The sequence below is a fragment of the Strigops habroptila genome, chromosome 4, assembly GCF_004027225.2.
Source record: "Strigops habroptila isolate Jane chromosome 4, bStrHab1.2.pri, whole genome shotgun sequence".
In the NCBI taxonomy this organism is placed as follows: domain Eukaryota; kingdom Metazoa; phylum Chordata; class Aves; order Psittaciformes; family Psittacidae; genus Strigops; species Strigops habroptila.
In genome coordinates, this window is record NC_046358.1 from 4,030,766 (window position 1) to 4,101,998 (window position 71,233).

Consider the following 71,233-nt stretch of genomic DNA (forward strand, 5'->3'; position numbering starts at 1 on the left):
GCTGGGGTGGGCAGCTAGAGGCAAGGACTCTCAGTGCGGTAGCACCGTGCCGTGTTGGGAAGAGAAGCATCCCCTTCACAGGCCTCTATATCTCTATATAGCTCTACAGCTAGCTCAGTAGCTCTGCGCTTCATCTCACACTGGATGGAAAGGAAGCAAGGTAGAAGGTGAGCTAACGCTGCATTTAGTATCTTCCCAGCCCTGTTCCCTGCTCAGTTGTGGCTCCCGCTGAAAAGGATGGGAGCAGAAGTGTCTCTTTGCTGGTGCCAGAGTCCCCATCCAGTCCCCTGCCCAGGGCAGAACAGGTCTGAGCAACACTGCCGACAACTTAAGAGGAGAACATGTGTCTGTGTGTGTATGTATGTGGGGTGGGAGAAGCTGCTGAGACGCCAGCGGGCTCCTCCTCTTTGGAAAGGCAGATCTGGTGTCAGAGAAAGGAGCAGGGAGAACAAAAATGCCCAGGTTATTGGGGAGGTGAGAAGGGACGCATCCCAACCCAGATCTCACTGGAAGACATGTTGCTCCACGCGCCTGATCCCAGGAAGCCGGGAGCCGCCCGCGTTCATGCTGGGAACACTCCACTTACGTTAACATATGTACTTTATATGCCTATAAGGGTAGCTAAAAGTGCTGCATTCCAATCCCCGAGGAGGCAACTGCTGTCTGGAGTCCAAGCGGATGGATGTACTCGGCTGTCCCCATGTGCCTGACGGGCGCTGGGCTGTCATGTCGCCCAGGAGATCGCGGCGCTGTGCTCCTTCGCCTTCATCCTCAGGGCAGCGATGCTGGAGGTCTTGCGGTCCGGCTCGCTGTTCAGCTCGTAGCCATTGAGGCCGGGGCTCATCCCGGCTGTGCCGAAGAGGCCGCCCATGTGAGTCTGTCCCACGTGGCTGCCGGGGCCGAGGAACTCGGAGACGCCGCCGGCTGCGTGGGGATGAGCATGGGGGGACATGCAGGAGGGCACCGTCTCGCAGGGGACCACGCAGGCGGGCACCGGGGAGGCGGCTCCGTTGTTGCCGATCCAGGAGGGGTTTTGGATCTGGGGGTGGGAAAAGAAGCATCAGGGATGTCATAGAGCATTCCACAAGGCAGCCCTGTGTTGGAGGAGCAGCAATGGGATGGGATGTGGTGCTGGTTGCCACCAGCAGCGGCATCTGCATCTGCAGCCCATCTAAAATTTCTATGCCAATGTGGGCAAGGGCAGGGAGGGTGGGAGACTAACCCACAGGGAGCAGGAATGTGCCCCTCCTCTGCCATAGTCTCTATCTGGAGCACAAGTGTGATGAGGAATGGCTGAGGGACCTGGGGGGGTTTAGTCTGGAGAAGAGAAGGCTCAGGGGGGACCTTATCGCTCTCTACAACTGCCTGACAGGATGGAGCCAGGAGGGGGCTGGTCTCTGCTCCCAAGGAACAAGGGATGGGACAAGAGGAAACGGCTTCAAGCTGCACCAGGGGAGGTTTAGATGGAGCTGAGGAACAATTCCTTCCCCAGAGGGTGCTCAGGCATTGGAACAGGCTGCCCAGGGCAGTGCTGGAGTCACCGCCCATGGAAGTGTTCACACACCGTGTAGACGAGGCCCTCAGTGCCATGGTTAGTGGTGGCCTTGGCAGTGCTGGGGTAATGGTTGGACTTGATGATCTTAATGGTCTTTTCCAACCTGTCCTGTCCTATCCGATCCTATCCTATCCTGTCCTGTCCTATCCTGTCCTGTCCTGTCTTGTCCTGTTCTGTTCTGTTCTATCTGTTCCCCCGCTTTGCCATTTCTCTGTTGTTTCTTTGCACCATCAGCACATTCTGGAGCAGGGATGCTCTCAGCATAGAAACCCTGGTATTTCTATAGTGTTTCCCTGGGCCTACCCACTACAGGGAGCAGGCAGAAATGGGTTCTGTGAGACTGCCAATCCACCCTCCTACCCCAGCATGGGGTAGCTTTGCCTGGGCAAGGGCTTTTTATATCTCACAGAGCTGAGCTGCCCACAGCCCCCAGCACTGGCACTTTCCCCTCTGCCCAGTGATGCTCATTGCCCATCGAGGAAGCAATTGAGCGGCCATCTGGGCTCCTGCAGCATCACGCATTAAATGATAGTGCAGAAGAGAGGGGGGCCAGGACTCACCAGCCGGAATAGGTGTGTGGTGGTGGTGGGGACATGGGCACACAGGATGAAAGCAGGGAGAAAGCAAGCAGCTGGAGAGAGCAAAGGGCCCTTCATCCCACTGCTCACCCTTGGGCCCTCTCTGATCTCTTACCTCCCGCAGCTTGCTTTTCATTCTCTGATCTCCAGGGCAGGGAGACGAGGGCGCTAAGGAGGGAGGGAGCCAGTGTAAGCTACAAAGGGCGCGCTGAAAAGGAGGCTGAGAGTGTCCCCTGCTTGAAAAGGGGACACTTTGGCGCCTCTCAGCTGTTTCATAAGGGCTTCTTGTTCAGCTGGGAGGAGATGCCAAGCAGGAGAGAGGTCAAATGCTCTTGGTGTGGTGCTGGAGTAGCTGGGAGCCAGGGTGTTGAGGGGGGAAGGACTCCCAGTGGATCTGTGAGGACAAGTCGGGTTCAGAGCATCCTCTAGGGGATTCCGCATGGTGAGAAGATGAGTCAGCAGGATGGAGGGAACGCTCTCTGAGGCACAGCCCAGCCCTAGAGCTAATGAACACCCATCTACCCTGGCATCATCTGAAGGCAGCATGGTGAAATGAGGTCTGGCCCAATGCTCAGGAGGCTACTGTGGTGGCAGATTCCCCAGGACAGGAAGATAAGGTGACACTTGCCTCCTGGGCCAGAGCAGGAATGGTTTCATCAGGCCATGGGAGCAGCCCCAGATACTCCAACAAGGCTGCGCTCATCCTTCCTTTGGAGCACAAACCCACAAATCCCTCGGGAAGCATCCCCACACGTCACTGAGTACGCTGCGGGTACCACAGCCTATTGCTGGGAGATGGCTGTGGAGACTTGCCAGGGGAAAAATGCTTTGTCCAACTGCCTAAAGAGGGGACATGGAAACCAGGCATGGCACTGGGAAACCTTTATGGGAACTGCTGGGGTTTAGGCATGAAATAGCCTTTTGGACCTTTTCTAGACCAGTGGGATGTTAATGGGCAGCAGCACATGTGATGGGAAGACAGTGTCATTATGGAATCATAGAATGGTTTGGATTGGAAAGGACCTTAAAGCTCATCCAGCTCCAGCCCCCTGCCACGGGCAGGGACACCTTCCACTAGAGCAGGTTGCTCCAAGCCCCTGTGTCCAACCTGGCCTCGAACACTGTCAGGGATGGGGCAGCCACAGCTTCTCTGGGCACCCTGTGCCAGCGCCTCACCACCCTCACAGGGAAGAATTTCTGCCTAATATCTAACCTAAATGTCCCCCTAGTAGCATGTGCTGAGCAGGGTGACCTATGCGCAAAGGGTGGCTGCACTATGTCAAGCAGAGGTGGGCTTGATGTCTACTTTAGAGATGGCTGCTCCAGGCCAGGGCATGAGGGAGCTGGGCAGGACACCCAGCTAAATAACTCCTTCAGTGCTTGGCAATACAGCCACAGCCCCTGTGCTCTTGAGGGCAGGTGGATGAACCCCAGCAGTGAAGCATCACTTGGGACCTGGGGCAGGTGGAAGAACATGAGCAGCAAAGCATCACTTGGGATCAGAGGTACCAGGACAGATGGAGCAGGGCAGGGGGATGCGCTCACCTGGGCGTAGTTCTCAGCACGGGTGAGCAGGGGCAGCTCATAGGCAGTGGAGAAGTGGGTCCGGACCTGCTGCATCTGACCGAAGCGCTCCCGCTTGCGCCACTTGGCTCTTCTGTTCTGGAACCAGACCTGGGGAGAAGGCAACATGGGAGGGGCTGTGAACATGGGAGATGCTGGTGGTGGATGGGGATCCCCCAGGAGCAGGCGGGGGGTGTGCAAGGCACATGAGCCCTGCTGTGTTACAGGGGGGGTCTGAGCAGCCCAGGCAACAGGCGATGCCCATCTTCTGGTGTCCTGCCTATCTGGATACATAGAACCCCAAACTGGTTTGGGTTGGAAAGGACTTTAAAGCTCATCCAGTTTCAACCCCCTGCCATGGGCAGGGACACCTTCCACTAGAGCAAGTTGCTCCAACCTGCCCCTGTGTCCAACCTGGCCTTGAACACTGCCAGGGATGGGGCAGCCACAGCTTCTCTGGGCACCCTGTGCCAGCGCCTCAGCACCCTCACAGGGAAGAATTTCTTCCTTGTATCTAACCTGAACTTCCCCTGTTCCAGTTTAAACCCATGACCCCTTGTCCTATCACTCCAGTCCCTGATGAAGGTCCCTCTCCAGCACCCTTGTAGCCCCCTTCAGACACTGGAAGCTGCTCTGAGGTCTCCACGCAGCTTCTCTTCTCCAGGCTGAACAGCCCCAACTTTCTCAGCCTGTCTCCATATGGGAGGTGTTCCAGACCCCTCACATCCACAGCTCTTGTCTCCCACAGCCTGGTTTGCCCCGGAGAAGCCCATGCTCCTCACAGCCCTGAATCAGTGTTACCCAGGCGAAGCTCTCATGCCATCAGCCAGTTTCAGAGGAGAAGTGGGAATACATCCATGTGTGCCTGCCAGGTTGAACCCAGCAGCACTGGGGCTTTCCCCAAGCCTAATCCTGGCTGTGACGGTGCCATTGGCTGAGAGCTTGTATTTCTCATTGAAGTCTTCATTTTCTTAACTGTGAAAAACCAAATACACAGCATAACACCCATCTCCTCCTTAGCTGCAGGGGAGAACAAGTGCCCTGGTACAGCATTGCGTGCCCTTTGCTTTACACTGACTTTGCTTTGCAGGGCTTGCAGCTCTCTGCTTCGCAGCGCTGCTCAGATCCCTTCAAGGCAGAGGAAAGACCAAAACTCTGCTTCTCTTATTTTTACTGGCTTGACATCAGTGTGGATTATTGCACTGTTGTCAGCACCATTGCTCCTGATTTGCATCAGCCTAAGAGAGATCAGAGCCGGGCCCAGTGTCTTCAAAGCCTCTTGAAGCCTCTGAGTCAGGGAAACGCATCAATCAAGAGCCGCTTTGAAGGCACTGAGAGATGCAGGCGATCACCAGGGGCTGGGTTGTGCGGGTCACGCCAGTGCATGAAAGGAGCAGCCCTAACGCTGCTTGGTTCTGCTTCGAGTTTTACACGGTGTTGAGGGGGGGGCATCACTAATGAACAGCTTCGCCCTGCCTATGCCTGGCCAAGAGGCAGCTCTGCTGCTTGGAAGGCAGCTGGGGATGCCAGAGGATAGTGGATAGTCTTAGGAGGATAGTGGGGCAGCAGGCTGGCTTCTGGGGGGTAAAAGAACACTGGTATTTACAGCCTGCATCAGTGCAGCTAAAAGCTGCTACAGGGAGAAAAAGGCCCGAGGGTCCATGGTTTCTGGTCTGAGCTGACTTTCTTGTGCTGGAGGATCTGTTTTAGGCTCTTCTGATCCAGTTTCCCCTTCCTCAGCCTTGTATTGGTCTCTCACAGCTCCCCACTGCTGCCAGCCCCATAACATGAGCGGGTGACTGAGGGTCTGTGGTCTGCTTAGTGCAGGGGGGGACAGTGCAGCATCCTCCCTGTGTGACCTGCAGATCATAGGATGGATAGTATAAGGATGGATGGTGTAGGGTTGGATAGTGTAGGGTTGGATGTTGTAGGGCTTAGTGCCCTAAATCACAATGCCACTGGCATGGGCCATCCACAAGCCATTCAGACTAACAACACCCAAAGCAGCAACCTGATATTAACCCCCCAACCCTGAATCTAAAACCCTATGAGGCTTTACAGCGGGTGCTAAAAGCACCATGAGAAAGCTCCTAACATTATCCCAGCTGAGCATGCGCTGCGTGTGAGGAGCATCCGACTGGAGCGGGTTTGATGCCCCAGGCATCCGTCTGCTTTCCTTCTTGGCACGGCCGCTGCAGCCCAGCTGCAGGCCAGTCCCAGGGCTGGCCCACATGATGCCTCTTTGATCCGCACATTCAAAGCCAGCAGTGGTGACCCGGTTCCTCCTCGGGCGGAGGAGGCCCTGCTGTGCACAGAGGGGTGCGGAGCAGGTAGGGAGCGCAGCGCCGGCCGCCGTGAACATATGCCAGGCATATGCGGCTGTTCCCCTGCATGGTTTGCCCATACACCTGCACTGCCGTGCATGGGAGCACCCCACTGAAGCGGGGTTCCTGAGCACAGGGTCCTGCAGCAATGTCTGGCTCTGTGGTGTGACCTCCAAGTCATCAGCATGGGGTTTGTGTGCTTGGATTCCCTATAATGGCACAGTGACCATGGGGATGTTTCCCAAAGAGGAGTGGGGTCTCCAACAGAGGCTTTTCTTCTCATATATGCATTGGTTTGAACTGGCTCTGGGAGAATGAAATGGTTTAAACTGGCTGTTCCCAAGTTGCAATCCCCATGCGGGTGGTGGGCTGCGAGGCTGTGGCAAAGCATCATATTAGGCTGAGAAAGAATCACAGAACGGTTTGAGTTGGAAAGGACCTTAAAGCTCATCCAGTTCCAACCACCTGCCACGGGCAGGGACACCTTCCACTAGAGCAGGTTGCTCCAAGCCCCTGTGTCCAACCTGGCCTTGAACACTGCCAGGGCTGGGGCAGCCACAGCTTGTCTGGGCACCCTGTGCCAGCGCCTCAGCACCCTCACAGGGAAGAACATCTAATGTCTCATCTCAATCTCCTCTCTGCCAGGTTAAAGCCATTCCCCCTTGTCCTGTCACTACGGGCCCTTGTAAAAAGCCTCTCTCCAGATTTCTTGTAGGTCCCCTTTAGGTATTGGAATACTGTTATAAAGACTCCCCTGAGCCTTCCCTTCTCCAGGCTGAACAAAGAAGACAAGTGCTGGTGCCAGGGGCACTGGAGACACTCCGAGTGCTGCCAGTGAGCCACTGCTCCCAGACACTTGTGACAAGGCTTGGATCACTTCTTAGAGTTCTCCTTTCTCCTCTGGTCCAAGGATTTGAGGCTGCCTGGTATCTTGCTGTAGGGTTTCCCCAGACCAAAGTGCTCCAGGGAAAACAGGGCAGGCAACGCAATGTGTGATGCTAAGTTGTCAGCAGAAAACCAACTAATCCCAAGTATTTCCTTGATCTTAGGAGAAACCTGCTTTTGAAAAGAAAATTTAAACCTAACAGAAGTTCTTTTTCCTTTCACTGCCTGTCACTTTTCGTCAAGGGAGGATGCTGTAGGAGGGGGATGTGACAGTGGAGGTTGCAGCAGTGGATGCAGCGTGTCCTTTGGGATCAGGATTGGGTACTCTGTGGGATAAGCAGTCGCTGTGGGCTGCATCTCGGTGTTAACAATTAGAGTGGGAGTGGAGGGTAATGATGTCATGAATCTGGCTCCTGCAGACAATGCTTTGATAAGCCCTGACATACCAAATCAACCCTATAAAAATCTACAGAACACAAAATGTTTCATGTCTCCATAAACATTCAGCCATATGCTGGTACCTAAAGCCATATGCACACACAGCTGATGTGCTGTGGGGGGTGAGGAGGCTGGAAATGGCCTCAGACAAAGAAAGCAGGAGGCTTCTGCTCACTGTCTTGCTGCTGCTACTCTGGCACCAAGCCCCCCATGCCCCACACTGGGCATGAATGGATGGGCCAAGCTGGTACCTCACCCAGGCCCCTCTGGATAGTTGGAGCTGCATCCCTGCATTTGTCCTTCCTCCAAGCTAAAGAAAAAGGTAATTTCCCCTCTCTCTTGCTTGCCCCAGTGCGGTGGTGGCAGGTTAGGATGGTCTCTGCACATGTGGTGATGGGCTGGAAGCATCCATGGGGCTGGATCCAGCCTGGTGGCCCTCACCGTATGCTCAAGCCGCCCTTGCTGCATCACTGCCCTGATGCAGACAAGAGCTGCCCACTGCATTCAAGACATTTGTGCTCCTGCTCTCCCCAACCCTGTCCTCCATCCCTGCTGCCCCTCTTCTCCATCTCCCTCTGTCTGCCTCCAGGACCCCATCCCTTTGCGAAAGGCCAGTCTGTCTCTCCTCATCCCGGAGATGGCCACCAGCCCCTTTGCTCTCCAGGCTGCAAGAACAGAGCCAGAATTCATCCTTGAGCGCTGAAACTGGACACCATTTTATCAGTGGCCTGGAATGGGAAATTGGAGCCTGGGATGAGAGAATTGAATAACTCGACCTTGTTTTCATTTCATGTTTAATTTCCTGCAGGCTTAGCTCAGTCTTTCCGCTCCTTCCACCAGCCTCCCAGGGTTTTATGGGGGAAAAGGGATCAAGATATATTACTTCTTGCTTTGCTTTGCTTTGCTTTTTTTCTTGCCCTTTTTTTTTTCCTCCAAGGCGGTGATTTTGCTACAGCGGAGTTTGACATTTCCCTCTCACTTTCAAGCATCACAGGGTCACCGCCGAAAACATTTCATTAGCGGTCCCAGCCATCATCACAAGGCTGGCTCCGAGGGGAGCTGGATGAGGGGTTACATTCCCTGGCTACGAATCCTCCTTCCAACCCTTTCGCTTTCTCCTCTGCCACAGGGCAGGCCAGGAGGCAGGGATATTCACAGCATAGGAGAGATGAGCAGTCATGGCCAAGCTGGCTTGGGCTTGAGATGTGTATGTGTGTGTGTATGCAAGGAGCCATGTGTGAATACATGTGTGTACCATGTCTCAAACCATTTGCTGCAGCCCTGAATGGGTTGGAAGAAGCTTGTTGCTGGTACCAAGCAGGAGCTCTTTCTGCAGCCCTGGACATGGAAGAGGAGGAGGAAAAATAAGGGGTATACACTACATGGGATGGCTTATGCATGGCTCCCACTTCTAAAAACAAGGATGTGCAGTAGCTTAATAGCACTTGGCAACAACAGGCTGGGTTGTGGGAGGCAGGCAGGGAAACATTGCATTGCATGGCAGCGGGAATTAGCTTTGGTATTGTCAGACACCAGCACTGAAGGCTGGAAACCAAGGCAGGGAGAACAATGCAGCCAGACTGCAGGATGCCACCACTCCATAGGCAGCACGCTGCTGTCATGAGCGCTTCTCCATGCACCAGGATCTCCAGCAGCTATTTCACTAATGAAGCGTGAGCTTGAGAAAGGGATGGAGTAGAACAGAGCTGCCACTTGCCTGTCTGGGCTCCATATCTGCTCCTGCCTGCAGTGCCACAGCTGGTTGTGTTCTCCAGGGAGCTGAGCCTGGCCAGAGGGGATGGATGACCTCCAGCCCAAAGCTGGCTCAGCCATGGGAGGCAGCATCATACCTCAGACCTGCTGGGTGTCTTGTCTCCCTGCTCTGCTTTGCTGAACCTGGCCTCCATGAAATTATCCCAGGACACTCACTATTCCTTTGAGGACAATACCTTCCCCTGTAAAGGGACAGTTGAGCTCCCCTCAAAGCCCATGGGGCTGCAGTAGGTATGTGCACAGACACGTCACAGCAGTCAGAGTCCCTGCAGAGGGCATCTGAGTACTTAAGTGGCTATTTGGCTTGCAGGAGACAAAAAGTAAGGGGTTAGTGGCTTATTTGTGACTTGCACCCTCTGCCTTGGCCCTGGGTGGGATCTTGCTCCTTGCAGTGGGAATTTGCTCTGCCATCAGTCTCCCAGACTGTTGTCCACTGTCCCATGCCTGATCTTTGGCTGTGAGCTGATGGTCCTTAGTACTGCAGTGCTGCCCAGAGGGGTGGGAGGCCAAAGCCAACCCTAAACAAGCTATAACACAACCCAGAGGTGAAAACAGGCACTGGGGTGATTCACTGAGTCCCCAACCCCAAAAGCTTCCCTCTCCATCAGCAGCAGAGCCCTGTGCCACCCCAGGCTGTGTCCCATTTCTCCTGAGGGCACAGCAGCCCTTCATCACAAGGCAGTGGCTGGGTGCCAGCCCGCAGCACAAGGGAACGGGTCCTTCCCGGTGGGGCTGGGGGAATGATTGAAATGCAAGTTCTCACCCCTCTCACCCTGGGGTAAGTGCTTATGAGCAGCCAGGCCACTTAGACAAGCTCTTCAGCTGCTCCATTACATGAGCCCTGTCATCGCCACCCCAAGTGTGAGGTGCATGTGAGAGGCTGCAAGAGGCTGTTTTCGGGCTTCTGGGGATGCTTATCTCAGAGCAGGGTGAAACCTCCAATCCCAGGCTGTGCCTGATCTCCTCTGGGGAGACACTTCTGCCCTTGGCCGCAGTGTTATCCAGTGGTAAAGTGGGGAATAAAACCCTCTGAGATCATGGGTCGTGTGGAATGAACTTGTGGATTGCATCTTGCCTCTGTCACCCAGCCATGCACGCTAGCTGGGATGTGTTTGTTAGCTGCACAGCCTGGCTCTGAGGCAGGCAGGAGGAGCTTGCCACCCTCCAGCACCTCATTCTCATTCCTAAGTGAAAGGGATTTCATGCCCTGTGCAGCTGGTAATCCAATGCTGCGCTTGGCCTCCCAGGAGACCCCATCAGCACTTGTGATGTGTCCCTGGGAAATCAAAGGCTGTGTCCAGTGGTAGAAGAAAAGAGCTGATGTTTGTAGCACTGCTTTCCCCTGCCCATCCCGCAGTGCCCAGCACGCCAAGTGTGGGACAAATAGGAATTATAGGGAAGAAGAGGACACCAGCCTTGCCAACCAGCTTAGGCAAGCAGACAGGAAATATCCTGTAGCTAGTTCAAAGTAAAATGTACAGGCTAAAAGGGACTTAAGCAAGATGCTGGCCTGACTGCTTCGGCTGTTTGCAACTACTTTTTAAAGTTAGAGCAGAGGGCAAGCCATGCTGGGACCTGGGAGTCTTCCTGGTATAAGAGGTACAACCACATGTCTCTACAGGCCAGCTATTCTTGATGCTAATGCAGGTTCTGGAGGTGGTGAGCTGATTAATGTGTACAGACAGAAGTCACGGGACTAACTACACTGGTATGAGAGCCTAAGCTTCAGTGAGACCTCTGATGGCCACCATGGAGTGAGCTGCAGATGCTCCAAGTGATGATGCTCCTTCTTGCACATGCTTCTGAGCTCTGCAGGCCTTCAGTTTAACCTTGACTCAGAGAAAGAGCAGCACTCAGGGAATCATTGACTCCTTCAATGTGGAGTTTGGCTCTGCTGGACCCCCACATTAGCTGTGGGGAGCTAGTTCATGTGAGCTGGCTCCTATGTGGTGGAGGTGGTTGAGATCACAGTGTGGCTGTTTGACTCTCCTGCTCATCTTACGGTGGTGGGAGCACCTTTTTGCTCCAGATCACCAAGTTTTGTACAGTGTCAGTGCCTGCTTAGCCAAGCAGACAAGAGCTGCCTTTCCTGTATCACTTCCTGCTCTCTGGTACTGAACATCCTAGTCACCTCTGCACCTCCATCTTGCCAGAAAGAACCCATACCATGGGAAACCTTGATCCCACTCAGACTAATGAACCAGTGTCCCCTGCTGAGCCTCCTGAAGACAGCAGGTTTCGTAATAGCTTTGTTTAGGGTGACAGTGAGGCTTTACCATCTCCATTAGCTCAAGGACAAGAAGCATCAGCCCACATAAAGATGCTGACAGTAGTGTCAGACATGGATGTACCTCCCCATCCTATTCCTTCTGGAGAGGCTGTGTCAGGGCTCTGTGTAGGGCTTGTCTGCCTGCACGCCGTGATGGGATTGCAAAGCATAGCAGGGACAAGCAGTGCTCACGGCTCCATTCTCCCACCCTTTGCCTGGCCTCAGCTCATTCTCCATTACCTGTACACGAGCCTCGGTGAGGTCTGTCCTCATGGCTAGCTGCTCCCTGGCATAGACGTCTGGGTAGTGGGTCTTCTGGAAGACCTTCTCCAGCTCCTCCAGCTGGTAGCTGGTGAAGGTGGTGCGGTTCCTCCGCTTCTTGCCCTTGTTGCTCTCCGAGTCAGCCTTGTCCATGGGGCTGGGCAGGTCCGTGCTGGCCCTGTCCTGGGGCACTTTCACCCCGGCCTCCTTCACGCTGAGGTAGCTGCTGTCCATTCCCGAAGGATCAGAGCTCGGCTGCAGGTCGGCTTCTCCCAAATTACTCTCCTTACCTATTGGGGTTGGGAGCATGGGGAAGGGAAAGGAGGGCAGGTTTGAGCAGGGCGGGGAAGGGGAAAAGAGAGAAGGAAACAGGTGTAAATCAACCCATTAATTAGTTCAACCCATTAAAGCTATAGCCATGGCAGTGGGGCAGCAGTCCTCAAATGCAGATAGAGATGGTTACACCACCATGGGCAGAGGAGGGAGGTGAGGCAGAAGGCTGTCCTGGGTGCAGGAAAGCTGCTGGCCTCAGCCTCTGAGGGTGCTGGAGCTCACCAGGATGGGCTGTACTCAAGGGAAGAGGTGGTTGTTATGGCAGAGGGGCTGGTCACAGCCCATGGATGCCAGCATGGCATGGGGAGGTCGTGGTGAGCTCTGCCAGCTCTTCTCATTACCCCTTCAGGAGCTGGGTGGAAGGGTGAGCCCAGCACATTGCTGTTTACACACCTTCACCCTCCCACTGCCCACAGTGGGAACAAACTCCATGGAACACTGCATTCCTTGGTCCTGGCCACAGAAGAGGTCTCTGAGGACAGAGCGACCCAAATCCAGGCCTCAGAGCATGGTCCCCAGCTTGTCTGTGCTCCGCTACTGAATAACAGGGTAGAAGCCCAGGAGCACAGAGCAGCCACGCTTGGTGCTTGGTGGGATGTGTTTCAGCTCATGCATCCCCATACGATGGTGATGTGTCAGCAGAGGTGTTCCTGACACCCCACAGTCACCCCACAGCCTGCTGTGACGACTTGAACTTCTTCCAGCAAAGAGGCTGTGAATAGCACTTAGTGCCATAGAAAAGGCTGGTGTGAGACACCTACAGAAATACCTCAGCCTGTGTTGTGGGACAGAGAGAGATGAGAAGAGTCTGAGAGCAGCCTGGGAGGCTGCTCCTGCCCAACTGCCCTGAGCAATTAATAGTCAATAGGCCATGACATACAACACCAATAGGGTGAAGCCTAAGGAGGACATTTCAACCGCTGCAGTGAGCTGGTTCCTCTCTAAAGCTTAGTAAAACCGCCTTTGAACTTTTGTAATGGGGCATATGTATCACCAGGCACAAAGGTGCTGTTATGGGGTATGGGGGTTATGCCCACCTCCTGCCTCCAGTGGCAGCAGTGTCCCCTTTAGCAAGAGTGCTGCCACATGCATGGCAATGTCCTTGCCTGCTGCTGCTGCTCAGCACTGTCCTGAGACCAGAAAAAGAGGGATTTGAGTGGATAACTGATCCACCCAGCATGTGCTGAACAGCCCAGTGTCATATCTGCCCACATGGAAAAAAACCATGGTAGCCTTACCGCAGGGTTTCACCTTGAGCTCCTTAAGATCCAGGAAGGGAAGGGTGCAGTGGTACTTCTTACCCGTGCTCCCCTTCCCAAGCCAAGATCATGCCAAGTGGCTAACCTTTTCATTCTATTTCACATTAGCCTATTTTTAAATGTTCTCAGTCTAGGATCAGTCTTTCTGGGAAGTGGCTCCACCATCTAGTGACGTTCCCACTGGGAGCTTTCTCCCAGCAGTGTCATTAATGCTGGTTCAGGCGTCTTGGCCTGTGTCTTTGGAAATCCCCATTTTTTCCATCAGTCATCCCTTGTTACAACATCCTTCCACCTAATTCACTGTATATTTATGGCTAAGCCCTTCTGTGACCAGCTTTGTCATGGCTTCACAGCTAAAATCCAGGAGTGGGCCTGTGAAAAGGTGTATGTATCCTCCTTTTCTCACTCTTGCAGCTGGAAGAGTGATTGGGATGAAAACAGGAGGATGAGATGTAGCTGTCACCCTCAGGCATGAGGGCAAATGGAGGGCCCAGGTTTAAGCTTGGAATGATGAGCTATGAAAGGGATTTGAGATAAAAACGCCCAGTTATTACAGAGGAGCCAAAGGCAGATGTGGGATGGAGGCACCAGAGGTGCAGACAGAGGTGCAGAGCTATCTGCCACTGTCACCCCACTGTGCTTTCGGATTTATTGCTTTCTCAAGTACTCTTCCCTCAAGCTTTTGAAGAGCTCCCTGTAAATCTCAGCAGAACCTGATGTATATTTCCACTCTCTGCTTTGATCCTTAGGAACATTTGGCCAAGCTTTATGCTCCCTGTTGCTGGGACTGGTGTCCAGGCCAATGACTACCACTCTGCCTCCTCTTGGCACCTTTGCTTTCCAACCAGCCAACCTCCTCCATCACTCCTGGGGCATACAGGTGGACAGGCCCATCCAAAACAGACTGAGACCATGCCATGTGCCACAAGCTGGCCAAATCGTATGTTATGGTCATGATATTTATACTTTTCAAACCTAATGATAATAAAACAGTTCCAGAAAGCCCGCAGCGATAGACTACTGCCTACAGGAGTCAGTAGAGGTGGAGTAGTAAATAAATGAAAGTATTCCAGGATTTTTTTCCCCTTCTTTCTTCCTTTTATTTTTTTATTATTTATGGTGTCAGGAAGCTCAGCACATTCTCCCCCTGCCTTTGTGCTGCTGTGTCCCTAACTCCCAGCTCCCCTGCAATCCAACAAGCAGCAAACACAAGACCTGAGGCCTTTCCTTGGGAACTCCTCTGCTGTTTCCTATCTACCCAAGCAGCTCAACTAGCTGGAGGAGGGTCTGCAGAAACACACATACACAGAAAAGCTCTGGGTCTGATTTAATTTCATTGACTGCGTAGCTCAAACTGCAGCTGGGAGCTGGGCCCAGGGCTTTCAGCAGTGATGGTTATCACTGTCAGAAGCCATCAGCCCCAAGGAGCAAGCGACCACCCATTCCTGCCACCAGCTCAGAGCCCTCCTTTCCACTCAGCCATGGAGCAGATATGGGCATCTTTACTTCCAGCCGCTATGGGCACTAACAGGGATGAGCTGTCTCTGGAGTGCAGGAAGCAGGGAGCATGGATGTCAGCATAGGGAGGGGATGGCGTGCATCCACCCTTGGCTGAGCATCCCAAGATGTAACTCATTCCCTAGTAAAAGGCTCCCTGACCTCAAAACCAGTCATGCTAACTGCAGAAGTGAAACAAATTGCATACATCTGCATATGGATATGCCCAGACTTCCTGTAACTGGAGATGGCCTCAAAGTTTCAGTGCAAAGTTTGGGGTGTCTGTTTCTAATCAAACCTAAAGAGACCTGGAGTTACATATTGTGAAGATCTCCATGACAAGGAGGTAATGTGAGCATCACTGCACCCTTACAAGCCCAACAGCATCAGTTGATGCCTTCTTCACTGCTTACAGCTCTGTCCTTGCCCTATGGCAGTATGAAATATAATTCAGAGCAAAGTCAGCTTGGTGCATCCACATGGCAATAGAGAGCAGGACACATCAAATACGTAACTTTGGGCCCAATGTGAAATGTTAGGTCTCCTTTACACAGCATATGCATGGCAAGCCACAGTGATAGACTCCTTGACATAGATCCTGTGATCCTACAAGGCTGCAAGACAGCTACATGGCCAGCAAAACCCAGGGACACAGCCAGCACAGGCTGTTTCCTCCAAAGAAGCCTGCAGGACCTTGGCATTGCCAATGTTCTGCTCTGGTAGCATCTTGTCCAAGCTGTTAAGGTCTCCCCACACTATCCCAGCCCTGGGGGACTCTGGGCATAGCCTGGGACTCCTGGACACCTACCAGTATGTGGTAGCTTACAGAGGCTTCTCCCTGGTGCCTGATGAACATCCAAAGCACATGGCATGGCAGCATGTGGCTGCAGCAGGCTGCGTCTCTTCTCCCACACTAAATAACCTAAGGAGCTTCTGCCTTCCTGCCCAGGGGTTTTATCTCTTGCCCATATCCAGATCCCTATGGCCTCCTACACTGGCCTTTTCATGGTGCCTCTCCCTGCCATGCTCTGACTCTTCCTTTTCACAGCAACAATGGTTTAAAAAGCAAAACCCCAACAAACCTCTAGTGCAGATGTTTAGAAAGATTTTAAACCCTCAGTTCTGGCTCTTAATGTCATTCTTTCAACTCTTGCTTAAATACCAGTGCCAAAATGTTGCTTAGGTAGGGTTTGGGCAGCGTATTCTACAAGGAAGATTTACACCACAGCCCAGCCAGCACATCTCCAGCACTTGGCTGGCTGTAGTAACCTTATCCAGTCCCTGTGATCTTGCCTTAACACATGCTGAAGCCATTATACTTGTTCCCAGGTTGTCTGTTGCAGCCTTCTGCCTCCTGTCTGTCACTGCAGTTTAGAAGTGAGCACAAGGCTGTCATTTAAAAAAATAGCCACATTTTGGGATATGCAGGATAAAACGGTGCAGCTGGATTTGAGATATACAAAGGGCCAAATCTTTAGGTTTATTTCTGTTCAGACAGTAAGCGTTCTTGCAGTTTGCAGATGTAGAGAAGAATTTAAAGACAGGGAAAAGACCTACTTGTTTTAGCTGCATAGGGCATCACCGATTTTATTAGCAATGGTCAGATACTTAACCATAGTTTCACTATTGGGCCCAACTGGCAAAACTGGGCGGCATTCATCTCTTAAATGCATGTGGTAGAAGTCTACATAAGACAAAAGCCATTAGTATAGTTCTGGAATCTGCATTTGTTTGCTGCTGTGCGGAAACTGGTTGGAGCATCTCCATTTCCAGTCTGGATAAGGATGAACACTTCATATTGTGTCCAGCGTACCAGTGGTTCCCTTGAGTTTGCATAAAGCAGAGCTGGTTCCTGTATGAAAGCACATCTATCCATCTAACCCAGCCAGGGAGCTCATTTGGTTGAACCCACAGAACCTGAAGGAGGGTTGGAACATGGTCAGGGCAGCTCCTTTCCATGGCACAGCATGCACTGACTTCCCCTTGTGCAGAGGAGAGACCACCCTATGAATGTCCTCACCTCCATGGACACCATCCATCTCTGCTGAGCCTGCCCAAAGCTGCTGGTGCTCCTAAAATAGCCATGAAAATAGCCATAGCCATGAAATACCTGGCCACCTTGGGGAGTTAATGACAGACAGAGAAAATTCCTACAGAAAAGCCTGGTTTTAGAAGGATGAAATTGGGGAGAGGAGCATTTCTTTCTATTTTGCTCCTCCTGACCATACTTAAGGCTCCTCTCTTCAAGGCTCCTCTCTTTTCCTGAGTAGACCATACAGCAGCAAGGCCATACAGCAGAGTAGACCATGCAGAGCAATGCTAAGGCTTCAAAACCTCCTTCTGTTCCTGAAAGGCAGCATGGAGACATTGCCAAAGGTGCCAAACAGCACTGGTGGGTCCATAGGCTTTCAGTGGCCATGTAACCAGCATAAATCTCAAGTCACTGGCTCTATTTCCACTCTGTGCCTTGGAGATGCTTCCCTGGGAGTCAAAACCACCTCAGCCCTGGCTGCACTTAAACCCTTTTGTGCCTGGCTGGTTACATCCTCCTGGAGTAAATCACTGTGTGGGTCTGGGGATAGACAGCTTGATAAACATTAACTCTAGTGCTGCTGAGAGGTTTCCATCACAGCAAGCCTGGGGAATGCTGTGTGTGCCCATGTGTGTGTTATTTGTTTGTGGAAGTTGCTGTTCCTCTTGCTTTTTTTCCCCTGAACTAGCTTTCTTTTTCCAATACAAACATCTGCTTTCAAGGGCATGTATTGCTTTATTGTCTGATTAGCTGAATTCACACACCCTGTGGCTACTTGGGGAGAGCTCAGCATCGTCTGTACAAATGCAACATGTGCTGCTTGCTCCTCTTTCATGTTATTTAAAGGGCACTAACAAAACTGGCTTTTACATAAACAAATCAGTTCTGAAAACGCCACCTAGAAGCTGTGGCTAGAGTAAAAAGGCACAGTTTATGCCCCAAGTCCTTCTTCATGTGGCACATTCATTTGAACAGCAGGAAAGAGCTGACTAGCAAAATTTGAGGGCACGAAAAATGCTTCTAGCAACTTGCTGTAATTGCAGCTGACTTTCTGGCTCCCAGAACACAATATAGGGAAAGAGAAAGAGCAAGAAAATGCAAAGCCATTACCTCCATGGGGAGAAAATGAAACTGCTCTGTTCCTCACTACTGTATGTGAAAGGAGATTCAAGGCCTTTGGACAGGGCTTGGAGCAACCTGCTCTAGTGGAAGGTGTCCCTGCCCATGGTAGGGGGTTGGAACTGGATGAGCTGTAAGGACCCTTCCAACTCAAGCCATGCTGGTATTCTGTGATGCTTGTTTATTCCAAATACTCTGGACTTGGGCATCTTGGGTCTCTCTGATGAACCCATGAACTTCTCAGTGGCCTGGCTCTCCTCTCTGACACCTGAAGGTCTTCAAGCTGAGGGTGGTCAGCTTTGGGTTTTCAGCACAGCAGGCTTTGTGCAAAGCCCTGCTTGAAATTATAGCAATAAAGATGTAGGCATGTTATAAACAGCTGGGAAATTATTGTGAGTTTCTGCGATGTCCTACTTGTGTCTCCCCCTAAAAGAGTGCATGTGGACCAAAAGCCACCTAGTGCCTCTGAACTGATATACCCCCAGTGGTTGCTTGCCAAAGGAAGGTGGACAAGGCAGGTAAGGATCAGAAGGGGGCTTGAAAGAGCTTTCAGTTTCCTTTCGGCTCTTGAGAGCCAAATTTGGTACCTTTGGGATAAGTAGTCTTCTCCTTCCAAAACAAGCCTGCATTGCTTTGCCATGGCCATGGTGGCCTGATGGTCTTGGCTTTTCTCAAGTTCCTCAGATCTGGATGTAAGCACCTAACTGCTCTGAAGACAGGGCTCAATGCTGAATAGGACAAAATATTCTTTTTGTCTACCTCTTCCCCACTCCATGCATATTTTCCCTATGATTTTCATCCAAGGCTGGACACTGGGTGAGGAGGGCATCTGCTCCATTGGGAACAGAGGGAGCTCATAAAGAAAACAAACACAAAAAATCACAAAAATACCCCAACATCACTCATATAGGACTGGGATTGGGGGACATATCCCACTCATATTGAATGGGATTGTCTCAGTTGTAGACTCATACCTACACAAAGGCCACTAACTGTTTATTGTGAGTGAAGTCCAAAAGGGTCCACAGACCCTTGGGTAAACAAAGGCAGAACAGGCAGGTCCCATACTGTTTGCTGAAGACTTCATTCTGCACTGTAGTGTTTTGCACACCTCAATGCACTAACCCAATCTGGGGCCTCTGTCCCGCTCCCATCCGAGCTGAGTGTTGCTACCTGGTTATCAGCATCAGGGGGACCATCTTCCCCATCCGCCCTGTTGCCTTACTTCAGGATCATCCAATTCTCTCAGGATTGTGTTTCCTTGAGAAAACTCTAGATACAGCAAGGTTGCAAGGTTGCTCCTCCTGTGTTTGGAAGTTATCTCCAGCTGAGCTACATGATGAAAATGTTTAAGGTAGCCAGGATTCGGCCCCCATCCCTGCCCCGAGGCACTGTGAAGTCAGCCCTTTACCTGCAGTAGGGAATGCTGTAAGCACTTGGGAGCCCTGGGGCTGATGGCAGGCAGTGCCACCCAGTACTTGTGGCAACACTGAGGGTTGTTCAGATGTCCTCAGGGAGTGCAGTGATAGGACAAGGGGTGACGGGTTTAAACTGAAATGGGAAGTTCAAGTTAGATATAAGGTAGAAGTTCTTTGCTGTGAGAGTGGTCATGCACTGGAACAGGGTGCCCAGAGAAGCTGTGGCTGCCCCATCCCTGGCAGTGTTCAAGGCCAGGTTGGACGGGGCTTGGAGCAACCTGCTCTAGTGGAAGGTGTCCCTGCCCGTGGCAGGGGGTTGGAACTGGACGAGCTTCAAGGTCCTTTCCAACACAAACCATTCTATGATTCTATATGATTCTATGTGAGTGACACAGGACGGTGATGCAGGGCTTAGGGCTAAGCTCTCATCTGAAAGGAAGAGCATAAGCCTCCCCATCAGCTGTAGATTTATGTATTCATCTTAACCTCACCCAAGCCCTTTGTCCACCATAAGAATTTGAACAGATCCCTTGCCTGAGTACTGCAAGACAAAAAGGGGCTCTTCAAGTTGTCAACTCCTCCACAACTTTCCCTGGAACCAACCAGTGCCTACCTCTTCCCCACTCCATGCATATTTTCCCTATAATTTCCATCCAAGGCTGGACACTGGGTGAGGAGGGCATCCGCTCCATTGGGAACAGAGGGAGGAACAAGGCACCGGTGCAACCTTCCTTGGTCTCCATGAGTGTTGCCTTCCCTGTTCACCATCACCAGCCTTCATGTCTGACAGCAAGTATAAATCAACCATCTAGTTAGAGGAGAGCAGGGAGACGCTCCTTCCAGTCAGTGGGAAAGGCTAGAGAGGCAAACTGCCTGAAGGGAGTTGAGCTTTGCTCTGATGTCTGACTATAACATGGTGTAATTCCCTGCTGTCAGCTTGGAGAGTGATTCACTGCACCCTGTGTGCTTGTGCCTGCCTGGACAGTGCTTACACCATCAGTGTGTTGGTCAGTCTGTCTCTCTCTGCATTCTTCTGTCTGTCTGCTTTGCAGAAGCAACCCCTTGGCAGCAGAGGCAGCAATGCATTGCTGAAGTTCAGCTGCCTCCCAGAGGTGACTTCCAGTTGCCTGGTTTGGGCTGCTGGCAGCAGGGCTGGGGCTGTAACACTTAATAACCAGCAGAGCAGAGGGGACGGGAGGGTTTAGAGCCATTTTGTCATGAGCTGAGCAAGAACTCAGCTGCCTCTGAGCCCTGATTCAAATTAGTGCCAGACCAACTTCAAAAGGCCTGCAGGCACTGGATGGAGAGGCGTCTGAGCGGGCTCTGCCTAGCTACAGCATCCAGCCCATGGCCCTAATCCAGCATATGTGTGTCCCTGGACTACCCTTATGCTTAAAGAGAAGCATTATGTACTTCAGACAGGCAGGCAGACAAGACCCAACAACTCGTCCCAGCACAGCTCCCTGTGCTTCCCAATTTGGATCCCCAGATATCCCTGATGGAGAAGAGCTCTGAGTCTGGATGAGATGCTGCAGCAGCCACATTACCACCTAAGTACAATGCATCTCAGGGGGATTTGGGTGCTACTGTTTTCACGTGGAAATTGGAATGCAGGAGTGATGGGAGAGCTGGAGTAAAAACAAAACACCCAAAATTGGCTGAATCTCACTGAACCACAGAACGGGCTGAGTTTAAGCATTAGGCCAAAGTTTGGGCCAGGTTCTTTAACAAAATAGTCTTGTCGTTCTTCAGTTTTATGCAGCTGATTAATAAAGAAAGGCCCAGAGAAGGGAAGAAAAACACTCACCCTTCCCCAACCTGCCTGTTCTTGGAAGAGCAGCTAAAGCTTATTTCCATTCTGAGTGCACTTTGCAAAACTCAGGGCCAGCCAGGTCTGGGAATTGCTCATGTTCTTACGAGCATGGGGCTTTTTAGAAGTATTGCAGAAAGAAATGAGGTTTCTGGCTACCAAACCCACCAGTTCACAGTCACTGAGGCTGGGCGACAGCCTGGCATCAGCTTTTACTGGCAGGGAGAAAGAGGGCAGCACTGTCATAAACTGGAGCAAGAAGTGGCACAACCAAACTGGAAACTTGCCAACCAAGGAGGAAGACAAAATAACTAACACAAACCTGACAATGGCAGGTGGTTTCTCCCACCTCTACATCCCTCCTTCTACATTCCATTGCTCAAAAAGATCTCCCTGCTGTGGGGTCACGAGGGGGATGGTGCTGCATCCCTTTGGGGTTTTCATGCTGAAGAGATGCTGGTGCCAAGGGAGAGGGGTGAGCTATGGACTCCCAACAGGGTCTGAGGGCAGTGGCCACCCCTGATAGCCAGGAGCTGTTGTCTTTGGTCCCCATGAGCCCCCCATGCAGTACACAGGAGTGCACAAGAGCTGTTTTGTGGTGCTGGGGGGATATAGCTGCGCTGCATGGCCTGGCCATGAACCGCAGCATGTCTGCACTACAGACATGGGGAGAAAGGGCAAAGAAAGGGAAACCTGTCCCAGACTGACTAGCCTGGAAACTCCAGTTGCCTCTTTCACAGTCTAAACAAATATTGATTTAAATTACTCAGAACACCACACTCTTCTTATATGTATTCCCAAAGAGTGTCATAAAATGTCTACAGAAAGAGCTCCGTTAACCTCTGCTGCCCTGCTTAGAGGCACATATTTCAGCTCCAGTTAAACTGAAGTTTAATAAACTCTTGGCCTCTGTAGGATCCCTCCAGCCCAGTCTGGGTCTATGTCCACCACTGGTATTCCACCAAAGTGGGGAGCCACCAGTGCTGCCCCAGCCTCTGATGGGACCCCACCATCCGTCATGGGTGCTACTCTCTTATTGCCATGGTGAGGACATGAGGAGGAAGGAAGGGATGTTTGAAGTGGTCTCCCTTCTTTCCTCTGCCCTGAAATCTAAACCACAGCTTGGTACGCTTCTAGCTCTGGAGATTCAGCTCCACATCCTTCCTATCACAGCAGAGAGAAGGTGCACATTCCCTGTGGGAGCCAGGGTAATCTAAATCTTTTGAATGACACCAATAACTGCTGTGCTCAGGGAAAATACTGGGAAACCCTGCTTGCTTTATGGTTTCAGTGCAATGTTTTCTTCACCCAGATACATATATGTATATTCAGTAATCTCTTCATGAAATTTCGCCAGCTTATCAAGGAGTAAAAATGATACTACATGACTTGGCCAATTACTCTCGTGAGACATTTGTGCAAGAGCCCAACCACATGGTTCATAAAGGAAAAGGATGAAAATGATTTACAGAAGCAGTGAGGCAAAGGTTTATTGATAATGAGGCACTAAGGGGAAATGGGATGAATGTGCCTAAGATTCTTCTAGTAAATGAATAATGAATAGTATTCACAGCCAGCAACTTACATTTTTCATCTTGAGTTGATAATAGCAAGATGCAGGGCAAATGACAGTTATTAAGGGAAAAAGAAATACATTAGGTAGTACTGAGCAAGGAAATCACCTACAAAAGTGTGCTCTTACTTAGGAAAGGGGGGTTGTGAATTGCTCAAAGGGTAAACCGTGCTTGTCAAGTAATTCAGAGCACTCTGAGGTCAGGGAAGGAAGGGATTTCATTTCACTTGAGGGCTGCTTCACTTGCAACACATTAAATTGTCACCAGGGGAAAGAATAAGGGAAAAAAAACCCAAAACAACCTAACAGAACTAGGTTTGCACGAGCCGAGAAAATTTGACCTTTACTTTCTTCTCCACCTCTATGGTTCACTTCTTCCCCCAGACTGACCATGCCTGGTGAGCTGCACTCTCACAGCATCCTACCCTCCAGACCATAATCACTGGAGTTACCAGCATCTAGCCACTGCCTGCAGTTGGTGGTGACTGAAGCAGGCCAGGATATGGATCTCACCATCACCTGAAGCATTGAATTCCTTTATAAATCTGCTCCAGGAGCAAATTTTTCTGGGAATTCCTTTATAAAGCTTCTCTGAGACCAAATTTTCGGGGGAGATGTTTGCCCCTTGTGTTGTTGTGACGACGGATGGCACCCAGAGCAGCGTGGCTCCATCAGCACTGATGGACTGACTGTCAGCTGGAGGTGGCCCCTGGCTGCTCAGTACTGTGATTACACTCAATGCCAGGGCCAAACATAGTTGCTGGACATGGGAGGATAAGCAGCAAGACCACTGACTGAAGGGCTTCTGTGCCTTTCCTCTTACTTATTTTCGTAGACTCATAGAATGGTTTGGGCTGGAAGGGACCTTAAAGCTCGTCCAGTTCCAACCCCCTGCCATGGGCAGGGACACCTTCCACTAGAGCAGGTTGCTTCAAGCCCCATCCTTGAACCTGGCCTTGAACACTGCCAGGGATGGGGCAGCTACAGCTTCTCTAGGCAACCTGTTCCAGTGTCTCACCACCCTCATAGTGAAGAACTTTTTCCATAGATCCAATCTAAACCTCTCTTCTGTCAGATTAAAGCCATTCCCCCTTGCCCTGTCCCTACAGGCCCTTGTAAAAAATCCCTCTCCAGATTTCTTCTAGGTCCCCTTACGGTGTTGAAAGGCTGTAATAAAGTCTCCCCTGAGCCTTCTCTTCTGCAGGCAGAATAACCTTAACTCAGACTGTTTTCTAACATACTTTTTACTTCCAGGGTCTTTAGATCATATATACTGTGTCTCTACCCTCTAGCAGTTCTCTATTTTCTTCTTATTGTCCAGTGTGTGAAGGCCAACCTTACTTATGTCCTCCGGACTTCCCCCAATATTCACAGAGTGTATCAGAGGTCACACAGAGATGTCTGAACCACAGTGAGATAAGGCACTGCTATTGCTCATGTGGTACAGATGGTAAACCCAGACAGAGGTCCACCAAGCTCACAACAGCCACTGAGCTATCTAAGACTAAGCTTTAAAGAGTACTTCGCATTGTCCACTATCTTTGCAGCATGGAGGTGAAGGTCCTGTTGGCCTTGGTTATGTCTCAGATGCCCTGAATCATGCAACACCTTTGTATCTCAGTCACCCAGTCCTAAGCCCCCATTCAATCTGACACACTCCCCAGTCTTCAGATCAAGTTTCTGCCACATCAGTGTTTCTTATCCCAGCCCTCTGCTGCTTCCCAGATACAGCTTTTCCTGTGTCTTCAGTTACATCAAACCATTTGCTTTGCTTGGGTCCAAGCAAGGCTGGACCATCTAGTGGAGCTAGCGGCTAGTGCAAGAAGAGTGAGTTCAGACCTGGCTGGAACCATGCCCAGGTCATGGGAAATCTGCAGTGTGTTTAGGTGTGAAAATCAAAGCTGTTGCTACCGCGTGAGTGCGAACTACATCTCCTAAGGCTTGTTGTTAGATAATTGTTCAGAGGAAAGGCATAGAGCACAGTTCCTACCCAAAGCCCAGCTCCACTGCAAGCTCCATGGCATAGTGCACCAGAACTTATGAAATAAGACATTGTCAGATTTTTTTGCCTCACATGGAGAGGACAAAAATGTGCTTTAGTTCTAGCTGCATTCTTGGAAACAGCTTCATTGATTCAGATGAACTTTAAAAAATAATAGTATTATAAAAACAGCCAGAGGCAAACAACTGCTGTGGGAGCTTTTAGGCCAAATCGTTAAGTTTTGATGAAGTTAGAAGCAACTGGAGGCAGGATTTTGGTAGGAAGTGACAGACAGTAGACACAAACAACAGTGACTCTGGTAATACACTTCCTAACAGGGAACAGAAAATCATGACTCTTGGAAAGAGTGAGGCTCCTGGAGCACCACTAATTCTCAGCAGAACTGGGTGATTATGTGAAAGATGATGACCATGAAAATCAGCCTAAATTAAAAACTGCATCCACATCAGCTGAGCTCATGCCCACTTCTGTGTTTGTTTCCAGTTAACGTTCCAGGATGGGATCTTATTGACATGAGTGACTGCAAATGTCAAGCAAACATTAGCAAATATTTACAGAAATCATCTTTAAGATCTCGTGAAAATGAAGTATTTGCCCCAGAAACCTATTTCTGTCAGTGATGCTCATCCAACCAGGAAACAGAAGCCTCTTATCTCATGTGTTCACCATGTACCTACCTCCCACTCACCACCACAGATCACCTTTCAGCTGCTATTCCTTGCACTGGTTGGCACACACAATCTGCTGACCAAAGAGCACTCACGAACGTCATCCCAACAACAATCCTGGGTCCCAAATAGGCCTTGGAAAATCATACTTGATCACAAGTTGTAAATATGATGCAAAGGGTGTCTCCCAAAATATTCCCTTAGGAAAGCTCTTGTTTTGGGAGGTTTCTGATCTACATGTGGACATCTGTGTGCTGAGCCCTGAGCCCAGAAGGGCTCTGCCTGAAAAAGATGCCATCCATACGTCAGTCCCACAGCCAGAGCTTCAGTATTTATAAGTCGCCTTTTCTAGCAGAGTGGGAAGCAATAGGAGGCTTTAGCAGCGCATGGGAAGAGTGGCTGCAGGCAGGATGGCCTAGAGAGGGGAATAAAATACACCATCATATAACATGGGCTGGAATCGCTCCCATAAAAAGACAGGCTGAGAAAGTTGGGGCTGTTCAGCCTGGAGAAGAGAAACTGTGTGGAGACCCCCTTCCAGTATCCGAAGGGGGCTACAAGGATGCTGGAGAGGGACTCTTCATCAGGGACTGGAGCGATAGGACAAGGAGTGATGGGTTTAAACTTAAACAGGGGAGATTTAGGTTAGACATTAGGAAGAAGTTCTTTACTGGATGATCTTTCTAACCCAAACCATTCTATGAATATATGAATCAACACATGTCAAAGCACTGGTCTGAACAGTACACACTATTTCAGAGTTTCCTAGTTGACAGTAAGCAAGATCCTTTTTCACCCGCTCCATCTTCCTCCACTCTTTAGAAGTAAGCGTATCTGTAAGGGTCTGGAAAGAATAAAATTTGGGAAGAACAGATAAACACTTCAGTTTCCAATGTCTGAGGACTCCTGGCATTAGTGGGGACACTAGGCACTGGCTGGCCTCTGCTTCCCAAAGCATTCCAGGCTCTTGGGCTCAGAGCATCTACAAGGAAAGCTTGCAGACGGGCTGTAGCCGTTTGCTTTCTCCTTCCTCCTTATCTCAGACTAGGCTTCCTGCACGCTGTCTTCTCAGATTTACTATCTCACCATACATTTGGGTCATGTTTTTGTAGACTTCACGAGAGGCAAACATGCCTGTGTGGGAATGTGTGATTTCTGCTGCAATCCATTTTGTTCAGAAGGCTCTCAGGAAAAGATATACAGTCGCACATAAATAATGGAGCTCCAGGCTACAGAACTCCTTCAGTGAAAACAGTTAGAAGGCTGTAGCTTCCAACAAGCCAGGGTTTTAGAGCCAAGGTGCTAAAGCAAGCTGTGGAAGCTCTCCATCCCAAAGAAGTGGTCAGAGAGCCCCTGTGCTGTGCCTGCTGGTACCGAGAGGCTTGCCTGGAGTTAGGGACTGAATATTTGCAGCTCAGTTTCTCTGAATCAGTTCCTGAATCAGTTTAAATCACACCGTTCTTCCTCACTGACACCCTGAGGAAGCCGAAGGTGGTAAACAGGGATAGCATGACTGCTATACAGTCCAATTTGCCTCAAACTGTAATACATATTGGACTAAATCATAGAATTATAGAATCAGCTAGGTTGGGTAAGACCTTTAAGATCATCAAGTCCAAATAACCTTCCCCTGTAAGCAACTCCTCTGTAAAGTAACTCCCAGCTGAGAGGGATGGGTGATGCGTGTGTGTAGCTTTGTCAAGAACATGATCCGACATAAATAGAAAACGCTGGTGCCCCATCTCCTGCCAGTAGACAGACTGTGATGTTGACATGCTACAGGAAGAAGCTGTATAGATCATTACCAGCTGGGGACAGCCTGAAAGCCACTGAATCATAGAATCAACCAGGTTGGAAAAGATCATCAAGTCCAAATGTTCCCCAGCACTGCCAAGGCCACCGCTAACCCATGTCTCTAAGGGCCACTAAACTGCACAGTTTGTGAACACTTTTAGGGATGGTGACTATGACACTGCCCTGGGCAGCCTGTTCCAACACCTGACCACCCTTTGGGGAGGGAATTGTTCCTAATATCTCTCTATTTAATGGAGCTTTCACCAGGAGAAAGCTCTGTGAGGAGAGCAGGGAGCTGTGAAGTAGAGCTACCTGCCCGGGGAAGTGGTGGCGTGGCCAATGTCCCTTTATGCAGGATACCATACGTCAAGGAGCAGGCAGAGACAGCCTTACCCATTGCTCTGGCTGTACCTAGCCTGCTCTGGGATGTGCTTCAAGCATTCTAAGGTGCTTTCATCTTCTGGTTTCATCAGCTTGCCCATGCTCACACCGCTGTGTCAGTAGTTCTGGCACGGGGCTGAGCAAAAGGGAATTGCTTTGCTCATCACCATCAGGCAAAACCACCCCTTGCTCAGCCTCCTGCCAGCCCCATGGACCTGCTTTATCTCAAATATAGGGGGAGGATGATTGTCAGAGCAACCAATTCAGCTATTTACATACTCGGATCACGTTTTCCATCAGGCCATTTTCATAGAGCCAGCTTGGGCTGACTCTGTTCCCCCTGGGATGCCATTGCAGGCTTTCGGCTGCTGCTCCCTTTCCTTTCGACCCCCTGAGGTTGAGTTCTCAGCAATGTTTTGGGTTTAGTGAAAACCATGGGCTAAACCAGGCCATTCCCTATTTTTCCCAGAAGGGAACTAATTTCTGTTAGACTCAACAACCACAGCTATATTCTTGGCTTTTGGGACTCACTCGGTTCCCCTCATAACTCCTCTTGGGCCAGGACCCACTGGCCTCTTATAGAATCATAGGAAAGGACTTAAGTTGGAAAGGACTTAGGATCATCTTTCTCAGTCTGTCTTCATACGGGAGGTGCTCCAGTCCCTGTTCATCCTCGTGGCCTCCTCTGGACTTGCTGCAACAGCTCCATGTTCTTCTTATGTTGAGGACGCCAGAATTGCACACAGTGTTGCAAGCGGGGTCTCATGATAGCAGAGTAGAGGGGCAGGATCACCTCCTTTGACCTCTCATGTGTTAATGCACATATGTGGTCACTGCCACACATCATGGTTTATCTGCTTTGAGCTCCTAATCTCTCCATCTCCATGGGATATGGACTCAGCTGGGTTTCCAAACATAAGCCTACATCAGAGAACATGCATGTTGCCTGAGGCAATACTCTCATTTGTTTTTCTCTAAAAAGAACCATTCCACCTTATTTTTGCAGAGTCCAGATATGCCAGACCAGTGCACACCAAATGGCCCAAATTTAGGAACTTCTTGCAAGGAGAAAGCTATATTTCCTGGCTGGATTAGCCCTGGTACTTTTGTCTTTCTCTTGTAAATGATCTGGGTGGTAATTCAGTTGGTTTCTGGCACAAGACACACCAAGGCCTCTGAGATGCTAACATGGGGCAGGCAGACAGCAAAGCCTTGGTGAGCAGCACTGGGAGAGCAGGCAGTATAAACGGGGGCATCTAGGCCAAGTGCCATGCAGTTGGCTCAATGCCTCCTCCCCTCTTCACCATCCACAAGACACTGAGTAGTACTTTCTATTGTGTTTAGTAGCATCTGACAAACCTGCAGAATTACTTTGGCCTTGAAGCCGCTGCTTTGTTGCACACTCTTCATGTCCAGGTCCCCAAATATGGTGAAAAATTCATCCCTTAGAAGCTTGGTTGTAATCACAGCCTCTTGGTTCCTTTTTGGGTAAACTTCAGGTCATTTTCTAAAGAAATCCATAGCTACCAACAAATATTGTCTGGCAGATTCCATCTCAGGCAAAGGCCCAACAACATCAACAGCAATGAATCGCAGTAAGGTCCCCAGGAGACACTGCTCGGTAGGGCTTCTCCCAATCTTTGGGGACCCACTTTTGAAATAGAACACATGCAAGAAATGCATCACATTTCCTGTAATAATTTTCCATCGTCTGTCTGCATTTTCCTCAAAACCCGTTCTCTCATGGCTTGACTAAAGGTTTTGCAACCTCAAGATGGCCAATGGTTTTGACATCAGAATGAAACCTCAGAAGCTCCTTTTTGAGTGTTTTGGGTATAATGAGCTCTCATGAATACTCATCACCCATTGTTTTGTTTCCCCATCTCCTATACAACATTTCATCTTTAAATTCCAAGCTTTCCCACCATGACCAGAGCGCTTTTACCCTGCTACTCTGAAGAGAGTCTTTACTCAATGTGGTTGCCAAATGAAGGTGTTTTTCAATCACACCTTCTTTCAAGATTAGGAGGCTTTTTGAGGGACACTTTTAGCTCCTTGAACTCTGCTTTTGCAAACCTGCATCTACTGGATGCAGTTTTTATTCCTGCAGATTGTGAAAGAAAGGAGGGAAAAAAGGATGCAGCCTCAATCTTTTCTTGCTGTCCTGCAAGAAGGAGGTGTCTTCCTCCAAAAAGGCATTTGAACAAGCCACCATACACCTCAGCTATAACGCAGGGACACGTGGCTGGCCATGCAGTACCTGCTGTGTTGGTCTTCTAAGTGAGGGCAGCCTTAAACATGTGATGGAAGACCCACGCTATACTTTGCTATGGACATGTACTAACACGAAAGCCATTTTCACCTCCCGATATCCACTGTGGAAAGCAAAATGAACCTAGTAAGGCACATCCCAGATATTATCTATTAATGGCAAGGCACAAGCACCCTTTGATTCATATATTGCACAGCAAAGCTCTTGCTGGCCTCTTTTTTTCTAACCAGGACAACAAAGGAGGTCCAAGAACTGGCCATAAGCTCGAAGAGTCAGCTCAGGGGCCTGCCCACAGAGACAGGCACTGCAATCAGATTGCCCAAACCTCTTGCTTTTACATGAGCCATGTCTTTAAAGGAAAACACCCCAGACTGAAAGCCCTGGTGCTCACTGACCAGGTCCCAACCACAGTGAAGCACATGCTGAGGGTTAGTTCATCCCCCACCTTGGATATGCTGAGCATTTTCCTGAAACCCAGTGGTCCAGTCTTCAGCAAGGATGCTTTCCCCACTCCTTGCCTTCCCTGCATTTTGGATGACGTCCCATCATCTCCCTCTCTGTCTAGTTTCAATTACTGCAGTACTTGAATGAGCATCTGTGATGCCTATAAATCACACAGGTGATAAACCCCTCTCTTGCTGCTTGGCTTCCCCTATAGCCTTCCCTCTAAACTGGACTGCTGCCAAATGGAGGCAAATATGTCATTAAACCAAGAACTGCAATTTTTGCCACCAAAGCCAAGGAAAAGGGGATTTACAGCACAACCAACCCTTCCCAAATGCAAACTAATTAAAGGCTACAAGGGAAAAGTGGGATTCTCTGAACACCAACTTAATATCCAATCCTGGGCACCACAAAGCACTGCTACAGCTTCAACTCTAACTTGAAAGCAGCATCACCCAGCTTTGCATGTGCAGCTTCAGGTCCCCCTGTTTCCTGAGTTAAGTTTGGGCCTTTCAGTGGGTTTTTATGAGGCTCTGTCCTGAATAGCCATATATTTATAACAACCCTCTCTGTGGATATTTCCTCACACTTAAACTGAGCCACTGCACTCATGTTTGATGTTGTAGCCAATCCCCCATTGCTTTCTATCCTGCATAAGTCCCTTTTTCTAATAGCTTAGAAGTGGTATGAATTGGATGGAAATACTCTTCTGTCTAGCAAAGGATCTTACATAAAGCAACCAGTTCCCCTCTTCCAGTAGCAGCTTTCTGACTTCTGTTCAAGGGCTGAAATGCAATATTTAAGCTCCGCCATAAATCCCACAGCTCCATGGAGTGTTCCTGGCCTCCTGCACAATATGCCTAAGTGTCTAGCAATTGGTCCATCGGCTATTTATCTTGGAAGTCCTCACTGGCATCTGGAGACATGAGGAATACAAAATGTCTGCAGGTCCTCTGCCAATTTAGGTGGGTCTCTTCTTCCTCTTGCCTTCTAGCATTTGGCTGTGTCCTGTCTAGCTCAGACTGATATCTGGCTCCAATCTGCTTACGAAGGTTCAGACCAAATCTTGATAAGCCTGGTTATGTCTATGATGCAGTGCTTCTCAGCTCTCAGGTATGGGTCCTTGCCACAGCTGTGTTCCTGACTCCATTCCAGGATGAGGTCTGGGCATGCACCATCGCAGGAAAGGCTGGAAAAGAACCACATGGTGTTCCAGAAGATCCTGCAGCCTCCTGAACCAGAGACCAGCACCACAGTCCAGGCTGCAGAGTGTATCCTGCCCCAGCATTTGGCCTCAGGCTCTTCTCTGAACAAGCACTGCAGAACAAGGCTCCATCCAACTCCTTTTTCCAGCCAGTGACGCGGTGGGAATGGATATTCATCAGCCTCCCATGGGGTCCTTTCTTGAGTGGCATTGCTGGGGCTGGAAAAACCTGATGCTATGGGGCCTCCCTGTGCTTGCATTCCAGAGTACACATGCTGGGAATGGCCAGTCCTACAGGCAACCCAAGCTCTGCCTGGCAGACCCAACAGCCTGAGGCCATGTCCAGGCCCAGCAGGCTGGTACCCTGGTGAGCCTTTGGTTTCCCTTTTGAGATGGTTTTCTGTTCTTTCAGGTGGTTTTCTATTCTCTGAGATGATTTTCTGTTCTTCCACAACCTTTGCTGTGTCTCAGTCCTCCTATTAAGTTTCAGGCTGAATAACATTTTCCCTTTTCCCCTGTTTCGTGAAACGTCTTCTGGCTGGTGTCACACATATTCCACAGTACCTCGCAGAGCTGTGGTCTTGCAGCTCAGCCTTCTCTCTGGGCACTATCTCAGCACATAGTCATTCTTTGATAGCTTTTGACCCTTTGTGGGAATATTCCCGATATTGCCCTCTCTCCCTGTGCATGTTTTACAGCTTTGTTTTATTTTGATTTGGTTCTGGTATTAATTCCTTTCACTTTCCACTGCTCCCAAATAGGTTGGATGCAGATAACAAGTACCTTTGTTATCTGATCCCTCTTGCATCAAAACAATTAATACAGTTCCCTGTTTCTCTCTTTGGAAACTGCACCAGTGTTACCGCTCCATACTGAAGCCATCCCAAGTCCCAAGGAGGCAGCTTCCACTACACGAAGGAGACAGGAGGTATTTCTTTCATGCAGGGTTCTTGCACATTAAGCCCCATCTCCCTAAACACAACAGTGTCAGATAGGAGTTATTTTGAGCCATTACAAGTTTCTTCTATTTCCCCCAGCCAGAAGCCTGCCCCAAGTGTTTGCACTGTCTCTTCCTCAAGTTCCTCATTTCCCATTGATAGCACTTCTCTGATGGGCCTTGACTTTCTGTTGACTGCCCCCTTTGGTTCTGTACTGTTTTCAGACTTCTACTGAGTAAGCCCTGCAGAGTTTGCACCCAGCCTCAGCACACAGCATGTCTCTCAAGGACTAAACCAGTTTACCTTTCAGGCTCCATCACCAGCTGAAAAGCCACTTGCCTTACAGCTAATGAACAGAGAGAGAATAATAGAGAATATATTTAGGACTAATACTGATTCAACCATCTCTTTCCAGCAAACAGATTAACCTCAACGGGATAAACCCTTAAACTGCATCTTCATTAAAAAATATAAACTATCAGATGTAAATAGGCATTTAACTGCTGAGTTAGGGGATGCAATGGTCTTTGATCAGTGCTGATAAGGAGTGACCATAGCTCATGACATACCAGCTTGTCATGGCTAAATCCTGCTGAGACCTAAAGATAGCAGCTACTAAATGTTGAATCACAGCTATTCTCATCAGAGAGATAAAAAATATGATGCTGGTAAATTCATACTTACATAGTCCATAAAATCAGCTGCAGACCACCTTCTATAACAGTGCTGAGTTTGCCAGTTCTTATCACCCATCCAACATATCTCCTCTTCTTCTTTCTCTGTCTCTTCTCATTCATTTCTGTTTCTTCCTCCCTCCCTCCATCCCTATCATGGTTTAACCTCAGCCAGCAACTAAGCACCACACAGCCGCTTGCTCATTCTGAAACAGGTCAAGCCCTCCTCTATTCCTCACTGACCCACCTCTCTTTGGTCAAGAAGTGGCCCTCGAGGTGTTGTGCTGATCACAATTGCTCTTTCACATCACATCTGCTGATGTGACACTCAAAATACGAAGATGATTTGCAAGCGCGAATGAAAACACGACCAAGCAGATTCACCAGTGCGTGTAATAGCATTGATTCACCCGAACTTGCACAGAAAACAAAGTGGAGGTCATTTATTTAATACAGGTAAGCAGCTTTCCTCCTTTACTTACAAACTTTCATTTACAAGTTGAGGCAGCTGAGAGACATGTAACTATGGTAAATTACTCTAATGCTTTAGTCATATGAAACATTCCCATCCATCCCTTACTAAATGTTTCTCAAGTCACAGGGGTCCTATATTAGCTGCGTTACTGCTCAGGCTTCTCCTAATCTGTTTCTCTTTTTCTTTTGAAACTGTACCTACATAAAGACATTAGACCTATGCTTTCCAAGCTCATTAACAATTGAGATGGGATATATTTTTTTTTTCCGAATGTGTAGGAGGAATACCTCAGAAATATAGGAATTTTGGGGCAGGGATTTCTCAGCCTTTTCTGAAAAGCAGTGACCTGAGCATAGGAGAACACATCAACTGCTCCAGCTTCTTGCACTAAGAACGTGGCTGTCAGGCAACCTGAGTTCAGCCCCCTTCCAAACCACATACAGGGCCTCTACTCCATGAGTTTTCCAACTCTGGCATCAGGCTCCTTCCCCAGCTGCTGAAGGCTTCCTTCTGCTGGAGCCATGGCCCTGGGAAGGTCACACTGATGCTATGGAGCAGCGACAGCTTCACCTTGCACAGGCCATTGGTCTGAATCTCAGCTTTTCTGACTGCAAAATGGGAAGAAAAGTCTTACTGCTACAGGACGCTTCACCCTTCTTGCATGAGAATTGCTACAGCTATCCAAATGCCCTGAACAAGATAATAAAGCAGCTTAAAGACTCCAGAGAGTGCAACAGGCTAAAGAGCCTGGAACTAGGGTGATGGAATGGACAGGACTGTGGCTGGAGATGTCCCTTAGCAGCAGACCTTGGCTCTGAGCCTCCCAGACACCACCTTTCTCTTACAAGGGAAACTCATCACCGCTTTGAAAGCAGAGCTTGGAAAAGGAATAAATCTTCAAGATCTGAGGGATTGAAGCCTGCACATTAGCTCCCCTTAAACCCTGAGTCCATTTAACTTGGGAGGTTAGAAACCGCAGCCAAAAGAAATCTCTTTTGATTCACAACTTGTTTTGAGCAGTCACCCATAAAGCAGCCAGTGAATCACTCCAGCCAGTTAGTCATGCAACCACACTGAATGTACACTCAAAAGGCTGCGCAAAATAAACAGCCTGCAGCTCCAGATAACACACACACAGCTCATTTGCCCTATCTGGCATCAGCATACATTGTTACTAGGACTCCTACACCGAACCCTTAGGAAAAGACGCAAGTAAGCATCTCCAAATCTCTTTCCCCATCAGTATTTTTCTAGTCTGCGTTGCACTCTGTTGCTTTCAAAACAATTCAGACTAGTAAAAGTTTTAAGACTCTTTCTCTCACTTTCCGCATCCTTCTCCTTGCTGGTAACGTCCTGCTAGGGTTACAAGCGTGCGCTGCAGAAGCGTGAGGCTAAAGAGGAGTTAATCCCAATCAGCAGCGAGACAAGTCGAAAATAAACAGCTCTAGTGAGAAAAGAAATCTTCCTGCAAGGAGAGAGCGGCAGGAATACAGGAGGAGGGAGGCTCCCGGTTCTTTGACACATGAGTGTTATAAACAGCTCGGGTCAGGAATCCTAGAAAAGCCTCCAGCCAGATCTACCGTCCAAGTCTAGGGAAGCGCGAAAACGTCTTTGGGAATGATCCTACAATTCTAAGAGAGCCGAGACCCAAATCTTCCTGCACAGCCGGGGGAAGAGGCGTGAGCCCTACCTTCGCGTCCTGCTCCCTGAGGAAATCCCGCAGGTTTTCCGCGGAGGAGATCCCGCACCTCCGAGTGTCTGTTCAAACAGAGGCTTAGCCAAACTCCTGGCGAGAGCTCCCTCCCCTCCCTGGGAGGGTGCCGGAGCCCTTGAATGGCAGATCTGGTGGCCCTATTGTGGAAAAGAGAGGGCGATTGCCAGGGCGGCGTCAGCAGCGCGCCGGGGGCCGGCGGCCGAGCCTCGCCGGGGTCCCGTAGCATCGGGAAGGGCCGGCCCGGCTCGCCCGCTTCCTCGCCACGGTGCCCGTCCCCCTCCCCTTCCCCCGCGGCCCCACTCGCGCCTCCCACCGCACACTTCTCCCCTTTACACTCTCCCGTTGCCCCCGCGGGGATCCGGGCAGCAGCATCCCCCCCCAGCCCGCATCTCTGTCCGACGGGTGCGGGGCGACTCCCCGCCGGCGCTGGGGAAGGAGCCGAGAGACGAGACCAAAGCTGCGCGGAGGGGGAAGGCGAGGCAGGACCGGGACCCCTTCCCAAAGCCCTCCGCACATCGCGGCCGGGCCGGTGACGGAGCGGCCACCGCGGGGATGCGCAGCGGGTTTAACGCTCGCAGCCCGCGGTGCGGGGACACGGCATCAGCCGGTGCGGAGGAGCCCTGCAAGGATCCCGGCCCCGGCCAGCCGGGGGAAAGGAGTAGATGCCGCCGGTGAGCCCCGGCGCACGGGGAGCTCCGCAAAGCCCTTGAACATCGAGGAGAGGGGGGGATCTGCTCTTCGGGGAGCCCCGAGCCTGGCAGCCAGAGGTCTCTCACCGGAGGCGGAGGGGCGACCGCCAGCGAGCTCGTTCCTGCCGTGACTGCAGTTTACATTACATTAGGGGGAGGAGGAGGAGGAGAAATGCATTAAAAGTGTCAATTTAAAAAAGCACGGAGCGAGCCTCCGATTCCTACGGCAGCTGCTTTCTGCACTTCTATTAAGAACGCACTTTTAGGCTGCACTTTTTATTTGCTCGCTAAATAAAAGAAACGGTCATTATTTGCATAACCCGGCACTTGCAGTATTTCCTCTGTTACAGAAAGCCCGTTTCCTTTCCCTTGTTTCCTTTGAGTAAACTTCCCCATCGCATTCGCCTTCACTCCCCAAAGGATTTCTTTTTTCCAGCCAGTATTTCTATACATCAATATATGTACATTTGTGTGTGTGTATACGGGTATACGCACACATATGTTTCAAGACATATAACTTACTTCAGCTTCACGCAGTACAAATAGCAAGTCAGATTACTACAGCACATAAATCATCCCAATGATTTTCCCCCGTCCAAAAGCAAGATGTATAACCTGTTCTAAAGGCTTTTATTTAAGATTTCGGCTTTAATTGCCTGCGCAATAAGCCGTACCCTGTAAGTACGGCAGGGAAAACGGGGGGGGAAGCGCTTCGGCAATCGCCGCTCGTGTCCTCAGTGTGTTTGTGGCCGCAGCTCTCTCTGGCCTATATTTACCCGTGCAATGCAATGGAAGGGCTTAGATCTAGAAATAGAAGCCGAGAGCAATAGATGGCAGACACGGGCTTTTTATAACTCGAAAGGACTTGTTTATTAAAGAATTGATGTAAAATTAAACAAAAAATAAAGGAGGGGGAGACACCTTTTCCTGGTGGCTTTCGGGGTGCCCGCCGTGCCTGAGGCTCCACAAAGAGAACCGGCTGCGGGGAGCAGCGTTCCCCGGTCACTGCGATGGGCCCGCTAGGTCGGCCTCAGGGTTTAGCTGGTTTTGGGGGGTTTCGAGTTTTTATTTACCTCTATTTATATTTTCCAGGGTGAGTGTGTGTGTGATTTGCTGGTTTTTAAATTAAAGGACTTTAAGCAGCCCCGCTGCTCCCGCATCCCTCCCGGGTAACCGGGAACACAGCATTCCCCACCGCGGTCGCGCTCCTTTCCCTTCTGCATAACGCCGGTACCGGCGGGGGTTCGGTGGGTAGTGGGGCAGCGTTTGCTCCCCGGCTTCCCCAGCAACAACCCGTCCTGTAGCTCTCCCCAGCCGCCTGCATGTTGTCTGGCCGCGTTTACACCCGCTGCAGAGAACGAGAACGGAGCTCCCTTCTCCACGCAGAGGGTATTTACCCGGGCTCGGTGATGTCCCGATCCCCTTCAGCCCGGCGCAGTGGGTTCAGCCGCTCATTCGGGAGAAGGCGGAGAGGAGCCTGCGGGTGCTGCAGCTGCCCTGCGAAAAACCTCGGTCTGGCTACTATTAGCGAGTCTTTCTCTTCAATCATTAACCATTATTATTATTGCTATTAATTATCCTAGCGGATCCATGTGTCTCTTATTAGAGGCCACCGTCCCTAGCCACATCACAGGGGGGCTCGCAATGGGAGCGGGTCTGAGCACCCACTGAAGTCAACCCTGGAGCCCCGTTTGGAAATGAATCGGGGGGGACACACGTCGGCGGTGTTAAAGAGAGTGATAAACTCGTTTGGCTCTACCGGGGGGTGTAATGTGTCATCATAGGCTAAGCTGGCGCCCTGGCCCTTGCAACCTACAAAAACAAGAGAGCCGGTTAGCGGGGAGAGGATGGCAGGGATGCGAAGGCATCGGGGGCTCTTCTTCTCTCCCCTTCGCCTGGCTGGAGCGGAGAGCGGGTCCCTGTGGGGCTCCCCAGTCCCACCATGCCCTTCCCTTTGGGCCCCAGCCTGGCCCTGGAAGTCCTCCGAGGATGCGGAGCGGGCCTTGGAGCCGCTGCGGGGTTGTCCGCTCATGGGGATGAGGAAAAGAGGGAGCGAACCACAGCCTAAGCCCCGGCCAGAGCTCCCCATCATTCCGGGGTCCGGCGGGGAAAAACCCGCGGGAAGCGGGTTGTGCCACCGGGAGCGGGCAGGAGCCGAGCGCAGCCCGAGCTGGCGGGATGGAATCGATCCCGGCCCGGCAAGGAGCGTGCAGCGCGGCCGGACGCACGGCAGCCGGGCTCTACTGCGGTGCCAGGGCACGGCCGTCTGGTGAGGGCTTAATGCCCTTTCCCTGGGAAGGGAGTCACGTTGGAGGGGGGACCAGGCCTGTGGACCTGTATCCGAGGCCAGGGACACCTCGGCTGTTCGCAAGGGTGATGGACGGCGCCTGAACGCGGCCCCTCTGCCTCCTTCTGAGGTCTAGAAACGGGGGAACGGGAAAGTAGAGAGTGCAAAGAATACTCAAAAAGACGGAGGGAGTTTAAAGGTGGAATCGCGGGCCTATCCTGACCCTGGCCCTGTCCCGGTCCCCGCGTCCCCATTGCCCGCTTTAAGGCCTCCCCGGGAGCCCCGGCACGGCCCCAGTCCGCTGTCCCTGCCCGACGGGATCCCGTTAGACCGGCGCACCGAGGAGCGGACACGGCCACCTTTATCAGAAGCGACGCGCTGAATCGAGGCCGGGGCACCCCCTCTTTGCTCGCACAGAGATCACCGGAGCGAGAAGAACAGATTTCATTTCCACTTTCCCTTCTTCGGAAAAATCACTGGGAGGGGGGGAGCCTGTTTGGTTGGTTGTTGGCTTGTTTGCTTGCTTGTTTTGGTTATTTTGGGGGTGTTCTGTTAGGTTTTGGTTTTGTTTTTGTTTTCTTTCTTTCCTAATCGCCTCGATAGAGCAGAAACCTCCCTAAGAAGCCTTTTAAACCCACACTCGGACACGACATAAGAAGCGACCCCGTTCCAAGCTAACCCTGCTGAGCGCCAGCGCAAAGGAGTGCCTTAATTGCCGCTAATGACCTGCGGAGAGGATGCGGTGGGTTATCTGCAGCCGGGCCGAAATCAATCAGGGGAGTGGCAATTAGAGGAGAAAGTGAGAGACGGGACATTGGGAGAGGCCGTTACAGTGGACAGTGAAGGTTTAGGTGAATTTTTCCAGCAACATTCCCTCTGGAAGAGGATCCCGGTGGACATACTTGGCGCAGTCCGGCGCTCTTCCTTTCTGTTTCTCTCCCGGTTTACCGTGGGTTTCCCGGCGTTGCTCAAGAGCTAACGCCTTCCGGGAGCGCATCGGCCCCGCTCAGAAATGACCGTGGAAGCCTCCGCAAAGCCGGGACGAGGGGAAGGCGGCTTCCCGAGGGGAACGCGGCTTCCCGGGGCCCGGCGGGACGGGGCGGGCGCGGTGCCACCGGCCAAGGTCTCTTTGACCCTGGGAGGACTTGTCCTGCCGGGTGCCCCCCCCTTTCACCCTCGGGAGACCCATTCCAGCCCCTGGTGTCTCTTTTTCTTCACCCCCCCCTTCGCCACACGCCAAGGACTCACCGTAACAGGAGACCTGCAGAGCTCCGTTGTGGCCGCTGCTCTCCTGCAGCTTGAGGTTGTTCTCCGGGGGGGTTTTGCAGGGGCCTCGCTGCATGTAGAGGTGCGGCGGCTGCTGCTGCTGTGGGTATTTGTTAAAGGAGGCCGGAGCCCCGGTGGAGCCGGGAGCCTGCACGCTGCCATCCAGGGACTGACATTCCTGCTGGCTGTAGCGGCTCCGGCACTTAGAGCTGCTGTCACCAAAGCCTTGTCCTTTGCTGGCCAGGAAAGTAGGGCTGAACTTGTCACTTGCTTGAAATGCCCTAAAAGGCGAGGAGCCTTCTGTGCCCTGGGAGGCTGCGTTGTAGTAGGAATCCATGGCAGCCGGATCACAATAAGAAACACAAGTATCAGCATTCATTCCTAAAATTAAAAGGCCCGAGTGTCCTTAATGTGCTTGGAGGGGCACCAGGAACCTCTCTTTCTCTCCCCCTCTCGCATAGACACACTCACAGCTGGGCCAGAGAGCTCTAAGAGGATTCAGATGTTCTTGAAAGCTGACCAGATCTCCAAACCCCCTTAAGATCTCGCACAGTAAAAGGGGTCTTTTTCTTTCCCTCCCTCCCTCCCTCTCTCTCTCTCTCTCTCTCACACACACTTGCCCTCCGTCTCTCCCTCCAATCTATCTACACTCTAAAGAGTGTCTTCTCCGCACTTCCCCCCCACACACATAGGAGGAAAAAAAAAAAAGAGAAAAGGGGGAAAAAAAAGAAACAGGAGAGACCTCTCCCCCAATTAATATGTAGATGATGACAGTAGAGGGGAGGGGGCCCAGGAAGGGGGGGCTGTATGTGTGTGGGGGGGCGTGGGAGCAGGGGTGGGGGTGAAGGTCATATCTTTTGCATTTAAAAAATAGAAAAAGAAAGATTTTCTGATTAAAAAGATAGCAAATCAAACGGACAACATGAACGCCGCGAAGGGACGGATGCGGGACCGGCGCGGGGGAAGCACCGGGGACGACTTAATGGTCGGGGCACACTCGCTTCGCTCCTCACGACCCCCGCGGCCCCCTCCTCCGTATTAAAGGCAATACGGATTTCCCCCGCACTAGATGCCTTTAAGCTTTCCCCCCCGCCCTTAACCCGTTCTTGTCCGGCGCGTCCCCTTGGCACGACGGTGCCGCGCTCACCCAGCACATCGTCAGGCAGAACTCACTCCCCGGCCTCCCGCCGCACGTTTATGACCGTCATTATTTATTTACCTCGACAAACGTGCTCTCTCCAGGTGTAAAACAACTGGACCGAAACGGGAGGGCGGCAGGGAGAGGGATTTTAACAGGGTCGCAAGCACACAGAATTGGCCCCCGGCTTCTGGGACTGCCGAGGGTGAACTCGCAAAGGGACAGGGGATGGCAGGAGCCCTTTTTGGTTTGGAGGGGTCAATTGCAACCCAAAAAGGGCTTAAAAATAAATCAATACTCACCTTCCGTCACCCCCCCCATCCCGCCATTCAACCTGATTCCCCTCCTCCCCCGGTTAACTCATGCTACCCCTTACACTTACTCTTACTCTGCCTGCCTCCCATCCCCACATCTGGTTTCTATTGCTCGCTTACCTTGAAGTTTCAGTAATAAAGATATTACGCAAACTACATCCACAGTCCTTCAGTCAAAGGCAAATAAAAAGAAGGAAAAATAAAAAGAAAATAAGATAAAAAAGAAAGAAAAGGAAAAAGGGAAAAAGAAAGGAAAGGGAAAAAGAGAAGGCCCTTAACCCCTTCGGGAGCGCGGGCCGTGGCAGAGCCGGCTGCGGGCAGGGAGCGGGACACCGGCGGCGGCTCTGTGCTCCCAACGGGCTCCCCCCGGGGCCCGGCCCGTGTGTACTCCCTTCTCCCCCCAGCGCAGAGAGGGGGGAGACCCGTGGCTTTCATCTATGTGCGTGTATCTGGGTGCGGGGGGGAGCGGGATGAGGCTCGGGGGGAACGGGGCGGCCCCGGGGCCACAGCTTGGGGGTGCCGTGGCCGCTGCAGCCCCCCGGGTTTTACCCTCAGGAACAAGACCAGCACCGCCGTTTCCATTAGCTCTGATCTGACAAGAACAAACCCCCCTGCCCCTCGCCCCCCAGATGCAGAAGGGATTTCTAAGCGAGGTCGTCGTTAAAAACAGCCAGAGACGGATTAATTTACTAGATTTCAAACCGTTTTGCGAGTCTCCCTCCGAGCAGCGCTGGGCTCACTCAGCTTTCTGGTCCAAGAAAGCTTTCAGCGGATTTGCCTTCCTTATTCTCTTTATTACCTTGCTTAATTCTTTCCCCGTCGTTTCTCTCTCCCCTCCCAAACTCCCCCACCACACCGCAGCCCCCTCTCTCTCCCTTGTCCACGACTTAATAAAAAGCAAACCCAATGCCTGGGAGTCTTTCTAAATACCAATTTCGGGGCGGCCAGGGGCAGACCGGGAGCTGCCGGTACCCGGAGCCCGGGAGCGGCTCTGGCGCGGGGAGCACCGGGTCCCGCATCCCCGGCTCCAGCATACCAAGGTCCCGCATCCCCGGCTCCGCGCGCAGCCGCGCTGATGGGGAAAGCATTTGGGGGGGGGGGGGGGGGGGGGGGGGGGGGGTAAGCGCGTTAAATACAGCTTTTCCAGCCAGTTACTTCCTCAGCCATTATTCTGGCGAACCTAAAAACAGCTTGAAAGAAACGACCTGAGGGCAGTCCTCGATGCTGGGGTGTTATACTCGGCCTCGGGAGTTCTGTTCGGCAAAGTTAAATCACAACAAGAATAAAAGCTAAAGGGGGAGATTCCGAGATCGGGCAGGAGATGATTTTTTAATGAATATTATTATATTCATTTTTATTTATTATTATTTATATATACAGATTTTTTCCTTTCCCAGGAGCCGGGGCTCGCCGGGGCTCGCCGGGTCGCTCCGGCTTGGCCGAGCCGATGAAGGACTGCCCGGCTCTGCCTCGACTGAAGCGCTCCGCCAGCCCCTCCTGGCATTAAACTGTAACGAAAAGTCCATTAGTTCCCAATCAGAGCTAATCCGCAGCCCGCGGAAAGAACCGCAATAAACCCCTCTCTCTAATGGCCAATTTGTGTCCCTGGAAGCGGGAGGTTAATTCGGGAATCGTTACCGGGGGAAAGGGTGCTCGCAAATACCTGGCGATCTGGAGGGGGGGATAAGGGGTAAATCGCATTTCTTGACGGTTTTCGTTTTGGATGGGTTGGGTTCTGACTGAAGTCCTCTCTGCAAGCTTGACGGGGCATCCCCCAGCCCCCGTTAGCTGGGAGCGGAGCTTCGCGAACATAAAAGCGAACGGAGCCTGCGGCAGCCCTCCGCGTTCAACAAGGCGACAGGGCTGCTCGTCCCGGCGCTGCAGGGGCCGGCGGTGGGGCTCTGCCCGCCCGGTCCCGCCGCACCTCCGGGGCCATGGGAGCAATCCCGTTTGCGGGAGCGAGGGTCGGCAGAGCCGGGGCGGGAAGGGACACGCACCTCTTGAAACACGAGCTCGATTTTTTCCCTCCGGGTGACCCCAAACCTGCCCCAAATGCAGCCAAAAGGGAAGGGGGAAAAGAGCGGCCGAAAGGTCTGAGCTCCGCAGCACCCCGTTGCCACTTCTGCATGTATGTGTGCTCTACATCGAGAGCGTTTTCCAGGTCCTGTCGCTGCTGGTTTGGGAAGGACTCACTCCCGAGGGTCGCTTCCCACACAGAGCCGCGGGAGCCCAGGTGAGACCCAACCGGTCCCGCGTTTAGAGACGGCAGCTCCCACCCAGCGAGTCCCTGCTGCGGGAATCGAGCAGGTCTCCAGCTTCGGGACACCCCCTGGAAAAGGGAGCAGCCCAGGGCAGCCCTGCCTGGCTTGTTTCCCTTTCTACTGGGGCAGGAGCGGGCATCACTCCCGGGTGAGGAGCCGGTGCGAGGCGCAGGCGATAGCGTGTGGATCCTGCACCTCGATATCTGCAAGAAAAAACCCTCTTTATTCCTGTGCAGTTTAAAAACTGAGGCTTGTGTCATGTGTCTGGTTAAGGCAGAGGTGCCCGCTTGTCCCCGCACACCGGCTGGGTGGCTGGGATGAGGCACAGCGGGGCGACGGGTCCAGCACCCCAGGCCCTCCCCTTACCTCCGAGCAAATACCTCGGTTCAGGGAGTGGGGTCATTTACTGGGGAGGGGGACGGAGGCAGGGGGGGAACTTTCACACCGTTCCCTCCCGGCTTTTTGGCAGAGCCCAGCTCTTGGAAACTGCCTCCAGCCTGTTTCCCCATTGGGTTGGTTTGTGTGGTCACTTCAGAGCTGCTTTTGTACCAGACCGAGATCTGAAGGCGACCTATTTATAACACCACTGCTAGGGGGGAGAGAGAGGAAAAAAAGGGGAGAGGGGAAAAAAGTATTCTTGCCAATCTCCCCAAACTCTTATTTTTTTTTTTTTTATTTCTTTATATATTTTTCCTAGCGGGACTAAAGTTGCATCTTTATTTCGGGAGCAGAGTTTGCCTAATGCTGGTCCCGCTGGTACCTGTCGCCTTGTGCTCTGGCTCATCCCCCGGACTGGGGGCTTTGCTCTCCTGCCCTGGAGGCCTTTCCTCGGGGATCATGTATACACAATATATATGTAATGTCGTCATTATATAAAATATATATGTAACCACGCTTCTCGTGTCACGAAGGGGCTTTGCAGAGAACTGGAGCTGACCCGCTCCTCCACTCGGTCAAAGCGAGGGAGCAGGCTCGGAGTCGGGCCGGGGTAGACTTGTGCGGGCAAAGCTCTTCTCCTCATCCTCCGAGGTTCCCCCGCTTCAGCTCTGCTTTCAGTCTGCTCCAGGGCTCCTCTGCCCGCGTTCCCCCTGCCCACCCTAAGCACGGTTTGCTCCGTGGGTGCGTGTGTCTGTGTATCTACGGGTTTTCACCGAAAGCGGGCCCCGGGCAGCCGTCGGGCTCGGCCGTCGGGCTTGAAGAACTGCCCCGGGCCGCGGGAGCTCCGGTCAGGGTTTCTAGACAAGCTCCCTTTTATTTTCTTTTCTTTTAATTTGTTTCTTCTTCTTTTTTTTCTTTTTTTTTTTTCACTTTTGATTTGTTTCTTATTTTATTTTTTCCCTTTTAATTTTGGGTGGGTTTTTTTTGTCCAGGAAGTGCTGCGCTCGCTTCACTCTGCAGGCGCGGAAGGGCATTTATCCACCGGCTTCTTCACTCAGCCTCCGAAGCCGCCGCGTCCGGAGCTGGGCCCGCTGCGGCGAGGCACGGTGAGGGGCTGCGGACCCCGAGATCCCCGGAGCATCCCGCATCCCTCGGCCCCATTATCCCCTCTCGCCGTGCCCCAAAACCCCGTGGAAAATCACTGCTTTTGGTACCGCGCTGGGGGGGCCCCGGTGACGCCACCGCGTGAGAGCCAATAGGGAGGCGGAGAAGGGGCGGCCCCCGCACCCCTGAGCCCCCCGCACCTAGCTCCGCACCCCGGGCCGGCCGGAGCCCGGCGGGGGATGCTTAGGCCGGCGGCCCCCTCGGACCCCGGCCGGGCTGGGTGAAAGCCCCGCTGCGCATCTCGTCCCACTTCCAAGCACGCCTGAATAGTGATTTAAGGGGAGCGGGGTACCTCTGTGTCTAATATGCCACCCCAGGAGCGCAATTTTTAGTGGCTATCTATAAATCCCTTCTTGCGGGGGTTAAAAAATCCACTTGCTATTAATTTCCCCTATCCTTCCCGCTGGCGTGTGACCTTGCCAGACCTCGCTCTGAGGTCAGGGGCTATTTTTTGCCGGAATAAGAAGTCCCTGCGGTGAAGAAGGCAGAGCGGCTCTGTCTTCAGGGAACGTGGGGTCCCCCGGGTTCACGGGAGGGTGCACGGGGGAGCTCGGAGGAGCTGCGGGAAGCGGCGGCTCGTCGGGGCGGCGGATCCCGAGGGATGCGGTGCAGCGGTCTGGGTACCAGCCGGGATGATCCAGCTCCAGGCTCTCGTCCCGGGGATACGACTAGGGCAGCCACGGTGACCTTTCGGGGCCGGGGCCGCGATGCTCCTCTGGGGAAGCATTTCCCTGTGGGGAGCTCCGGCCTGGGAATGTCCTTTCGCCCTAAGCACGAAACAAAGATGTCGGGGAGGAGGATGGGGTCCGAGCCGAAGGCATCCGATGACAGCTGGTGCACCTGTCAGCGGCTCCCCCTGACCTTTCCGAGCCGGGACAGAACGGGGGGGGACACGGTGGGGCAGGCCTAGGGAGGCCGAGCGAAGGGCAGAATCCTCCCCGGGACCGCCTGTGCCGCAGCCCAACGACCCACCTCCAGCATCCCTCGGGAAAGAAGAGCAGCTGGTGCCTGCTGCCGGGAGCGATGAAAAGCGCTCCCAGGGAGGAACCGTGGGTATTTTTAATTACTAATCTGAGGCACTCGGAGAGGAGAATCAAGACCCGCGCCCCATTCCGCGCCCCGCGTGCCCGGTTCAGCGTCCTCGGGTCTCCCGGCCGCTAGATTTCGTTTGTTCCTCCCCTTGCCTTGTGCTCGGACAGATATTTCCACGCCGGGTCGTTTGTAAAATATCCGTTGGAATCTCCAAAGCCACCCCTAAATCAAACAAGAACGGATGTCCCCGAATAAAGCAACACCTGATCCTCTGCTAAGAATAATAACTGCTATGATTTTTTTCCCCCGATTATAATCGCGTCCCAATTACAGTTATCACAGCAACATGTTAGGCGCTCAGTGTACCATGCACAAACTTATTTTCCGTATGATTTGAGCCAACATCTACTGGCCCACCACGGCTGAAGCGCTCAGCCCCGTGTCCCGGGTCTCCTGCCCGGACGGGGAGCGCTTCAGAGGCCACGGCAGCAGCTTTTCCCACATCCCGCTGCTCCAAGCGCCGGTTTCCAGTGCTGTGGAACCACAAGAAACCCTCTTTTTCTTCAGCAGGTTCATTCCGAGAGGGGTTCAGCAAAGGCAACATGGTTTGGGGTTTTTTCTGGACTTGGAAAAGTCCCTTCCAGAAATGTCCCGAAAAGGGGGAAGAACAGGACAAGGGGGGTTTGCAAATAACGCTCTGCACGGTTTCTCCCCTCTGGACGCTCCGCAGGCCGCCCGCTGCCCCCAGCCTGGCTCTCGGGCTGCCCGGCCCCGCCGGGGCTCCACACCGGGCTCCACTTCCCAGCTCCGGCGGGGCCCGCAGCGCTGCGATGGAATCTCCGAGCAGATGTGATCCCTAGCAGGGGCTTAATGCCGCTCTTCGGGTCTCCTGGACCATAGCTGTGACCTTTCCTGTTTGTGTCCTTTCCTACTCATTTGCTTGTTGATTTTTTAAGCCTTCCATGAACGCTGCTTTTCCTTATTTTGGGATATTCTTATTGAGCTCCCACAAAAATTCCGATCAAGGCTTCTTTTGCCAGAGCAGTGTATACTTAAGGGGGAATCGGTTCACAGGGATCACAGATTCCCTCTGCAGGATGGCCCAAAGTTTCTTTTCTAGAAAGCACCCAAGGAATTTTGCAAGCCGTGGAGCAGGCTGAGTTATACAACACATGAGGATGCCACTTCTTTATTGTAAAGTCTCACACTGAGGGAAGCACCTTTATTTTAAGGCACAGAAACTGAGTCTCAAAGAATTGATTGCCCAAAGTCACAAGAAGCCACAAAATCTGCTGTCTACTGGAAGCTGGGAAAGAGCCCGGAGTCCCCAGTGAGTGGCTCAGCCTGCTCCCGAGGTTCAGGTAGAAGGACCTTATCCACTGACAGACACAAGGACACAAGTGGCTGGGATTTCCCCAGGTCCTGAGTTTCTTCAGCTTCCCTTGGAGCCAGTGAAAACTGCAGCATCATAGACAGAAATCAGGCCACTGTGATTTAGATTACTGACTTAGAAAGCCTAGGGATGTGCACCCAGTCTCCAAATTGCATGGCAAACAATCTTGCCCAGCCGCAAGAGAGACATTCGCAGCTTTTAGGGGTCATCCAGACATTAAATCTTTTCATCAGGACACAACTACATCCAGGATTTGAGAGAAAATCACTGAGAAAGCCCAGAAATGACATCATTAGGAAACCTCACTATCCGAGGCAGGAGCAATGTGACCAGTTATCTTTGGTGGTTTAAAGATCAGAAGGACAAAAAAAGGAGTAAATCCAACAGCAACAGCAGTAAGAGCATAGAATCATAGAATGGTCTGGGTTGGAAGGGACCTTAAGGCTCATCCAGTTCCAAGCCCCTGCAGGGACACCTTCCACTAGAGCAGGTTGCTCCAAGCCCCTGTGTCCAACCTGGCCTTGAACAGTACCAGGGATGGGGCAGCCGCAGCTTCTCTGGGCACCCTATGCCAGTCCCTCACCACCCTCACAGGGAAGAACTTCTTCTTAATATCTGATCTAAATTTCCCCTTTTTCAGCTTAAAGCCATTCCCCTTGTCCTATCACTGTATGCCCTTGCATAAACGCCTCTCCATCTTTTGTGTAGACCCCCTTTAGGTAGTGGAAGGCTGCTATAATGAAACCAGTGCAGAGCAGCCTGGGATGGAGACAGCCTGCGGCCATGCTGATGCTGGGATGGGGCAGGAGGACAGTCAGACAGACCTTGCGCAGGTTAGAAGTGACAGTGCGGTCAGCTGAGCCCCAGGGCCACCTGTGTCCTCCCTGCTGCTGAGATTTATAGGGTGTCACATTTTAATAAAAAACACACACACCTCTCCACTTTGGTGCATTAAGAGATTTCTAGCAAAACACAGTAATGTTGCTATAAATTTCCCTCCCAGCACCCTCACAAGTAATAACTCAAGCCCCAGCATTTTGTATTTAATGTTTATTTTGATGGCTGCATTCCAGAAAGAAAAGGGAAAAAAGAGGCAAAAATCTACTCAACCACTCTCCCCATTGCTATTAGCCTGATGTTTTCAATAAAATTTAGTGCAAACTGGGAAACAAACACTTGGAAAAAAGAAAGGAGGAAAACAAGCACACTTGGGCAAAATTCTCCTAGACATCTGCCAAAGCCTGGGTTCAAATCCTGGCTTAAATTACAGATGTCCTGCCATGAGTTCTCATTATGGCCTCCTCCCTTGGCATGTTTGAACAGCACCCCAGGGAGCTGTACCTGTTTTAAGCAAGGCTCAGTGGTGGGGATGCTCCAAAGGTTTCAGGCATATGGAGGCTCAAGGTTGGAATAGCCAAGTCTGGAAGTTAAAGGCTGAGTCTTCTTGGCCAAATAATGCAGGGCAGAACATTAGGAGTGCCGCCAGTCATGTCTGAAGTACGTGACAGAGCTATTTAAAGCTTTCAGAGCACCTGCTTCGCTATGAAGCCACCAGGCTTTCACATGCACCAGCACTAAGCCCACACTTGCCACTGAACAAGGGTGAAACCATGGACAGCCATAGCAGCACACCCAGACAAGCCAGCATCCTATCCAGTGTGCAAGCTCCAAGAGATGATTCCTGACTCCAGTGAGAGCAGCTTAAACCCTCATGCAATGGCGAATATTTACCCAGATGGAATTTAAAGTCCTGATTGCTTACCCAGAAGTAGCAACCATTGAATTCGTCTTGATTCAGATGCGGTTAACAAAAATGTGCTGAGAGCAGCAGCACTACGTAACCAGGTTGCTAACTAGTGAGAGATGTGCCCCAGGCTTGCAGCGAGGAGTAGATATAGAGTCTGCATGGGTTAAGCTTGGAGAACTGCATACTCCGAGCAGGTGAAACCCATCTTTGTGCAGCAGACCAGAAGAAGCTGGTGGTCTCTGAATACTTATATGTGCTATTCACATCTCCCCATTATTCAGCAGGGAAATCCAAAAGAATCACTGGGTCAAGGACACTGAATTGTCACCAACATGTTCTGTTATGGTGGCACAAGGGTGATTTCAATCCCTTCTTGTGGTCAGACCAACCTCACTCACGAGCTCATGTCCAACACTGAGTTTCTATGGACAACATTACTCTGTAGATTCAACCTCCACTGTGATGTTTGGCTCATGACATTAGGTTCATTGGGCAAGTGATATCAAAGCAGATGCTAGTTTGTTGACTTCCAGAAGTGGAGAGATCTATCATTTCATACTATTTCTTATAGTTTAACGTAAATGATAGATTTGTGATGAAGTGTCCACAGGACCTTAAGAGAAATGAGTCCTGATTCTCCTAAAAGGGACTATGTGCTGTCTGCGACCCATTGAAATTTCCATGATATCTGAGAGGACTTCTGCATTGCATCCTGTCATATCAAGCAATTGAAGGCAAAAAAAACCCAAATCCAAATCACAGAGGGCCAGAATATATTCCTCATGCCCACAGTGTCTTCCAGTGGGCCTCTGTTGTTTTCAGTAACATGGAACAGGCTTCAAGACTTGGTCTTAAGCACTCTAATCAGAGTGCAGGTGTGACTGCCCATAAGGGTCAATAAGGCTTTCTGATGTCCATTTTTGAGCTAATGTGATCAGTTCCATTTGAATTAATCCTAGTCACACATGTGTGACACAAGGCGCGCGTAAGTTGTGTGTGAACTCATGCTACTTTACTGGAAGAAATAGGCTCATGGTAATGGTGAGCTGCCCATCAGCAAGCTCTCTGCTCACAGGAACAGCTCTTAGTTCCTTGCCAATGATGGCCAAAACCATATTTACAGCCAGATGAAGGCTAGAAAATGTAATTTTTTCCTTACTTCAAGTTGTTTGCTCTACTGGCTTCAGTGCTGATGAGTGGTTTCAATAAGGATAACACCAGTTTTACACCTAGAAGCTGGTCCTCTGCTTTCTTTTCACTCTTCTCCTGAACAGAAATTTATTTGAGCAGCCTACAGCTCTGTAGGGTGTTAAATATACTGGCAAAATGGTATTAATCAAACACGTCTTCGCTATTAACTGGAGAACATCTGCTCAGTGAATAGTATTTGGGGCTTTTTGACTCATTTGAAGAAGTGCATCAGTCTGTGACCCCATGGGTCTGAAATAGGAACCTGCTGTTTCTAAGGGCTCAAGATACATCTTTTTAACTGTTCTGTGTTTTTTACATCTTCCTTCCCAGCAGAATTCTCTAAAGCTTGGCACATTGAATATCCAGGCTCCACACAAGGCATTTAACTCCTTGGTATTTATTTCTATTCCAAAAAGAGGAAACCTAATGATGCTTAAAAAGGATAATGCTGTTCTGAAGGAGGGCTGTGTGGGTCTGGGTTGATTTCATTCCAACAGAGACAATCAGTGAGATTCCCAGCCAGCCTGGCCAAGAGGAGAGTCCAGGGATGTGTCCATCTGACTTCTTTCTTTATATGACACATGGCACTGCAAAATATTGGAAGAGGTATAGTAATTCCTCTTCAAGGCCTCAAGCAGCACAAAGGAAATATATTCACTAAAAACCTCAAATTGACCCAGTGGACTGATGGCCAGTTCCAAGAAACTCAGCATTTTATTCTGGATTATTATTATTATTTTTTCCTTTACTAGGTTAATATTCTTTTTATAAGGAGAATGGGAATAACAGTTCACTCTGGATGACCGGCGTGATTTACTTCAACTACATCAGCACTCTTCTAGCTCATATTTGAGGCAGCTCTTGGGTGATATTTCCGGGAGGGCAAAGGAGTTGTGTGATGCCATTTAAACAAAACAGAGAGCTGAAATATGATTTTTTTTTAGTTTTCTTGAGGGACGAGATTTGTTTTAAAAACCTTCAGTTGCCTTCAACCCATAAATCTATTTTACCTCGGGACAAGCAGCAAGGATGAGATCACTGAGCTGCACGGATGAACAGAGACCTCACAGATACCGCAGAAAAAAGAGTCTGGTTACTTCCATGGTTCAGGATGAAATGAAACTCTATCCGTTGCCTTGTGTCCAGCTCCCCATCCGCAGGGACAGCATTTCTGTGTTACCTGGGGTGCAAACCAGGCTGAGCTGCTGCCTTAGCTTTGGCAACTGCCCAGAAAACCTGCCTCAGGAGGAGCAGGGGTGATGTGGTGGTGTCCTTCTGGATGTTCGTCCCTGACCTGTTTCATACCTGCATATGACAGGCTGCCAGGCACTCTCTTGGTTTGTTATCAGAAGCTAGCCTGAGTTTGCTAAGGTGATCCTTTTAGAATCATAGAATAGTTCGGGTTGGAAGAGACCACCAAAAGTCATCTAGTCCAAGACCCCTACAGTGAGCAGCAGAGACTGTCCTTTGCAATCCCTAGATAACTATAGCATCCAAGAAAAATGGTGTGGTTTTGGCCAGGGCTGCAAGATTGTGTCCCTATTTGAGTTGCAAATCTGGTCATGGGGAACTGTATTTACTGGAAATACAATTAATCCCCTGGAGAAAAAAACACTCCAGTAAAGCTCAATGCACTGATGTTGCCATTCAGGTCTGCTGAGAATACACCTCTTGCATTGTCTCCTTACAGAACCAGAGACCAATTCAAGCTCTGTGTACTGATTTGTAAAACTCTTGAGAGGTTCCTCTGGTAAGAGTATAAAGGCCCATGTACATCAGCGTGGCTACTCACGGTATTAAACCAGTGACTTGGAAGATAGCTGAGCTGAGGGGTGCAAGAACATGCAACAGTTTTGAGAAGTGTTCAAGAAACTCGTTTCTCCACTTCATCTTTCTACATGAAGTACATATAAATGTATATGCAACTGGTACAGGCATGTGGACTTGAAAGTTTATTTTCTACTTGCTAAAAAGAGAAATGTATGTATTTTTTGGAGCTGTCCAGGAAACATATGTCCAGGTCTGTGATGGAAGTTGGTCTTGGGGAACTATCGCCTTCTCTTAGTCATATGAAACTCCAGCATTTCATATGTTTGTGTGGATGTATTTCCAAAGGGAAATCTCCCTCGTGTCCCGAGACTGCATTACGTTGACTCATACAACTTAGTGACTTGTCCTAATTTCTGTGTGTCTGGACCCAATCTGGTCTGTGCTAAAGTCGATAAAATTTTGCTGTTCAACTCCTTGGAAGCAGGATTAGGCTTTCTGTTTGTATTATTTTTCTATCTGTGATTTAGTTTTTCTGCCAAGGCCTTTAAACACTGATGTCAACTGATGATAGGGAAGGTGAGAGGAGAGGGAGAGATGATTTTTTTTTACTTGAAATACTATATATTTAAGCATCTTACCAGTTGTGTACAAAATTTACAGTTCTTTATGCAATCTACCTTCCCAGATTAGAATAATTTGGCAAAGTTACTCTGCACTTCACCTTTGACAATAGCTCTTAAAGATATTTGTACATCTTCAGCCCTTTGAGTATTAAGCAAAACATTTAAGAGCCAAGAGCAGGAATATGCCCATGAGTTGCTCTGCAAAAATTGGGTAAAGAATAGTCTAAATTAAAGCTAACTATCTTTCCTCAATCTCTCTCTGTGTCCCTTGTATGAGCCATAAACCAATATCCTCTATTCTCCAGAAGCAGCAGGAGCAATGGCTAGTAGCATAAACACACAGATACTAAGATTTGAGCTCATTCAACCATAATTGACCAAAAAGAAAATGAAGTGAAAACAAAAAGCTTAGTTAAACAGCTAAGAAACAAATAACGTCTTTCCCAAGCACATAAGGGTACCTTTCTCTCTCTTTGATTAGAGATCCTCAGGAGATTCAAGTTTCAAGCAGGGTTAAAAGCTTTATGATTTGTTTAGCCAATGCATGTAAACCCAAAGGCTATTTTTGACCAGGAGTGTATCCTTGGAGCATTTGCAAACAGTGTGACACTATCCCCTCTGTGCTGCTCCCCAGCTGGTACACGAACATCCCTTCAGTGCCGTGCTGGGAGGGAGCAGCTGGAAAAGCAGCTTGGGAATGGCAATCATGGGAGAGGGTGAAGACCAGGATGGCCAAGGGCTCTGGCATTCGCTGTGAGGACACTATGCCTTGGTTGGGACAGCTGAATTACCCCCGGCCCTGCACGGCAGGGAAAGGAAGAACCAGTGCCTGAGGCTCCTAATCCTTCCAAGTGGGAAAACCTCTTGGCCAGTACAGGGCTGGAGCCTAACGCAGCGCAGCTCCCAAAACCTTTGACAGACAGATGCTCTTATAAAGAAAAATAGAAGGACAAACCCAATTTTCTCTAACAAAGTAATAGATTTACAGGCACAGGAATTTCTTGTGGGTTTGGATCATTGCTGCCAAGTATTACTGTGAAAGTATCCTCCCTATGTCCCTTCTCCAGCACGCACAGTTAGACAGAACTGCTCCCAGTTGCCCAGACTGGGTTCTCAGTTACACAGAGGTAAATCTAGGGCAAATCCACAAGGCTCCAAGAATAAACAATACGAAGTCTGGGACTGAAAGAGAAGATTCAGGGAGCTATAGACAGAGTAGTCTGATATTGGTCATGGATTAAATAGTGAAACAGTTATGGTAAACAGGGTGGACAAAAGTCTTTTGCCAGTACAAGTCTTCACAGGAATGGGGCTTGTAAGAGGAACTGCTTGTCTTTTTCCAACAGGAATACAGCCTGCTTGGTAAAGTCAACTTACATTAAATCTGCCTACTTGTATTTCTTGACAATGCCTGTTTTAATATTGCCAGATTAAAAACTTGTAGTGTGTGGAGTTAAGATGGAACATTTTAAAGTAAAAGCAAATTTCTTTGTGGATTTTAATGGAAATACTACCAGTTCTGTCACTGTTAGTAACGCATATTTCTGAGAGGAGAGGTTGTACAATGCTTGGTAAGGCTGCTACTCAACTTTTGCACCCAGTTCTGCTCTCCTCTCACTGTACAAGAGGTGGAGGAAGTGGAAAAGATTTTTGGCAAGGTGAGCAAATAAATCTCATAGCTGGAGGCTGTGTAGAACATGATCCAGTCGTCTTATTGGAAAGAAAAGGTTGGGAGATCACCGGCTGTGCACACTTGCGAACAGAAATCTCTATGTACACAGGGCTTTTCCATCCTGCAAGTGAAAATGCACCATCAAATGCAATGGCTGGATGCTGGAGTCAAATGAATTCACCCTTAGGGCTAAGTATCATGTTATTGCCAGTGAAGCCATCTCTCTCTGTCCTGGGGGCAGAGGGGTTTCCTGGCGCATGGAAGCTGTAAGCTTGGGCAGCTTTTGGAAAGAGACACTTTAACCCAGCTTCTGGGAAAAACCTATTGCCTGTGTAACATGGGAAGCAAATAAGATGTTCACAGCAGTCCCTTCTGATCTGGAAGGCTGGGAATAAAAGAGCGGAGGTGCTTTGCTTTTGCAGCGGCATGTGGTGATCCGAAAGCTCCTTGGTCATTTAAGCATTTTGGGGTCTTTATTTTATAGGCAGGGATAATGTCTAAATACACATTATTTTTTTAACACCACCACCCCCTCTTGTGCTTTGTAGAGTCCCAAGCTACAGTTGCAGAGCTGTGGCCAGGATAAAAGCCGACAGACCAACCATAAATCAGCCAGAACCGAGTTCCTTAACCTTTCATATTAACCTCTTGCATTGACTTGAGTTAGGTGCTACGCTCTGCTGCTATAAATCATCCCGCAGTGAATTTATGAGCTTCAGCACAATAAAGGGGTTTTTCTTTACCCCCCCCTCCCCACCCCTTTCTTATGCAGGAAAGGCCTAATGACTGGGATCTGTGAATATTGCTAACTTTCCTTCCCTACCAAAGGGATCTGGCAGGAAGATGTGGGGGTTGGGGGTAGAGAAACGCTTAATTTCACTTACTGGTGACACGATCAGGAAAGCCTGTTCTAAAAAACCCAAGAAACCATTAGCTGCCCCTTGGAATAGGGGAAAAAAACAAAGAAAAAGCTAGTAATGAAACCCATTTTGGGGGTTAAAATAGCAATCTATTCACTCGGATGCAGTCATCACCCTGCTTCCCCCTCTTCCCAAAGCTCTGCTTGGGGCAGAAACACTTTGATGGACCCAGCCTTCTCGGTGCTCCTGAACCGTGTGTGCATGAGGAGAACCCATAGAAAATCACCTTCCTCTCTGCATTCGTTCCTTGACGCTGTGGCACTGAAATGAAAGCCAGAAAGATTGCCCAGAGAGGTGGTGGATGTGCCATTCAAGGCATGGATGTGGTTCTGGGCAACTCAGTGTAGTTGAAGATGTCCCTACTCATTGCAGAGGGTTGGAACTAAATGACCTTTGAGTCATCTTATAGAAACTATTCTATAAGGTCCCGGAGCTGGCACCACTGAAGAAGGGCACAGAGATGGGGATGGCTCTGCAGTTTCCTGGTGCTACTGAGAGGCAGGAGGTAGTTTTGCACAGACACCAACCACCACAGATGCCTTTTGGTGTAAGCGGGAGCCTGCCAAATCCTTCCTTTCTGCTGTTACTCTGTAATGCTCCAGTTTTGCTGCTTGCTGCTCTCTGTCCCAGAGCTGGCTGCGTTTCTGTGTTATTCAGAGGTTTGAATGTATTTTGAGGTATTTATACAGTGATAAAGTATGTGAGTCACATCTGCACCCTGGCATCTTTCAGTCTGTCTATCTGCGGTATTTCCATGGTGCTGGAGACTGCAGCATAGAATCATAGAATGGTTTGAGTTGGAAGGGAGCTTAAAGCTCATCCAGATCCAACCGCCTGCCATGGGCAGGGACACCTTCCACTAGACCAGGTTGCTCCAAACCCTGGCTAACCTGTCCAACCAGCATCCATCCCAAGAGCTGAGGAGTTCAGTGTCACTGCTATGTGGAGTTTGCTCCTATCTCTAGCTCTGACACTGCAAGGCAATTCATGCTGATGAACATCGCATTGCAGGGATGCCCAAGACTTACTTGGCCTTGCAAAACCAGACTCTGACCCCATGACTGAAGGTAACACACTGTGCTCTCTGGAACTTTTGGGGGCTTCTATACCCTGATATTTTGAAGCCTGATGTTGGAGCTGCTCTCACATGCAGGGATACTGTTGGGGCTGGGAGGGCTGGATTCGTAGCCTTGTTGTTTCCAAACCAACACCCCTGATCCCCACATCACTAGGTGGTGGGGATCAGAGATACCTCATCTAACTCTGACACCTTGGAGTTGGCACAGCTTGCTGCCTTCCTGAAGAATCTGCTTTTCTGTGATCCTGTCAAAAACAAGCATAATTCTGTCCCACCCGTGGGACACTGTTTTGGCAGGTCTTTCAAAGACAAAATGGCCACTTCAGTCAAAAGTCACTGCCAAGCTCCAGAAAGCCTTCTTTTTTTCCCAGGGGATGTGATTTTATTCCTCTCTTTGTATTTATTAGTACAGCTGGTGTTCCCTAAAAGCAGAGTGACTTTGCTGAAGTGCAGGGATGGTGGGATAGTGGGAGCAGTCGCTGCTCCCCGAAGCTGGTTTGGAGGATCAGCATGGTGCTCCCTATGGAGAGGCACAATACCGAGCTTGGGATAGCAGTGCAGCTGCTCTGTGGCTCACCAAGCAAGCGAGGCAGCGTTAGGGAGCAAAGCAAATACCCTGCAAGAAAAGAATTAAAGAGAGCGGGTTTCCTGGTTACCTGCAAGGTGGGGGCCAGGATCTGCATATTTCTGTGTTGTTTTGCTGGGGTTTTTTTATAATGTGTGAAGAAAACTGGATAGAGTTTGGCTGATATTTGTTCTGGTGCTTTCTGTTTCTCCTTAAGGTCCTTTCCAACCCTAACTATTCTATGGTTCTATGAGTCTATGATTCCCTCGCCCCTGCTCCTGTGTTTCTGGGTCTGCTATTGAACTTGCTGCTTCTCATGTACCCCAGATTTCCCTGGAGCACCCCCAGCATGTGCCTTCTCTTGCACATGGCCATGCTGTGCCCCGGTCACTGAACCTGCCTGGTCTCCTATGCTTGATTTGGAGCTTCACATGCTTTGGTATGCTGTTGAAGCCAGCAGGTAGGGTAGAGACTGCAGCTTGTATGGGTGAAGAAATACTCTCATTCCCCCATTATACAGTTTGCATTATCCTCCTTGGAGTGCTAAGGAGCATCTTGCATCTAAAAAGCTGGGGTAAGCCTGGAATGAGCTACACGTTGTCCTGCCCTGGCTCCTCCATGCTGGTGCCATCAGACTGGAGGGAGTGGAAGTGGGCACCAGCCTGCACAGCCTCTGCTGGGGTCCCCATGGACCCCAATGTGGAGGTTACCCCCAAATCCCTGCCCTGGCAATGTGGGAAATGGCACCAAAAAATCCCCGGGAAAACAACAAAAGGCTGGAGTGCGCCGGCTGGATCATTCACGGGGATATTTCTAGTTCCCTGTTTGTTTACCTTATAGGAAAGTTAATTGAGTCCTTTTGATCTTACAGTGAAAACCACAAAGGAAATTTTGTTGGAGTAGGAGCAAACCGAAGCCTGTGAGTTCCTCTGCGAGCTCGAGATCTTCATTAAAACAATTCTGGTTGAGTCTTAATTTAAAGAAAACATGGATTTTTCCCCCTTCTCACTTACTATTAGGAGCCCACTACGTCCCTAGGCTAAAGTGCTCGCTCCACAAATAACCTTCCTGACAGCTGCCAACTTGGTGCAGTTTATAACCTGCCTTTAGAATATATATATACTTACATATATATGTGCATGCATATACTGAAAGAGCTGTGTTTATAGTGGTGTCCTCTTAAAAAACTGCCAAATAGGCAATTCAGGATTATTAGAAAGCTTAAGGGGCTAAAGGAAAATCATGATAAGTTCACAAAATCCTACTTTATTTTGTAAAATATGAGTTTTCCCAGTGTGCTGAAATTAAAACAATTTTAAATCCCGAGTTTGAGGCAATGAAGCTGAAGAAGTGATGAGAAAAGATTTCTTTTTTGAGATTGATTCAATTAGCAGAGTTATATTAGGAAAGAAAGTAATGCAATCTATTTATGGACAGATGTATCTCTCCATAATAATAGACAATAAAAATAAATGAAAGAGAATCACAAGGCAAAAATAGCTGGTGCTTTTTCTCAAGTCTCTTCTAGTAATTTCTTGGGGGCAGGAGGCAGCAAATCTCTGCCGTTGCATTATTTTTGTTTCAAACAGAATGATTCCCTCCTCCTTCTTATGAAATCTCTATTTGTATGATAGCAGAGGGCAAAAGCAAGTCACCCGGCAGTCGCCCCCCTCCACCACATACACACACATTTGAAACTATATTGTAGAGCAGCAAAATGAGTTTAGTGAAAATATGGCTTGTGACAAATGATGACACAAAACTAACAAACAAGTAATATCTGATCCCGTGTTTTGGGGGGAAAGAAAAGCCGTGTTTAAAACAGATAAAATTCTGAAGGGATGAACTCAGAGTGTACTGAACACATAAGCCCTTATGGTAAAACAGTACAAATCGAAGGTAGGGAATTACTGAAGTGGGTTCCTGAAGGATTTTCTCCTTGTAAAACTTAGCTATACCTGCTGCCCATCCATCTTCCTATATCTATACGTACACGGGGACAGAGTGATGTGTGCCTGTAGCTCTTCGTCTATACACATGCTACCGTGCAAATGCAAACTCTCATTAGAGGAGAAATCCTCTGAAGGCAAAAAGATAAATTACCGCGTAGGAAAGGCATCGCTGTGTGATTATCAGTGCAGGAAAAAAGCAGGGAGTCATTCTGGAATGGGAGCGAAAGCGCTGTGCGTAATTACAACATCATGGTCAAGGCATTTTGTTTTCATTTGAAAAGGCTACATAATTATTAGGCAAAATGTGACAAGTAAGCACAGCATAAATACATAACATATCTAAGAGAGTTTTATAGCTTGCTTGTTGTGTTTCTCAGCGGTAATTTTTGAATCAACAAATGGGACCTCTCAGCCATTCAAAAATAAATTGCGATATTTCTCCCCCTTTGCTTTAACGTGCATCTGTAAGAAATATGATGCTGTCAAAATATAGTTTTAAATAATTAAAACAATGAAAGTGGAGCTAAGTTTGATTTTTTTATAGCAGAAACAGACTCTTTAGAAAACATCCTGGAAGACGTTACGATTCTTATAAAGTATTGTATGCTCTATTTGGCTTTTCCAATTGCCTTTTTCCCAACCATGAATATTTCTCTTTTTCAGTCAATATAAAGATACTCACAAATTGTAGTGTCAAATAAAATAAAGACAATGAAATATATTCTTTTTTTTGACTGGCAAAATGGGCAGATATTGTTCCTTATTTTTTAAGCAAAGAAATGATAATAAGAATGCATCAATGTGAACGCTGTCTAATAAGAAACAAAGCCTACTTGACTTTTGTTCTGTTTAAAATGAAAGGCAAATAGAACCAGTTGGAGCTCTTCAGATTTATCCTTTCCAGAATCGTTATTCTAAACAGAATAATTTTTCACGTTTTCCCCAGCAGAGTTTGGAGAGTTATTGGGAAGCAGCATTTTCCTTTTTTTTGGTAACAGCAGAAGAAACAAGGAGAAAAAAAAATTCTGCAGGTTGGTGACTAAAATGAGATAATTCTGAAGAGGGAGGGCAAGAGGGAATGAGAGAGTGTTGAAAAGCACAATCAGGCAGCAAAAAGCAAGTGTCTCTCATGCCAAATCCAGCTCAGCGTTAAAGCAAAGAAGTTACTCAGCAAAAGAAAGTAAAGTTCAGACCCTACCTTTGTCAGCTGAAAAGTAATGGGGAACGTCTTCCAAAAGTGGGAATGACCTGCACTGCCTATACGGTACGCCTTACCTTAAAATCTATACATTTCTAACCAAAACAGCTTGGAGCAATTCACATAAAACAGACCCAAATGTTGCCCATTCCATGTAAAAGATCAGGTTTCTGTCTCAGCTCAGCCTGTGATATCAGACTTGGGCTTTTTCTTTTTTTTTTTTTCCCCTCTTAAATATGTATTCTTATGTTTCCAATCCTCCAACACACTTTTCTCATCTTGGTAAAGTTCTCTTTTTTTTTTGGGAAGGGTGTGTGGGAAGGATTTCCAACTTGTCAGGGCTCTCTCTTTTCAGTACAATTAAGCTTTCACTTGATCATTTGGAAGGCCAGAATGATTTGCTGTGGTCACCGGCTCTTTATTATGAATATTGTTGCAGATACATAAAGTTTACTGCAAGCTGTAAATATGTCAGGTTTTGCCACGGGGTTTACTAATAAAGAACTCTTAGAGGCGGATTATTGATGGGGAAGATAATCTTTTCAATAAGGGTTCCTGCTTTCTTGTATTTCCTTGGGTGGGTGCGGTGCAGGGGCACTCCTCAGACGTGCTGAATCTCCATGCAGGCAGCATAGGAGATACCAAGGGCACTTCTACTCCATCCTTCCTCCAAGCCTGACGCAGTTCTTTTTTTCAGCAGGATTTTAAGTGCTCTATTAGTTTCATTAATACCTTTGGTGCTGCGTTGAGGTTTTGTTTTTAAACAGGTTTTTGACCATAAGGAATTGATTGATTGTCAAGTGACACTTCCAAGTTATTTCTGTAGGTGTCACTTTGGGTTAGCGCAGTGATATTAAACATAGCAAATACTTCTGTTCCGTTCAAATTCTGGCCACATAATTCAGCAAATTAATTCTTTTTATAAACAACAAACAAAGAGGCAAATACATTTGAATTGCTTCTCTGCCAGCATTTCTCTTTCTTCTTTTGAAACGTCCTATTATTAAATATGTATATATTTGGTCAAGTCACAATAAGTGTCTGATCAATCATTCTTCATTCACATTGGTATTCACTGTAATAACAATAAGCAATTTGAGGCTCATCTGGTGTTAATGTGGCCATCATACGACTGCCCAGAAAACTTCCATGCACATTTACTATTAATTAAATGCATCATTCTGAACTGTGAAAAGAGAAGAAAGGGAAGGGAAGGGAAAAGGAGAAAGGAAGGGAAGGAAGGGAGAAGAGAAGAGAAGAGAAGAGAAGAGAAGAGAAGAGAAGAGAAGAGAAGAGAAGAGAAGAGAAGAGAAGAGAAGAGAAGAGAAGAGAAGAGAAGAGAAGAGAAGAGAAGAGAAGAAGAGAAGAGAAGAGAAGAGAAGAGAAGAGAAGAGGAGGAGGACACATGTGGAACCCTGTCTGGTGAGAAGTGCTTTCCTAGTTGTCTTGCACAGTATTGGGAAGAATGGGAAATTCATGGTGAAACAAGGTTATATCACTTCAGCAGTTGCTTCAAATGTAAAGATGAAATTTTACTGTCATCTAAATAAAATCTAGCCAGCACAAGAGTCTCTAGATTCCGCAAGTCTGTGTTTGAAGAACTTCTTTATACTCACACAAAATAAAATCAGAGGCTACGAGGCAGGGACAGGAGTGCTTTGGTTTGACGCACTTGCCCTGGTTGCATGCAGTTGATTTTTTGAGAGGTAGGGAAATTTTAAAACCAGTTTTAAAACAGGCATTTTTTCCTGAGGGACACTCTGGGAAATAGGCTGCTTTAGGATAGTAAGGGCTTTAGGGTCCTAGATGGGTGCATATCCCTGAGCCTGATGAGCAGGGAGGGCCGGGGAGGGGCATCCGGAATCCTGATTCTCTGCTGGTGGGATAGGAGGGGATGGGAGGGGAGGAGATAACGCAGGGAACCCCAGTGTACCTGCATCATGCTGTGCCTTTTGCTGTCTCTTCCCCACAGTGGTCTGTGCCTTCTCATTTGTGGAAGACTCATAGTGTTAGTGCATGTGATGCCGTAACAGGGAGAGGCTGCTGGGTAGATGGTGGGGATGAAGCATCCTCCTTGGAGATGATCAGGGCGCATGGCATGGCAAACAACTGTGGGACTGTTGGCACTCCAATATACATCCAGGCACCAGAGGGTAGATCCCCTAGGGCATTTCTGCCTATCTAAACAATCTTGTGGGTGATTCTGTACATGTTCATTGTCCCTCAAGTTATGGCCAAACATGCAGAGAGTCCTTCCTCCTGTCCATGGCTCCTCACCCCGATGCTGGGACATGCAGAGGAGGGGATACAACCCCAGCTGGGTGCCTGGGGGGGCTCTTTAGCTGCGGTGAGTGGCTGTTTTGCACCCCCAGGCATCCCCACCAGAGCGGAGGCAGCTGCAGGAGGAGCAGGATCAGTGAGAACGGGAGATGAGGATGAATTGGCAGGGGCAGGCGCATAGGGGGAACAGCAGGGCAAAGCCTGCCGTGATGGAGAGTGGAGCGGGGGGATTGAGTTCTGCAGGCAGAAAACCCCAAACCTCAGCTGTCATCGGGATAAAGTAATGAATGGCTGAGACCCAGGCTCGGTAAAGCAAGCGTGGTCAGGAAAGCCTGTAACCTCATGCTTGCTTTTAAGCCCCACTGGTGTCCAATCGGTGCTGTCCCGAGGAACTGCAGATTTAAGCATGTACTTAAGAATTTCCTGGATTCATGGCCCAGGGTGGAGGCGGCTGGCCAGGGTGGTTGCAAGCTGTGGACATGGGTTTTGTCCGCATGGTCCCAGACACAGAGGAGCAGAGCTGAGCCTGCTCAGAGTCAGCTCCGAGTTTTGATGTATAATTGCAAGCAATTCCCATCTAGGCTCAGGAAAGCTGAACAGGGGCCTTGTTTACTTTACCCTCCTTATTTCTTCCCCTGAAGGCAAGCAGCCAGGGTTAGGTTTCAGCCTGGTGGCTGCTTGGGCCAATGACGCAAAGGAACAAGGGCTCGTTTGCTCCGTCCTTGCTCAGCCTGTGATAGTCTCTGGGTACTACAGCCTGACTCGTAATGTTAATGAAGTCCCTTAACATAAACACTGCTTTGCTAACACACTCCTTGGGGACATGGAAAAATCCCTCGGCTTCAGCTCAGGAAAAGGCTGGGGCAAACAGAGACACATAGTGGGTATAATCCAACAGAGAAAGTAACCTGATTATTTCCAACAGGTCTAGGTTGTTGTTTAAACATGATCTTTGTCTTGCCCTCTCTCTTCCTAGCTGCCTTGTGCCCAACCTTGCAGGCAACCATGAATTAAACTGATGCAACAGGTTGGCTTCTTTACATCACATGCTTACTCCAGATGGGGTTGCTTTGATGCTCTCCTGGCACAATGATATTAGGGAAGTATCGGGTCAGACGTGCCTTACACCAGAAGGGCATCCTGCTCTTCCAAACCAGCTGCTGGAAGTCTCTGCTGCCAGACAGAAACTGACAGATGAGATTGTTGCCTCAGACAAAATGGCATGCATTGTTTTCAGTGGCGTGAACCTGGGCTGTCTCTTCAAATGGTAAAATATAGAGAAAAAGGAGTTTTGCATGAGGACCAGAATTGTTTCATCTGAAAAATATAGATGGGAAAAAAGTCACAAAATATCAAAATTTGACTTTTAAAAAAGCCTTTTTTTTTTTCAATGGTATGAATCATTTTAGAAGTGTAAAACTGTAACGCAGTTTAACAAAAAAGGCACAAGTTAAAAAATGAAAGTGGGAGTAAAATAAATTAAACAGCTCCCAACTGCTTTGAGTTGGAGGAAACATTTGGAACTGGGGCGAAACAAAAGACAGGCAGATATTCTGTTGTTCCCTCAAAACTGAAAAATTTTTAGCTTGATGCCAAGTCATCAGTTTTAACTGAGCCTAAATTTCACTTTGGCATTTGAACTAAAAAACGCCCTCACTTGTGCAGTGCTAGTGCTGAGCTACATTGTCTGCCCAGACCTACTCAGGCCTATTGAGTAGAGTCCTGCTGTACTCTCAATTTAGAGAGGATTCACATCTCTGAACAAACATCTTCCAGAGGTTTTATCATATTGGACTTATTCTTCATGCTGCTGAATAACAGTCCTCTCTTGATCCAGCTACTGGCATCCATCAAACCCTCTAATTTGGCTTCATGCATACTGGCTACTGTGAGGCAAGGCTGAAGGTCCTTGTTCCATGGGTGGAAACGGGGCATGAAGGTATAATTGGAGTGCCTTAGGTTGATAGAAAGCACTAGTATTTTTCAACAGAGAAGACAAACAATCATCCATGAAAGGCACATTATTTCCCTGGTCTTCTACACATCCATGTGGCCTTCCTAGAGACCTAGGAGATGTAGATAGGCCAGAATCTTCAGTGCAATGTTTCGATCTTTTACTGCTTTGTGACTGCTCTATCTGTAGCCTGTCTGGCAAAATTAGGAACAGCCCAGGGCAAAATTAAGTTTGTTTTATGGAGATGAAGTGCAGAATAAAAAATCGTGGGGGCAACTACTAGTTGCAGCCCTGAAGTCTGAGGATTGTAAAGTCTTTGCTCAACTGCATCCCCATCTCACCTACCTATAACAATACTTGCTGCTGAGCCAAGAGACTGAACAGAACTAGGCGGTGCAGAGATTAGCACCCCCAACAGTAACCCATCCCCTCCTGAGGAATGTGCCCCATGGGGACAGGGGACATGGGGAAGGGGTGACTGCTTCTCTCCATTCACTGCACCAGAGGCTCCCAAGCCTTCGACCCTTTATGTCAGGTGAGGTGACTCCCTGCTGATGTGACTGAAGGGGAGGGATGTAAAGACATATCTAAGCAAATAAGAGGAGGGTGAAGTCTTGAATATGAAAGGACTGCTCATCAGAGGCTAAATTCATCTGTCTGTTTGCTGCTGTGACCTGCAGAGGCTGCAGTTTGTTTTCTGTAAGTTATATGTTGTTTCTAACTTGAACAAACTGCCTCTTCAGAGGGTATCTCCAGTGCGGCAGTGATAGGGCTCTGTTTTTCATGACTGATGGGTTTCATGCCTCTTGGGAAGAAGAGCTGTGAAATTAATCTTCTTGCCAGAATCCACATGAAATTGATGCATTTTCCCCTTAAAAGGGCCCCTGAAACTGATATCCATCACCCAAACAGGCCATGAAATCCTTGATCTTGCTGTAGAGCATCTTGAAGTTGTGCGCAGTTCTCTTAGAGAGGAGCAGATATAATCCTCAGGTCTTCAGATACATAAATTGTGGTGGTGGTTCCTTTTCTTGTCATACATTAAAGGGACACCAAGGAAATGCATTATCATGATATTTCATAACGATCTTTTGGTGGCTGGGACATTAGATTCTATGCTTTAGAACCTGGGACAATTCCTTTATCTGAAGACCTGAGGCTGATCTCTGAAATGTCAATTACTGCATCTTCTCCTGAAGTACCTGTCATTTTTGAGTCAGGACAAGAGGGTGCTAAGACTTCAGACTGCTCTGAGATGGCAATTCCTACATTCCTGTGAAAACATTCAAAATGTCAGATTGTGACATATTTTAGTGAAAATATATTTCTTTACTTGCAACAGCCAACTTTCCTCATTGAAACCAAACAAAAAAGACATATTTTATATTAATAGACATATTTAAAACAATCAAAATTATAAATTATAAAAGCTGGCAAAAGAATTATAAATCACGTATTTTTGAAATAGTAAGATCAGGCAAATAGCTATTAAACGAAGTTAATGGACAAAGATGCAGTGTGTTACTGCAAAGCTCAATGGATCTACAATCCAGCACCTTTCTGTTCAAATCCTCTCCACAGAAGAAGGAATTGAAAGCATCATGGGAAGCAGCCAGCTGAGGGGACGCTGTGTGGGGCCACCTCTGCTTCTCCATGACTGGCAGCAGAGAGGGTTGTGATGTCACACTGGCATCTCCTGCGTGTGGTGTAGGTCCAGAGCAATAGTGTCATCTGCAGCGATGATGGCTCTGAGCTGTCTGTGACCCAGGAAGAGCATGGGACTGAGGAGATGGGAAGAGGGACCAGCAGACCTTTCCTGGAGGGGATATCATAGAATGGTTTGAGTTGGAAGGGACCTTTAAGCTCATACATTTCAAACCCCCTGCCACAGGCAGGGACACCTTCCACTAGAGCAGGTTGCTCCAATCCCCGTCCAATCTGGCCTTGAATACTGCCAGGGCTGGGGCAGCCACAGCTTCTCTGGGAAACCTGTGCCAGCGCCTCACCATCCTTGTAGCAAAGAATTGTTGGCTGGAAAGTAAAGAATCTGTTGGCTGGAGAGCAAAGCTGACAAATGTAATAACAAAAGTGAATTGGGAGGAAGGCTGGGGGATGAGGCACAGAGCAGAAAGGAGAAAGGTTTAACTGCAACTCAGACACAGTTCTGATTACTGTGCCTTTTGTCCTTGTGAATATTTCTTAATAAATTCAGGGGACATTAATTCCTGCACTATTCCAAAGATCTGATCTTAAATTCCTCCTGCAGTGAAAGTCCTGGAGCTGACACCCAGTGCCTCCCGGAGGCAATGATAAGCATCAGAGGCAACTGGGGTGCCAGCCTTTAGTTTTTCCCTGGGTCCTGAGGTGCTTCTACTTGTTTGCCTGGTTTCTGACAGCAGAAATCCTGGTGCTAGATCTGATGAACTAGCTGGATGAGCAGACTGGGTGGTGGCCAATGCCTACCGCTTCATAAGAAACTGTGAAAATATAATCTATTGACAATTTTTGGGCTAAATTTCTGAAGAGATTTTTTTTCTTCCTACCTCAGGCAACTGGAATTTGGCCTGTCTTGAAGCATGCTGTCCCTTCTTGTTAATTACCTTAATGACATCTGGATATTCTTATTATGAATATTAAATCTCCCCTTTAGAAGAGGGTAGATAACACCAGGCATTCGAATGGATGGGAAGGTTCCCACCAAAATGCCCACCAAAACACACTTATCTGCAGAGAACAGCTAATAAGAAGTGAGAATAGGAGCCATAATAATTTTAAAGAAGATCTGATTAATATATCTACACGGTGCTTGAAGTTCAAGCCTTGTATGGCTCCAAATGGGGGGCATTGCTTAATGCTGGCATTTCATAAGTTCCCTCCTTTTGAGCTGGAGAAGCCACCTCTTCACCCTTTGGTGGGAGAACACAGATGTGCTTTTCACAGCCTTGGTTGACTAAAGAAAGCCACAAAGTCAGACTGCAGCATAAGGGATCACGAGCCAAACACACTGGAACATTTTGCTCTCAAAAACACCGCATCGATTTCTACGCTTGTGTTTTCTGCCTTGCAGTGGTGGCTGCAATGCGTTCCCGCACATGGGCAGGAGCCAGCACTTGAAAATGAGTAACCTTGACTGTTCCTTTCCATTCTGAGCATGGACATCTCTGACTTGCAGCAAAGCTTCTTGTTTCAGTTGTGGATTCTGTACCTGCAGCACTGCCAGCAGTCATTAATCCAGCTCTGCAGCTCCTACTCTAATGGAGCTACTTCCCTGCATGTACCTAGGAAATAAGCAGGTATGCTACTATATCCAGGTATGCAGTGTATACAACATGTGCTCAGGTAGGTAGCCTTGAACCGCAGAACACAAGTTAGCTGAGGATGAGTAAAGTAGTGCTGAAGCTGCCCAACTTGGTGAATGGAAGCTCTTTGCACCCAGCCAACACTCCACTGACACGGGATGACCTTCCCCTTTGTAGGTCTTTGGAGAAGATGCCAGGGGAAAAGGCAGAAGCTGCTGGTATTTATATGTCTCATATATATGAGACAGTCATGCTTTTTTTCCACTTACTTTTGGGCCTCACTCCCACGCTGATGTCTCTGCAGACCTTAACCCAGCATCTTTGGGCAGACCTTCTATCATCTGCTGGATTTTCAGCAGTTTGAGCTTCCTTAAGATGTGGGTGATTGTTTTTCAGATAAGACACATTGTGTAGGATGAGTATATTATTACCGTGTTATTTTGCCTCTGATCATTTCATTAAAAAGCTTTTACAGCTCCATCATAAGCTTTTAGGTCATGGGTTAAAGCAGGAGGAAAATATGCCCTGGCTTGTGGAAGATAATTTGTTTACAGGGTAAGGGGAAAGGCAGGTGCACAATGGGGAGGCAGCAGCCAGATGAAGGTGAACATCTGGAAGCAGTGCAACTCCAGCTTCTAGACTGCATGCTGAAATAACTTTCTTGGTCTTTTAAGAGCTTTTATATGTTTAGAGGTGTTTTGTGGCCATTTTACTCTTAGAAGAAACATTATTGCTTTATGCTTCTACTCTTGAAGTGTTCACAAACCATGTAGATGAGGCCCTCAATGATATGGTTTAGTGGTGGCCTTGGTAGCCCTGAGGTAATGGTTTGACTTGATGATCTGAAGAGTCTTTTCCAACGTAGCTGATTCTATGATTCTGTGTTTGGAGGTGGGGGCAGTAACATCATTTTCATTCCCAACAGCCTTCACTTCACATCAGTTTCTGTCCTGGATGATGGAAGGTTTTGCACATTTTGAGTTGTACGGGTGTTTTCCTGAGGGATGAGATGACATTGGCCATGCAGCTTAAAAGATGAACAGGGCAGTTTTGTGACTCACCTTCAAGACGAGTTGTGTCTCTTGAGATGGCAGGGAGAAAGGCACAATAGGAACAAAAGAAGTGGAAGATGAGACAGGTACTGGGGTATTGCTTGCCTGTCTTCTGCTGTGGAATTCAGCCTTCAGTATCTATCAAAACCTACCATCTGATCTTTTCATTCTTCACTTCTTTTCTTTCTAATTTAAAACCTAACCAATCCCTCAACCCTGTCTTTTAAAATCTTCGATGTGGATGAATCACTTGCCTCTTTATTTGGGCCTTGCCATAAATGTTCTGTTTCATAGTAGGCAATTGGCCATAAAAGATGAACTGTTACGAGACAGACAGCTGTGGGCTGTGTTTCAGGCAGTCCTCAAGCTACTTAGAGCTGTTTAACACACTGTGGCATGAACTGTGAATCGGGATGTTTGTTCTGCCACTTAACCACCAAACTGCTTTCAGCCCCTCCTAACCCAATGGCTTAGAAACCCAGACGATGGTCAATGCTCCTGTGTTTAGCCGAAATAAACACAGCGGATTATTTTCTCCTCTTACAAGATACCTATCTCCTTCTTCCTGCCCTCTACCAGCCTCTATATACAGAATCTTAAAGGGGTAAAATTTTCTACCAGATACTATAGGAAGACACACACTCTCTGTATGACTGAGCTCCTCTCCTTTCTTCTAAGGGCCCTGGACCTTCTGAAAATGAGATAAATGCCTGTGAATGATAGCAGTTCATGCCAGGGGGAACGGTTTGTTTAATGGCAGCGCTTACTTCGTATCTAAGTAGTGTTTGCATTTTGTCTTTCTGTTCCAGTGAATCTGAGGTTTTATGAAGAAGTTTCACAGGCGTATTCCTTCCTGCTAACACACTGTAACAGCTAGTGTGATATTGATTATTTCCTTCCTTCCCTTCCTTTTTTCCCTTTTCCTTTCCTCTTTTCCTTCCTTCCATCTCTTCTTGAGCATCCAGAGGAAGAGCAGGACTGCAGCCTCACAGCCAGCCCCACCAGTCCCTCTTCCTCCTCCATCTCCTGCTTTCCTGGGCCTTTGTTCTCCCTCCACAGCAGAGAAGGGTAGAAAAGCAGCTTACGGCATAGTTTAACTATGTTGAATTTTTCTGTTAACTAATACAACATGTTGAAAGCTTTGACTCTGTATAAGCAGATTCATTCAGAGGAAAAGAGATGTTAGGGAAAACAATTGCGAAAGATAAAGGAGTCACTTGAAAGTGATCTGGCCACTCTGTGCTGTGGCTGTCTCCAAGCAAAGGAGGGTCTTTCCGGGTCTGGAGAAAGTTAGCAAAGTGTAGTGCTGCATTGCAGGAGGTGGATGCAGAACCACATATGTTCATATCTGCTCTTGACAGATTATTGACCTGAACGGCAGAATTCACATGTGGATTGGAATCATCACTAAGACACAATGATTTAAGAGACCCCAGATTGATTTAAGAGGGCCTCTGATGAAAGAGCTCACATTCTAACTTCAGCTGCAAATCCAGAAGCTCTGTTAAATACATGTGGGGTTATGTTTTAGAGACCATCCACGAATTCAGCTCCCAGAGGTTCATGAGCCTTTTTGTTGGAGCTGGCCGAATAAAACCTGGAGAATTGGAAAGAATTTACACAACTTCATCTTTAAACATTGTGGTTCAGCCAAATCCCTTCACCAAGTGAAATGGTGAAGCCTCAAAGTTGCACAGCTTGGTTACATATGCAGCAAAGATGCCATCTCTGCCCCAGGGAGCTTATGGTCTAGGCTGACATTCAGAGCCCCTCATCTGTCTGCATTGCAGAGTACTTACTCATGGATAAATATGAATGACAACATTAATTTACCACCCAGGGGTTGGGAAGACAGATCTGATAGTGCTTGTGGGGGGGTGGCCCTCTGTATTACAGAAAGCATAATGTCAAATGAGGGAAACAAGCTAAGCACATCAACACCTACCACAGAGCCTCTATTTACTGGAGCTCCAGAGAGGTGGGGGGTTCATTAGGGCAACTAATACTAGTGGGGCTATGATGTGGTATTGATCAGCCTATCAAATTTTGGTGGTGTCTGTAGAAATGCTAGGGGAAATTAAGAAACTGCAAAGGAAGAGAGTTCAATGATAAGGGGATTTAGTGCATCCCCATGTTGGTGGGACAATTGCTTTAAGAGAATGAGCTGGGGATGTTATGCATTGTCAGACCCCATGAGTAGCTGTTACTCAGTGCAGCAGAACCCACGTGTTTAGCTGTGGGCAGTTCTCATGCCAGACCCAGCTCCTACATTGCATGAAGTGGAGACACATGCTCTAGTGGGAGGATCAGAACAGGAGCCAAAAGTGAGAAGGAGGATGCAGAGGAGCTGGCATTCACTTCGCAGTCTGAGATGAACTGAAATGGGGGTGCTGATTTGAGAGGTACCCCAATACTAAATGTGGCAAACGTGACATCAGCCTTTAGGAAAGGTTCCAGGTAGATTTCATGAAGTTCCATAAAAATCAATGGAAATTAATATGCTTAAGAATGTAATGAGCCATGTGGCTCTTGTAGAGAGAAAGTCCTACAAATTGAACAGAGTTCTTTAAAAAGGCAGTAAGCACATGCAGGAAGGTAATCTAGCAGACCTAAGCCACTTGAATTTCCAAAAGAGCATTTATTAAAGGCTAACTAATGAAAAGAAACTCTCTTAGGGCAATAGGGAAGCTCCTCTCATAGATTAATAGCAAGTTAAAGGAATCGGGGAAAAAGAATAGGCTCAAATAGTCATCTTTC

The 71,233-nt window shown here is 49.1% G+C and overlaps 1 protein-coding gene across 1 annotated transcript; it reads right to left on the bottom strand.

Moving 5' to 3' along the window:
* Nucleotides 1-306: 306 nt before the first annotated feature.
* Nucleotides 307-39,874, bottom strand: ALX4 (ALX homeobox 4). The gene is made up of 4 exons (XM_030483198.1): nt 39,478-39,874; nt 11,626-11,936; nt 3,679-3,807; nt 307-1,039 (listed from the first exon to the last, which is right to left on the bottom strand). Exons 1-4 carry the CDS (start codon nt 39,872-39,874, stop codon nt 725-727), a joined length of 1,152 nt encoding a protein of 383 aa, XP_030339058.1. The 3' UTR covers nt 307-724.
* Nucleotides 39,875-71,233: the final 31,359 nt, after the last annotated feature.

Bases quoted from the DNA above. Each gene is read 5' to 3' on its own strand.
- ALX4 (XM_030483198.1), bottom strand. From the start codon at position 39,874: ATGAATGCTGATACTTGTGTTTCTTATTGTGATCCGGCTGCCATGGAT. The intron at 11,937-39,477 runs GTGAGTCCTTGG...CAACCCCAATAG, and splicing joins TCTGCAGGTCTCCTGTTACG to GTAAGGAGAGTAATTTGGGA. The intron at 3,808-11,625 runs GTAATGGAGAAT...CCTTCTCCCCAG, and splicing joins TCACCGAGGCTCGTGTACAG to GTCTGGTTCCAGAACAGAAG.